The 72,089-nt window shown below is 39.6% G+C and overlaps 3 protein-coding genes across 3 annotated transcripts; 1 reads left to right on the top strand and 2 right to left on the bottom strand.

Moving 5' to 3' along the window:
- The first annotated feature begins 12,250 nt into the window (after window positions 1-12,250).
- Window positions 12,251-49,155, top strand: slc12a3 (solute carrier family 12 member 3). The gene is made up of 26 exons (XM_078256152.1): window positions 12,251-12,535; window positions 13,998-14,138; window positions 17,429-17,504; window positions 17,640-17,735; window positions 17,900-18,039; window positions 18,147-18,257; window positions 19,512-19,623; window positions 19,784-19,914; window positions 28,091-28,175; window positions 34,280-34,437; window positions 35,897-36,004; window positions 36,165-36,288; window positions 39,906-40,007; window positions 40,810-40,965; window positions 41,057-41,156; window positions 41,925-42,036; window positions 42,189-42,326; window positions 42,991-43,097; window positions 43,231-43,313; window positions 43,506-43,583; window positions 43,780-43,878; window positions 44,046-44,157; window positions 47,061-47,147; window positions 48,424-48,562; window positions 48,707-48,774; window positions 49,014-49,155. Exons 1-26 carry the CDS (start codon window positions 12,251-12,253, stop codon window positions 49,153-49,155), a joined length of 3,090 nt encoding a protein of 1,029 aa, XP_078112278.1.
- Window positions 49,156-51,127: 1,972 nt separating this feature from the next.
- On the bottom strand, window positions 51,128-51,514 carry LOC144521596 (perforin-1-like). Its single transcript, XM_078256151.1, has one exon. It carries the CDS (start codon window positions 51,512-51,514, stop codon window positions 51,128-51,130), a length of 387 nt encoding a protein of 128 aa, XP_078112277.1.
- Window positions 51,515-54,905: 3,391 nt separating this feature from the next.
- On the bottom strand, window positions 54,906-55,292 carry LOC144521595 (uncharacterized). Its single transcript, XM_078256150.1, has one exon. It carries the CDS (start codon window positions 55,290-55,292, stop codon window positions 54,906-54,908), a length of 387 nt encoding a protein of 128 aa, XP_078112276.1.
- Between the last annotated feature and the right edge of the window lie 16,797 nt (window positions 55,293-72,089).

Below are 72,089 nucleotides of genomic sequence, written 5' to 3'. Positions count from 1 at the left end.
CACCTCCAGTCATCGTCACCCACAGCACCCTTGGTCCTCCTCCGTCAGACCGCTCCCGTCGGCTTCTTCGGTCCGGTCTTCCAGCTCCTTCACCACCACCACCACCACCAGTGTCTAGACTCCATCGGGGGGATATGTTTTGGTTTCTCTACCCCTTTAAAATTATTTTATAACGATGGAGTCTAATCTCCAAAAACTCTGTACATTTCATATTATGCATATGTACAAATAAACCCTTGCATATTTGCAATGAAGTCTCTCCTGATTGAATTAGCGTTAGCTGATATGAGGTCAAAGAGACACAGAGTATTGAAACTTGTTTACGGTTTTTATAACACTGCACTCTGCACACATGATGTGATGTGATTGGTCGCACTGATGGAACAGAATTCCTTTAATATTGGTTAAACATTCGTTTGAAAATGAGTTTTTTTTTATAATAGGCTTTGTATAGTATGGATCTGTTTTACCAGCATTTCAGTGACTGCGTTTCGATTGACAGTTTGTAAAACCTGCTGAAACAGGGCCCAGGAAACAAATATTTAGAACGTTTTCTGTAATTTATCTTGTTTTTGGGAGAGGTCTTTACGGAGCCCTGGAGGTGACATGGATGATTATTCTTTTTAAAGCGTGTGCACGATTTACGCACGCACGCTTTACAACTCACACGCACGCTTTACAACTTGCACGCACGCTTTACTAAAGCACATGCTCGCTTTAACTCGCATGCACGCTCGCTTTAAATAAGTCAACATTTTGTACAGTTTAGACAGGAATAAGACACAAAAAAACAAAATTACAGAGCACAACAAATTATACATGAAAGGCAAAGGGAAAAAAAGAAGAAGAAAAAAGCACACAACCCACCCACCCCACACTGGCTTAGTTGGCACGATATGCATACATACAAAATAAAACAGAACTTAGTCCGGTAAGAAAATATGATGTGATATGATATGAAAGGCTGCCATATATGAAAAAACGTCTGTGTTGAATGTTTTCTCTCATTGTGTACTTATTTTCTCAAGTTTCAAGAAAAACATTACATCTTTAAGCCCCTGTGAAACTGAAGGAGGGTTTGGAGACTGCCACTGTAAAATAATTAGGAATGTGTAGTTCTAACTATTTTATCATACTTGTGAACTATTTTACTCATTGAAAGTACCGAAAGCATTCAGCTGTGGACAGCTTCTTTTCAAATGTAAGTTGATCTGGCGCTCCCCAGAAATTATCTCGCGACCCCGAGGTTGAGAACCACTGCTCTTGAGCAGCCATGAAAATGTACGGGCTGTCCGCAAAGTCTTGTCTGGCTTTGTAACTTAGCAAATTCAAACTGAAAAGTACCGAAACTCACCAAATATTTCAAAATAAAGTCTCTACTTCAGTTACTGTCCTACGTCTATGATGTTGTCTATGAAAAAAAACATAATTATATCTGCTGATACACTATAATGGATGGTGTGTAAGTTAGTGAACAAGGTGTAGGAAATTAAAAACCTGGCATGCACATGAGGAGCAGGCAACACGACGCGGCCTCTTAAAAACTCACGAAAATCTTTTAAACTGACCGTTGTCGATCTAAAATAAAGACAGATTCTGCAACTGCATAGCCTATTTCTCTTCTATTTTCAAAAACTAATGTCGATTAACTATTTTCGTAAAATAAGAGATTGTTTTTCAAACGAGCCGCCATTATGGTCTGCTTTGAAATCCGGAAGCAGACAGCCCCACATGAAGCATTCGTCCATTCAGGTGCAGCCATCACGGTTGTAGGAGGGTGTAGCTTATTTTCTTTGCTTGTCCGTGGTCAGTGAAGAGAAACTGATAACGGTCCTTTTTACACCTGTGCGCTGCCCTCGTCTGAGACAACAGGTGAACTCACTCAGCCATGAAGTACCAACACTGTTGGCCTTCAAAGATCATATGACAAGATGAGTTACTTCAAACTCCCTTTGTCAAAGCAAACTCTGTCTAGACAGGTTTAAAAAAACACAATAGGTCAATGGTAACTAGCTAACAGAGTCATTAACATGGCCACAGCTCTTATAGGGAAGCAAACTAAAGCCAGTTTCAGCCAATGTTATGCCACCTGCATGTGTGTCACTCAACTTTAGTAAATAAGTGTCATAGAAGAATCATTTTCCATCACCTGAACTCAACAATTAAATATTCAAGGGTTTTATGAAGTATAATAAGTATTACAGTACAGCAAAAAAAAAAATGCAAACAGCTTTTGTACTACCTAGGGTAAGCAGGAGGCACAACTAACGCTTTTGTGTGTTTATCGGGGTTACAAATAATTGACACACAATTTGCAGAACTAACACATTTATGTAGTAAGCCATGTAACACTGCTGGTGTGTAAAAATGGTTTACAGCTGACGTCAGAAGTCAGTCTAACAGTCTTGAGAACATTCTTTATTTCTTTACAACAGAATCTGATCAAATATGTAAGCGATAAAATAGAGTGAGCCAGTTGTTATTGGGAATAGAAATTGCCAATCATATTAATTAACGGAGTAATCGAAGGTGCTGGAACGCCGTTCCGTATCGTTCCAGCCTACCTTGCTTGTCCCTGTCCAAACTCACTTACTTACCACCAGTTCCACAGGAACTCCTACAGGTCATCAGATGCACCTGCAAGAAAGACTAAAGTGCACATGCAAGAGACATGGCATTGAGTGGTCTGTTGCATGTATCAACTGCAAAGGACAGGGTGAGCAAATTCATCTCAGGCTGCATGTGATGACGATGAAGATGAGCCAGAAAACTTACACTGATGATGACCAGCAATGTCAAAGTCACAGGAAACTTTAGTATTGTAGGTCGCCTGATCTGAACCGGGATTGGAACTTGCTGCAATTGATATATTTTAGACCACCAAACTCACCAGACAGGCCTGCGACATGACAACACTTGGAAAAAGGGATCCATTGCATAATGTATGGGTCTCCATACATTCACGCGTCATTGTGTGATGTATAGTTCTCCTGCTAAATCTAACTAGTACAAAAGCTGTTGATGCCGATTTTTTGCTGTACTGTAATACTTAGTATACCTAATAAAACCCTTGAATATTTCATTGTTTGACACACTTACTTACTGAATTTGAGTGACACAGATGCAGGTGGCATAACATGTGCTCCCCCATAAGAGATGTAGCCATGTTTATGACAGTTAACTATTCACCATTGACCTTTTGTGTTTTTTTTTAACCTGTCTAGACAGAGTTTGCTTTGACAAGGGAAGTTTTAAGTAACTACTCTTGTTACATGATCGTTGAAGACCAACAGTGTACTTTGCGGGTTGCGTGTTCAGGGACGTCACTAGGATTGAAAGACGGGGGGGGGCTTAGCCCCCAGGCTATGCAAAACCTTCCCTTGCAAAATCTTACTTACAAACATTATTCTAATGTTAGCTTTTAGATACATCAAAGCTGCAAAATGCATACAGATAACAGGCCATTTGGCTTTAGGAAAGTGGCGTGTATGTTTACGCAAAGTCATGATGCCATGTTGTTGTATGTGTTAAAAAAAGTACTTGGCAATAAAACCTTTTCTGATTCTGATTCTGAATTTGCGTGAATTGTTGCGATTGCAACATAGCGAATTCCTGGAGGGACTGATATGTATGTATATATATGTATGTATGTATGTATGTATGCTCATGTATAGCCTAACCTACAACATCTACATACTTGTTTAATTTATTACAGCAAATTAATGCAGAAAGTTAAGTTGGTCAGAATATAGCATATATAATAAATATCATAACACCGCAAACTGGGACACATTTAGAATGTTTACATTTAAAATTGAAATAACAAATGTTTGACTTTTCCAATTAATATTGTAGGCTGCCTGATCCGAACAGGAATTGGAACTTGCAATTGAGACAATTTGGACCACCAAGCTCACCAGAGAGGCCTGCGACAAGAACATCTAACACTTGGACAAAGTGATACCGCAGGTCATTGTGTGATGTATGGGCCTCCTGCTAACCCTACAAATGCTGTTGATTTATTTTTTTTGTACTGTACTGTAATACTTATACTTAATAAAACCCTTGACTATTTCATTGTTGAGTTCTTGTGATGGTTAATGCATTGAGATAATTTTTTATGACACACATTTACTTGTAGTTGAGTAACACAGATGGAGGTGGCATAAAATTGGTTAAAACTGGCTTTAGTTGGCTAGAGAGCTGTGGGCATGTTTATGACCCTGTTAACCATTTATTATTGACCTTCTGTGTCAATGGTAAATAGTTATAGGTAATAGTCAAATTGCCTGCCAAATTGCCTCCCTATGACTGGTTGCAAAGGCTATTTTTTTTTAAATGAAGGCTGACATTAAACACAACGGGGCTCCATTCACTTTCAGCTAACTTCATGGAGAACAATAAGGGCAGAACAGCATCAAGGTCTGTTTTAACCGAACATTCTCTAGCAGCTAAAAACACCGGATCTGCAGCATGTTACCGTGTCCTTCACACAGCCTGTTTGTAACCGCTAGGCTACCAACAACGTGATCTTCAGGTGTTCAACTAACTTTACCAGATAGTAAGCAACTGTCCTGTTATTATTACAGACGTGAACTAACCACAGACAGTTGCCTCGTTCATGGCAGTGGGCTGCTGAGAGTGAATACGAGAAACGCTGGAATGGATATTTGCTGTTATTTTAAATGAACAGGAAACACTGATGTATGAAACTGCCAATAAGATTGATCAACTTATTAATCGTTGCGGCCCACTTTAACCTCTGCTTGTCCCTGTCCAAACTGACTGACCACCAGTTCTCCAGGAACTCCTACAGGTCATCAGATGCACCTGCAAGAAAGACTGCAACACCTTGAGGTGCACATGCAAAAGGCATGGCATTGAGTGCTCTGTTGCATGTGGCAACTGCAAAGGGGTGTGCAAATTCATCTCAGGCTGCATGTGATGACACATGATTAAGATGAGCCAGAAAACTTAATGATGACCAACAATGTTAGAGTTTTACTTAAAAGTTAACATATTTAGGTTTATGTTTATAGTGTTGATGATGACACATTTGTGCTGATTAGTGCCAATGTGGTAGTCACAAATATTTTAAAAGTAATATTTTAAGTTACAATTTAACAGTTTTGTTTTAAATTAATGTTAATCAATGCCAACATTTATATGGAGTAGTGCCAATTTATGTTGACATGTATACAAGTATACTATTCAATACACAATACATATATATATTCAATACAAGTATACTATATATATATATATATATATATATATATATATATATATATATATATATATATATATATTTAAATCCAAAAATGACCCCAATGCGTCATCAGATATTAAGGAAACATGCTAAGTTGAAATACTATCTTTTCTGAAATTATACCAGACCTAAAAAAAGACGCCATGTTTCTAACAGTTGCGTGACCAGAAACGTTACAAACCCTGGGTAAATATTGGAGATTTATTTACAAGATGGAGACAGCTTAGCGCCAAAAAGGACGCAAGTTGGCTAATTTTCTCCTGAACAGGTAAGCATTAACTTCAGGCTAATTCATCACAACATCATAAACAAATTGAGACACAGTCAGTAAAGTGATCCAGACCGGTCCTGGCTAACCCCGCCTTCTAACCCTGCTAATGTTACCAGAGGACCAGGCAAGCAGACCACAGCTGTTTACAACATGTAGCCTGTTCAGCAGCTGTAGCCGACAATGTTGAGTTATTTTAAGCCAAGAGAGGGGGGCTGTAAATCGGGAAGAGGACCGTGAGTTTTCAGTGTGTTTAGCGAGTGTTGCCGTAATTCTAAGCCAATAACGTGTGTTTATTTGGGTGGAAAGGACGGCAAGGTAGTGTTATTGTTGGAATAAATATGCCTAAACAAGTAGTTATGTATATCTTGTTGTACGTTATATCTCACAGACATAATGTGCAAAAATAGTTATTCCAATAGTTCAAACCTGTGTGTTTTTAGAAGGAACAAGCCTGAGCTCCTTTTCCTTCCAGGGAAGGGCTCTCCTACCCAAGACCTGACTATAACAATTGACAACTCTGTGGTAGCCCCCACCCAGACTGTTAGAAACCTGGGTGTGACACTTGACGACTAGCTCTCCTTCACTGCCAACATTGCTGCAACTACCCGATCGTGTAGATACATGCTGCATAACATCAGAAGGATATGTCCCCTTCTAACGCAAAAGGTGGCTCAGGTTCTGGTTCAGGCTCTAGTCATCTCACGTCTAGACTACTGCAACTCCCTCCTGATTGGCCTGCCTGCATGTGCCATCCGGCCCCTGCAGCTCATTCAGAACGCAGCAGCTTGACTTGTCTTCAACCTCCCCAAGTTCTCTCACACTACACCGCTCCTCCGCTCTCTTTACTGATTACCAATTGCTGCCCGCATCCGCTTCAAGACACTAGTACTTGCATACAGGGCTACAAACGGATCAGCCCCAGCATACATTCAGGAAAATGGTCAAACCCTATACCCCAACCCGCCCACTACGCTCTGCATCAGCCAACCTGCTTGCTGCCCCCTCATAGCAAGGGAGAACTAATCACTCAACGAAATCCCAACTGTTTGCTGTCCTGGCTCCTAAATGGTGGAATAACCTCCCTATTGACATCAGGATGGCCGAAAGCATATGCCGAAGGCAAAAAACACATCTCTTCCGACTACACCTCGGATAAACATAAAAAAAAATGTATATATATATATATATATATATATATTTCTTGAAGCTGCACTTTCATATGGCTCTTTGTAGTTTCACTTATTTAAAGCTAATGTACTTGCACCTACTACTTGTTGTCTGGAGTTTGAACCTTCAGGGTTAAAGGCACTTAACTGTAAGTCGCTGTGGATAAAAGCATCAGCTAAATGACATGTAATGTAACATTCAAACGTAGTTATTATTTTGGGAATTTCTGCCTTTACTAGAGAGGAAAGCTGAGATATGAAAGGGGAGAGAGAGGGGAAGACATGCAGGAAAACCTTCACAGGTCAGACTCGAACCCTGGACTTTCTGCGTCAAGGAATAAACCTCTGCATATGTGCTCTACCAACTGAGCTAACTGGCCACAATTGGAACATCATTTTTGACCAGTTTTGACAGCTCTATGTGTATTGGCTTGATCAGATGAGGTAAAAATGAAAGGAGCCTTGGGTGTGTCTGTCACATTCCTTTGCTTGTTTTCCTAACTCTTGTTTCCAAGCTGAACAGCCAATCAGATGAATTCGCTGTTAAACATTCTCTTCATCTTCTGTAATATAAGTTAAGGGTAGTAGTGGCTCTAAAGCTGCTAAAGTAGTGCCTAAGCTAAATTCTACAATGAAGTTGTATGGAACATGCATCTAATGCATGTTCCTTACTTAAACTGTACTTAAACTGTACAACTAGCCGATTGGCAAAATGGCCGTGATTGTTTGGATGACCCTTCAATCAATCTAACTTGGTTTTCATGTATGGTAAATTCATTCACTGGACTACTGTTTCTACAGATTTTTAGCAACTGTTGTTGACAATGTGTGTGGCCTTGGTTTGTTTCTGGTCAAAGCAACAAGTTTATATCCTGCTTGAAATTCAGTTATTCAATGTCAAGCTCAAGGGCTCACACAGCTTCAGAGGTAACTTGTGTAATCATTTAACAATGTCTTAGAACTTAAGAACTTTAAAGTAACAAGCCCCACTCCTTTCAGTGGAAAGTGTGTCTTTCATTTTTGTCAAGGACACTCAAACTATTCTGTTAAACTGCTGCCGATAGTGGTGGTTGTGAACATCAAACAAACTATTTAAAGAGGCACTCCTTTGATTTTACAAGTTGTTTAAGTTCAGTTTGCTCGTCAAAAGGAGTACTACTCAGCCTGTGAAAACCATACAGTGGGGCAAAAAAGTATTTAGTCAGCCACCAATTGTGCAAGTTCTCCCACTTAAAAAGATGAGAGAGGCCTGTAATTTTCATCATAAGTACACTTCAACTATGAGAGACAAAATGAGAAAAAAAATCCAGAAAACACATTGTAGGATTAATGAATTTATTTGCAAATTCCTCGGGAAAATAAGTATTTGGTCACCTACAAACAAGCAAGATTTCTGGCTCTCATAGACCTGTAACTTCTTCTTTAAGAGGCTCCTCTGTCCTCCACTCGTTACCTGTATTGATGGCACCTGTTTGAACTTGTTAACAGTATAAAAGACACCTGTCCACAACCTCAAACAGTCACACTCCAAACTCCACTATGGCCCAGACCAAAGAGCTGTCAAAGGACACCAGAAACAAAATTGTAGACCTGCACCAGGCTGGGAAGACTGAATCTGCAATAGGTAAGCAGCTTGGTGTGAAGAAATCAACTGTGGGAGAAATTATAAGAAAATGGAAGACATACAAGACCACTAATAATCTCCCTCAATCTGGGGCTCCATGCAAGATCTCACCCCGTGGGGTCAAAATGATCACAAGAACAGTGAGCAAAAATCCCAGAAACATATGGGGGGACCTAGTGAATGACCTGCAGAGAGCTGGGACCAAAGTAACAAAGGCTACCATCAGTAACACACTACGCCGCCAGGGACTCAAATCCTGCAGTGCCAGACGTGGCCCCCTGCTTAAGCCCGTACATGTCCAGGCTCGTCTAGAGTTTGCTAGAGAGCATTTGGATGATCCAGAAGAGGATTGGGAGAATGTCATATGGTCAGATGAAACCAAAATAGAACTTTTTGGTAAAAACTCAACTCGTCGTGTTTGGAGGGGAAAGAATGCTGAGTTGCATCCAAAGAACACCATACCTACTGTGAAGCATGGGGGTGGAAACATCATGCTTTGGGCTGTTTTTCTGCAAAGGGAGCAGGACGACTGATCCGTGTAAAGGAAAGAATGAATGGGGCCATGTATTGTGAGATTTTGAGTGAAAACCTCCTTCCATCAGCAAGGGCATTGAAGATGAAACGTGGCTGGGTCTTTCAGCATGACAATGATCCCAAACACACTGCCCGGGCAGGAGTGGCTTTGTAAGAAGCATTTCAAGGTCCTGGAGTGGCCTAGCCAGTCTCCAGATCTCAACCCCATAGAAAATCTTTGGAGGAAGTTGAAAGTCTGTGTTGCCCAGCGACAGCCCCAAAACATCAGTGCTCTAGAGTAGATCTGCATGGAGGAATGGGCCAAAATGACAACAACAACAGTGTGTGAAAACCTTGTGAAGACTTACAGAAAATGTTTGACCTCTGTCATTGCTAACAAAGGGTATATAACAAAGTATTGAGATGAACTTTTGTTATTGACCAAAAACTTATTTTCCACCATAATTTGCAAATAAATTCATTAAAAATCCTACAATGTGATTTTCTGGATTTTTTTTTCTCATTTTGTCTCTCATAGTTGAAGTGTACCTATGATGAAAATTACAGGCCTCTTTCATCTTTTTAAGTGGGAGAACTTGCACAATTGGTGGCTGACTAAATACTTTTTTGCCCCACTGTATGTCTCCTGTGGCTCTGAAGGAGCTTTGTCAAGTTTGAAAAATGACTATAATGACATCACAGCGATAAATCTTCATTGCGATCTATGTTAACTTTCAAGTGACAAAGCCTCAAGCTCCTGTAGTAATTATGCCAGGAGTAAAAGAGGAGGTCAGGTAAACATCGGCCTTAAACACCAGAGACTGCTGTTCTCAGTAGTGGAATGTAACTAAGTACATTTACTCAAGTACTGTACTTAAGTACACATTTGAGGTTTGATATTTCAATATAAATTAAACTACCCAATAATATGCAGGCCTACAAGTACAGCTGAAATAATTTGCCGATTAAACACTTGATTGACAGAACTGTTTTGATCATTTCCAGTTTCTAAAATGTGAGGATTTTTCTGCATTGAGTACTTTTACTTAGTAAAATACTTAAAGTAAAATTTCCTGATGATACTTTCATACTTTTACTCAAGTAACATTTTCAACGCAGGACTTTTACTTGTAACAGAGTTATTTTTACAGTGTGGTAGTACTTTTACTTAAGTAAAGGATCTGAATACTTCTTCAACCACTGGCTGTTCTTTTCCCATTTCCATCTTAGAGTCAACATTATTTCTTTAAAGCATACTACGTGGTTATTATTGTAACTTACTGAGGGGCATCAGATCAGGAAACGTTTCTGTGTTTTGTTCTGGAGGACATGTACCAACAGGGTATAGGGTACAGGGTTCAATTTGGAGAACTTGTTGGCTTTTGAAACTTGAGCCATACTAGAGACTGAAAGTCAGGATATCTCGGTCACTGCTACTTTGACAATTTGCTATGAATATTCTCATAACTACTTATAGCAAATTATGCTTTTAACATTTCTTGTATAACAACATAAATTGTTATTTTTCTATTGTTTAGTACTGTTATATCACAAAAATATGTATACTTGTTAAAACTTTTTGTTTGTTGAAACAAACTTGTTGAAATTCTTTTGGCATTATAGCAGCAATACACTTACATTGGGAAGCTCCTAAAGTAGAATGAAATATATGATTTTAATGACAATGAAATTAAATATATATTCAGTTCGAAAGGTACAATACAGAAAATACGAATCTGCCATTCTATCGTATTGTTTTACATTTTTATATCATAAAAACGTATGCATATTTGTATAAGAAAACACAGAGAAGTTCTTTTGTCATTATTGCAGCAATACACTGTCATAGGAAAGTGACATTATAAATATAATATATAATGATTATAATGACAATAAAATTAAATTTATATTCAGTTCGTAGGGTAGAATATCATTTAAACCTCTTTCCTTAACAAGCAGACTTTGTTGCCCTTGTGTTGTCTCAGTCAAGGTTATTTCACAGGTTGGTCTGTGTGTGTAATGTGATTTTATGACCAGAAACAAACTGGATCCAAACTCAACAGAAATATACACAACAAAGACACAAGCCTAACATAATATAAAGTGGAGATAAGGGGAAATAAGAAATCAATACTTAGGCTATAATACCTCATTTCTGTTAATTCTGCACTATTTAAGCTACTGCGAAAGGAAAATGTTTAACCTACAGAGACATTTTGTAAATACTTCTTTATAAGGTGTAACACTGGGACAGCTCACTCCAGAATGATTGTTTGGTTGATCCTGTAATGTGGAATTTACCACGCCATGCTTAATAGATCCTGTAATGAGTCTTGTTTGACAGTTCACTGAACCAGCCTTTTTATGTAGCCCTGGGCTCTTCCTGCTTGGTTAAGGTTAAATATAAACCCTCACACCACAGCCTACTTCATACACCTTAAACTTCAGAATGGCTCCATCACCTTGACAGCTGTTGAAGAAAATATTTTATACAAAAACTGCCAGTCTTAGCTGTCTTTGCGGTTACAATACAGAAAATATGAATCTGCCATTCTATCCTATAGTTTTAGATTTTTATATCATAAAAACAAGTGCATATTTGTTATAAGAAGACACAGATACGTTCTTTTGGCATTATTGCAGCAATACACTGTCATAGGAAAGTGAAATTATAAATATAATATATAATGATTATAATGACAATAAAATGAAATTTATATTCAGTTCGTAGGGTAGAATATCATTTAAACTTCTTTCCTTAACAAGCATACATTGTTGCCCTTGTGTTGTCTCAGTCAAGGTTATTTAACAAGTTGGTCTCTGTGTGTAATGATCTCCTCTGGAGATTAATGATTAATAATTGTGATTATATGACTAAAAACAAAATGCAACTTCATGCAAATGGATCCAAACTCAACAAAAATATACACAACAAAGACACAAGCCTAACATAATATAAAGTGGAGATAAGGGGAATTAAGAAATCAATACTTAGGCTATGATACCTCAATTCTTTTTATTCTACACTATTTGATCTTCTGGGAAAAGACTGTTAAATCTGTAGAGAGATGTTTTATAAATACTTATTTATTAAGTGTAACAGTGTATTCTCTGGGCCAGCTCAGTCCATAGTTGATTTCGTAATGTTGAATTGTCCATGCCATGCTTAATAGTTCCTGTAATGAGTCTTGTTTAACTGTTCACTGAACCAGCCTTTTTTATGTAGCCCTGGGCTCTTCCTGTTTGGTTAAGGTCAAATATAAAGCCAACCCTCACAATACAGCCTCCTTCATACACCTTAAACTACAGAAGGGCTCCATCACCTTGACAGCTCTTGAAGAAGACTGTCTTAGCTGTCTTTGTGGTCACAATCCACTTAAATACAGAAAATACGAGTGCCATTCTGAATGGAGTTACCAATAGCCAACGACGGTGTGCATCTGGCTGCGTACAAAACCAGACTTCCTCTGTCAGTAGCCAATGCGAATGCAACAGCTAGAGGGTTTGATGAGTCTGGTTACTATCAGTGTTATGGTGATGGGAGCAGTGTGGCATCCCTCGGATCTGATGCTCTAACTGGCTATGAGACTCTGGACGCCCCACCACACTATGACTTCTACGCCAACACAGAGGTGTGGGGCCGACGGAGGCGCTTCAGACCATCTCTGTACCAGCTGCACGCAAACCCTGAGGTAAGGAAGCTCTGCTTTTCTTCTCAAATTACCAAAATTAAGAGAAAGAATAACAAAAAAGCATTTTATAATTTTAATTAATTTTCACTGAATAGGCTTTAAATGGTCTGAAATTAATCCTGATCGCATGATACATTGGTATTAGGTAATTTATCTCTCCTTGAGAAAGTTTTAGTTCTGTCTAAGATGAATCAGTAGCACACATAAATTCAATTGCTTGTGTGTGTGTGTGTGTGTGTGTGTGTGTGTGTGTGTGTGTCTGTCTGTCTGTGGATTTTGTAGTGTCTAACTGACTGTGATTTTACTGCCCGGTCATAAATGAACAATCTTTGTATCCTGGGGGTGTACAGTTTACATGGAAATATGAATAACGGCAATATTTCACTTTTATTAATGTTGGGCTCATTCTAGGAAAAAAAGATCATTAAAGGAGTTTTCTCTGCTGTAAAACACAGTGGCGGATCATTTTTTACCTGAAGACAATACAAGGGTTAGGAGACAATAAAAAGAGACAATAAAATGAGACGACATCACAGTGGGTTTTGAGAAGTGATTTAAAAGAGTTCACTGATTCTGCGAGCCTTATCTCCTCGGGCAAGTCATAAAAGAGACAATAAAAAGAGAAAATAAAAAGAGACAATCACATGAAAGCAAATCTATAAAAATAGGTTTTGAGAAGTGATTTAACAGAGCTCACTGATTCTGTGAGCCTTATCTCCTCAGGCAGGTCATTTCAAAGTCGAGGGGCCATGATGGCAAAAGCACGGTCACCTTTAGATTTAAGCCTTGACTTTGGGACGGCAAGAAGGGCCCCACCTGATGATCTAAGGCTGCGAACTGGCTCATTGTGGGTCCACATCTCTGCTATTTAGCTAGGAGCCAGACCCACACAAGCTTTTTAAGTGATCAGTAAAATCTTAAAAATCAATTATAAGAGGGAACAGGGAGCTAATGAAGCGAAGCCAGGATTGGCTGCTGCATTCTGAACTACTTTTATGAACTCTTATTGTCTGACAATAGCAACAGGCAATTGTTTTCAAACATTATGAAATAGGCCTACTTCGAATTTCAACTTAATTCTGTCCCCGGAGGACAATTGGTTTTACAGCAAGGCATACAATACATAAAAATAACAGACATACAGCACAGAAGGAGATGGGGGGAGGTGACCCAATAGTTGCTGTGACCAACATTCGCATTTTTATGAAATATTAAAATGTAATAACTCTGTATATGTTAAATTGATTTGAATCACTCTATATTTTTGTTACGTCTACTCTTTATACTGTTGATTATGTCAGTATCTCAGCAAAATCTCAACGTAGAATTAAACTAATTTCAAAAGAACTTCCTTCAGTTTTGAATCTGAATTGGGCTCTAAAGATAAAGTGTGTAAAGGATACATTTGTGACTGGTGATTTTGGCCTATATAAATAACATTTACTTGACTTTACATGACTAGGTTGACTCCAGACCTCCCTTGTATGAGGAGACAACAGGTGGAAAGATGGAAGGAAAAGACAGCTCAGAGGAAGACGAGAAGGAGGAGAAGGAGGAGGAGCCATATGAACCTACTCGCTTTGGCTGGGTACAGGGAGTCATGGTAGGTAGGGTTGGAACAGTGTGGGTTTTGTTGGATATCTGTGAGTTGTAGGTGTACAAAACTAATCTTTAAATTTTAAGTAAAAATAAATAAAAATGTTCTAATATAATATAAAATAAATTATAGACATATTTATTTAACATATAATCATTTTATACATATCTGTAGTGTAATTTGCGTTGCTTCCTCATAAAAGAAATTTACTGTATCTGAACTCTACCAGACATTACCAGCATACTGTATATCAAGAACATATCACACTTCACTCTGACATATTACACAAGCCTATACACTGACATACTATAAATAACTATTTTTAAGAAACACGATAAAATTGTGTAAACCCAATAGACTGTGTTGTGTTAATTTTTAGAAATTTTATCGAGGCTGACATGAAAGAACCTTTTCAAGTTCAAGGAAGGAATTCCAAATATTCAGTATTTCAGATTTACAGCTACGATGGAAGCGATGGCGCATGGCACCGCACCGGATGTCAGGCTTTGCCCCTCCCCGTCTGCTATCTGAGTGTTACAGTTCTCAAAATCCCTTCGCTACGGGAAACAACAACAACCTCCGAGCCTACACGCTGAAAATGGCAAATTTTGATGAACAGTAGCAACCTTTGCAGACCATTGGGTCTGGTGACTAATGGTATTAGCTAAAGTTACTGTGTTGACCTGTCATCAGTAAGATACAAACAAAAGCATGGCAGCTTAAAGGTAACTTGTCCATCTTTCAGTTATGTAGTCAGACACTTATATTAACAATCTGAGCCTGTCAGTGGCAAAAACAAGCAAACAAACGACTGAGAAGTTAGTCTCCCTCCTTATGGCTGCTGCCAAAGGCTCTATGGATAAAGAAAACAACAAAGGAGACAGAGGTGAGCCCTGTCTTGTTCCCCTTCCAAGAGCAAAATATTCAGAAATTAACACGTTACTTTGCACCGCAGACTCTGGGTGCTTATACAGCATCTTAATCCACTTTATAAAAATGCTGCCAAACCCATACATTTCCAAAAAACTTTAACATATAGCCCAATTCAACCATATGAAACGCCTTTTCGGCATTGAGGGAAATAGCCACTACTGGAGACTGTCTAACAGCTACAGACCATGCAATATTAATGAGACACCTGATATTATCTGTTGAGCTACACCCACAAATAAACCCCACCTGATCAGGATGAATCAGAGAAGTAATAACCTTATATAATCTATTTGCAATATTTTTGAAATAATCTTAACGTCTAACTGCATTAGGGAAATTGGACAGTACTTCTTACAGTCTCCTGGGTCTTTACCTTTTTTAGGAATCAAAGTTATTGGTGGCAGTGCCCTTCTCCGGTGCCTCTCTATATACCTCTAACAGAAGTGGGGCCAGTTCAGCTGGAAAAAAAACTTTTAAAATTCTGACGTGAAGCCTGGGGCCTTACCCACAGGCAGAGTCCCCATTACCTCTTTAATTTCCTCTATAGTCAAATCTGCATCAAGGAGTTCTCTTTGCTCTTCTGTCAGTTTGGGAAGACCTAGTGGCTCTATGAAGGAACACATTTCTTCATCAGTAGAGGTAGATAATCACCTATAGAGATCAGTGTAAAATTCTGTGACATTCTTCGTTTAATCCCTATTTAATTTTACTTTCTAGTTCTAACAGTGCTTTAGCACTATTCCTCTTACGAAATGAAGCATGTTGTATAATGCGTCCCCTGATCACAGCCTTTAACGCCTCCCATGCCACCCCTGAAGACGACACTGAGGACCAATTGATAGCCAAGTGATCTTTTTGCTCAGACCTAAGCCATTCTATATTTTCTGGCTCCTGTAAAAGGGAGGAGTTAAGGCCCCACCTATAAGCCACCTTTTCTCACTTTGAGGCAGCAGGTCTAGGTACACCCATGCATGGTCAGAGATTACGATATTTCCTAGCACACATCCTATAGCAGAGGGAGCCAGTGATTTGGACATTAAAAAAAAGTCTCTCCTAGAATATGTCTTGTGCACTGATGTAAAAAATGTATAGTCTCTCCCAGCTGAGTTCAACATTCTCCAAATATCAACCAAGCCTAAAATCTTAGTCATCTTCTGTAATGTGAGAGAGGCTGGGGGCCCTGCATCCTGCAATCCCACTGTAGTCCAGAACTGGATCCATTATCAAATAAAAATTGCACCCTAGAACGATATTGTGGCTCCCTACAGCTTGTAATTTCTTTTCCAAATCTGCCTACATTAGGTGCATATATTCTTACCCTTGTATTTCAGTCAGAACGATAATAACTCTTCCAGAATTATCCTTAATTTGTTTAATTAATTTAAATTGCAGGTGCAGTGTAATGAACACTCTACTCCTGCTAGACACCACACTATGAAACACATGTCCTACCCATCATCCACAGCATTTTTCAGATTCCATAATCGACATATGCGTTTCTTGCAAAAATATCACATCGTTTTGTTTTTCATTTACCCTCGGGGATGCCCACAAAACGGACATTTTTGTGTCGGGATCAATTTTCCCAGAGCATGTCGACCTCTCTCTTGCTGGCAGCTCAGTAGCTGAAAAAAGCACTGCAGAGTCATCAACACCGCACAAAAATTCAATGGCTGCCCTCTCCCCTCACTTCAGGACATTGCACACACCTGCTATCTTTCCTGAGCAAAAACATTGTTAAAGACAGTTTTCACTCTGGCCACCATCTCTCTGATCTCCTGCCCTCAGGGAGGTTATCAGAACACAAACCGCTAGACTAATGAACAGTTTCTTTCCAAAAGCCATCCAGACTCTAAATCTACACACATAATGTCTCTGCACCCATATTCACATTTCTTATTAGTGTTTTTACAATCCATTTTATTGATCTGTGCAATATTATATTATTATTTCTATTAATAACAATTGCAATGCAATATTTTTATTATAGCAACTACCTGCACTTGTTTCATGATTAATGTTGAATGACTGTTGTTGTTTGTCTTATGATATACGTGGATGTGTGGAATATAGTTTTATTTTAGGCACCACTGGGAGGAGCACTTGTAATTTCGTTATATTCATTGTAATGTAATGACAATAAAGGCTTCTTCTCTTATCTTATATACTGTCATGCTACTAGCTAGTTGGCATATATTTCTACCGTAGTTATAGTGTGTTAGAACTCTGGCTGTAGAACCATGTAGTTTGTTTAGATCTAGAAAGACTATTTTGAAAAACCCTGGCATATGGTACCTAATAGTGATGTTGGTGTTCAGATCGTATGTATTTGGTAAATTCTGTCAGTAACTGTTTTTTTGTAGATCCGTTGCATGTTAAATATCTGGGGGGTGATATTGTTCTTGAGGTTGCCTTGGATTACTGCTCAAGCTGGTATAGGTACGTCCATCAAAACCTGTCATGCTTGGTCAATTGTAGATGTAATGCACCAAATTTAAAATATTTCTCAGATTCTTCAGTCAATGAAAGCTTCAGTCTGGCTCACTGTCATACTTTCTCGTGTCTTTATATCAGGTCTGACCTGGGTGATTATTCTGCTATCCTCTTGTATAACTGGGATCACTGGTCTCTCGACCTCAGCAATTGCTACCAATGGCAAGGTCAAAGGAGGTCTGTTCACTCAGTGATACATGCAACAACCTACTTAATACATTAAATATTACTGTAATCAAAATTGCTCATATTAGAAAAAAACATATGGACTGTATCTGACATTTCATTGCCAGTGATTCCTAACCTGATGTCAACATATTGCCCCTCTCCCCTATATTTAGGTGGGACCTACTTCCTGATCAGTCGCAGCCTCGGTCCAGAGCTGGGTGGGTCCATCGGTCTGATTTTTGCTTTTGCTAATGCTGTAGCTGTGGCCATGCACACTGTGGGCTTTGCTGAGACTGTTAAAGACCTCATGGTTGTAAGTAGGACGCTGTGTCCTGTTGTTGTATGTGGAGCAACTTTTACAATGATACAGTAAACACACGTTTGTAATTCTGATTAAACACATCTGCACTTTCTTCTCAGGAAAATGGAGCTGTCATGGTGGACGCAACCAATGACATCCGCATTATTGGCATCATTACTGTCACATGTTTACTAGGTATCTCAATGGCTGGCATGGCATGGGAGTCAAAGGTTAGCTCAACCAAATATATGAGACCAAGGTTACCTTGCATTGTGGTTGGGATTTTAACATGTACTCAAAAAGTGATGTGTTGAAATGTGATGCACTGAATGTTTTACTGCTGCAGAAGTTACAGAATAAATACTTTTTGAGAAATGCTTCTTCTATTCTATTCCATTACTCACTAAGAGTTCTCACGTTCTCACACTCATCTTGTAAAATATGGACGCTTGGTCAGGTGCCTTTGTCATTCTTATTGACGCTAAAAGTCTCCTTTAAGGAGTAAACACGCTTGGTCGGGAGTATTGCCGTCCCTTTAGCGCTGTCCCTTTAGCGCTTTAAGTAAACGCGATTGGTCGGGACTAAGGAAAAGGTCGTGGGTGGGCTTACGGTTCCGTGACACGCGGGAACTACGGGACGGTTGGGTTTAGGAAAGGGTCGTGGGTGGGCGTATGGTTCTGTTACACGCGGGAAGAACGGGACGGCTGGGTTTAGGAAAGGGTCGTGGGTGGGCGTACGGTTCTGTGACAAGTGGGAAGAAAGAAAAAAACAACTATAGCAAGCGTGACAAGCAGGACGCAAACCCCGCTTTCCTGGGTGAAAGTCCTGTGTTTGACCCATCCACCACACCAACCAACCTCCAACGCAGAAATTCGCCATTACATACTACTCGCTAAATCCTATCTAACTGCTGCTCTCCCCGGTGCGTTACACAAACACACTGAAAGATGCCTTTTTCGTTGCATCGGACACTGACAGCCACTGTCCAAACGTCCTTGTTTTACATGTTCGGAATGAGAACGGGTTGAAGAGTTAGATGACAAGATTGGTACCACTGCTCAATGCTCTGAAAAATTTATTTTAGTAGTGCCTTCCTCAGGTGCCACCTGTGGGCCTTATTTTGCACTATTGAAGTATTTTTGGAAACATTGAGCTGTTGTGCGGACTTTACCTTCTTTCTACATTTACTTTTTGTCCTGCACCAGCAACTACATGGATGTGCACTACATCATCTTTTTCTGAAGATTGATACCACTCTCATTTCTATACCTATAATGTAGAGCTAGAGTCAGCAGTCAATTAGCATAAGTTAGCATTAAGAATGAGGGCAACAAACACTTCATCATGTTTGTTTTAAGCATGCTATGTAGCTAGCATGTTCACCCTAGCTGTGGTGATAAACCCAAGTTCATTTAGTGTAGTGAGATACATTATCTCGTTTTCACATGTAAATGTCTGTGTTTACTTTATTCTGCTCTCCACAGGCCCAAATCCTGTTCTTCCTGGTCATCATGGTGTCATTTGCCAGTTACATTGTTGGAACAATCATGCCTGCTTCAACACAGAAACAAGCCAAGGGTTTCTTTAGCTACAAAGGTGACTACTGTTAAGTCCTTGCTCAGAGTATCATATTTTAAATGCAAATGCACAGTTTCCTCTTTCAATAAAGAGTGATTTATTATGTGTGTGGTGTTTTTTACACAAATCAAGGATAACCAATCTTCAAGTTTCTCCCTGTCCTTTTCACCTTCAACAGCGGATATCTTTGCCGCCAATTTTGTGCCCAAATGGCATGGACCAGACGGCAGCTTCTTTGGCATGTTCTCCATTTTCTTCCCCTCTGCCACTGGCATCCTGGCAGGAGCTAACATCTCTGGAGATCTGAAGGTATGTTAGTTTTTATTAAACTTTATTAAGGACATGGGGGATCCATAGCATAATAAAATACAGAAAAACAAAGAAGAGAAGAAAAGAGGAATATATATATATATATATATATTAGGGTTGCACGATATTGACAAAATGTGATATTGCGATATCGATTATGAATATTACGATATCAATATTAATTTCGATATTTTTAAACATGTACAATTAAAAAAGTTAAGGTAAAACGCATTGTAACAATACTCATAGATTCATAACAATATAGTGTTACAGTGAGACTTATATACGGCTCTGTAGTGCGCCTGGACCACAGGTCGGTCGTGGATGAAAAATATTCAATCTATCTGACTCCAAACTCTGCCTGCACCGCCTTTTATAAAGTTTGTCTAGTTCATTCAGAAGCTTCTTGAAGCCTTTTTTATCCACTGTGTGGATGGGCATCAAATCTTTGGCCAAATAATACGTTATAGCATTGGTGATTTTGGTATGTCTCTTTGAGTTCTTGTCGTACTTTGTGCCACTAGCAAAAGTACTCCCTAGCGAGGATTGTTTGGCTAGCTCTTGTCTATTAACTGCAACAGGTTTTTTTGGGGATAGTATCATGCACTCATCGTAAAGTGGCTTGTGGTGGTTTTTAAGATGCGAAAATAGGTTTGTTGTATTGCTTCTTGCGCGGTTTTGCATAGTGCATTAGCCTGTGAAACATCTGTTGGCTTAAAGCCAAAGTTTTTTCAAGCTACAGAGGAGGCATTACTTTTGTTTCCTCTTCAATCTCTGTTATTTTCAAATTTTCTTACTTTTGTGTCTTCTTTTGCTTCACTGACTCCCTTTGCTCTCTCTTTAGGTGCTTTCTTTTCTTTCGCTTCTCTGATTCGTTCTGTTTTGTTATCTCTATCTATTTCTTCACTTACACTTCACTCGAACATTCAAAACATGCACACACGTGGTACACTCCATAGGGTTTGTCACGTAGTGGACCCGTGTGCTGACGTGCACTAACGTGCAAGTGGCACGGTAACTGGCCAATGAAACAGGATCATTATAGCGCTTCAAGCGGGCTCTAAATCGAACACAACTAAGCCACACAACAAATGGATGGGACGCAGCGCTCCACAAAATAAACAAAATATTGCATACTTATTGTGACACTTTCGATATAATATTGTGCAACGTGATATTGCGATAACAATATTAAGTCAATATATCAACTTAATATTATATTATTATTATTATTATTATTATTATATATTATATATATATATATATATATATATATATATTAGGGCTGTCAAAATAAAAAAATAAAAATGACGCAGATTAATCCATTCCATATTGAACTTTGACCCAGAGCCGTTCTAGTCACCATAAAATGAAGGAGGGAGATGAGAATGCCCTGCCTGGATCATTGATTGGAACATTTACTTATAAAAATCTTCTTCCTGAATAGGGTTGGGTACCGAAATCCGGTGCTAATACAGGTGCCTTCATGACCTGCCTCTACCAGACTGAATAGCAACGCGGATTTTGGCGCCTCATTTCGGTACCACTGATATGTCTGCGCTTCTCTCGGATGCTCTGAAACAGACGTTACAGGCAACAGAAACATCGCAGCAGCTAACGTTAGCCTACCGCTAGCTAGTAGCTGGATTAAACCAAGGGGGTAAGCTTCTCCTCACAACGCGTACCTCCTATGGCGCCATTTTGATGCTAACAAGCACTCACCCCCCGTTAGCATCCCATTCGGTTAGATTGCCATTCATTTTGACGTCACTTTGACAGCGAATAACTTTACATCTGAAGCATTTAAAGACTCTATTTGTCCACTGTTTATTTCTAAAGAAAGACCACAATGTATAAAAAGGCTCCATTACTTTGTATCTCACATTATGGCTCCATAGCAGATGTTTTTGTAAAAATAGGTTAACGATTGTGTCATAACCACGGGACTTACTGTCGCATAGTAGAGGAATTACCGTATAGTACAGGAGAAGCTCGCAGGCAGTATGGACTTACATTAGCTGTTTAAGTTTAATTACTAATGTTAACTAGCATTTTAGTTAGCAATAATTAGCCTGTGTCCATGTTATCTCCTTACATATACCTACCCTCTCCGTCTCTGCAATATTTGGAATGATTGAGATTTCTCTTGGCACAGCTACCAGAAGACTTCCAACTTTCAGACAGGTTGCTCACGTCACATTTATGTCGTCTCTCTCAGTTGGAGGCTGCGCAGTAACGCTCGGCGCTCACCGGAAAAGTGCTTCTAATGGCCTTCACTGGTCTCCGTCCAGAGCAACGGGATCTGTTGGTCCATTCTATATACAGTCTATGGATTAAACACGGTTACAATGCTGACAGCTAACGCTAAACGGTGTAAAGTGTGACTGTATTTGACTGTAGAGGATTCAACAACGGGATGTAACAATGTGCAGCTGCCGTTGTCGGAAAAACACAGACGGTTCAATGAAACTGGTAACCTACAGCCTCGTGGTGCATTCAAAGTTGTTGTTAAAGGCCCTTTTCCCATCTGGTAGTTGTTTTTCTCATTCAACAACAATTTACTAGTGAAATAAGTTAAATCATTTAATTTTGACCATATGGCCTTAGCAACAAACAAGCCTTCTTTAATGTTGCCGGCTGTTGTTTAGTACCCTTCTTTTTTTTTCTTTTTAACTTTCTTAAAAAGTATCGGTTAAGGCACCGGGCAAAAATTATGTATGCGATTAATTTAGATTAATTAATCACAGAGTATGTAATTAATTAGATTATTGTTTTTAATCGATTGACAGCCCTTATATATATATATATATATATATATATATATATATATATATATATATATATATATATATACATACATGTATATACATACATGTATATGCACCTGTACACATTCCACAATGAACATCATATATTTATATACAAAATTGGTTCCACATTCTAGATGACAGGGTTTGTTAGAGATGACATAGTCTCGCTTTGCCAGACCTTCCTCCACAGCGCTGCGGAGGAGGGTCTGGCTAGTCCACACAGCTCTCCGGGATGGGAGAAAAACGTGCTCTGGTTTATAGGCATTTCTTTAAACCAATCACAATCATCTTTGGTGACGCTAAGCTCCGCACAGAGCCATGGTGCCGCTGCAAAATAGCCTCGGGAAGGAACTTGTTTAGGTGGAACATGCTGAGCGGGGAAGTGAGATCCAATCATAAGTGGTCACTGAGGACGCATTTGGAGATACATTCTACAGACAGGTGAAAACACACACACTTAGAGCTGTCCCCTCGTGATCTGTTCACGCAGGACAGATATTAAAACCAGGTCAGAACAGCCTTTTTGTTTGCCCTGATGGGCCATGAACGTGTCATCAGTCTTCATCTCTGTAGTGCTGCAATTCCATTACTATAGCAGCAAGGACACACACATATGCAGCCCCCACACATCTTACACAGCCAGGTAGCTTATCTAGTAGCTTGAACCCGCACAAAACTGGGGTGCTCTTAGCAGAGTAAAAATTATTTTGCTATCTATTTTTAGAAGAAAAAAAGAATTGCGCTGCCACATGATGAAGTAATAGTAGGTTATTGTGAGAAACCAGGCATTGATGCATAGACTGTATAAGTGAAGCCAAAAGATCTTGATTGCTCCCTGGTTGTAGTATGGGTTATAAATCCTGCCCCCTCCATGTTAACGGATGGGACATGGGCCAAACTAAAAAATTCAAGTATATCTCAAATAAATCTTTCTCAAAGATGGTTTATGTCATTTTAGGTAGTTCTGATCATGGTGATGCTTGTTTACGTGTTCATTTTTCTCATAAGTTTGTTTTTTTAATTAGTTATTTGATAAGTCAACTCTTCCTAGTCAAAAAGAACAATTCAGATATGCACAATGACATTCTTCCTATCTACAATTGTCATTTCAGATATCCACAACATCATTCTTACCAGTACAAATAACGTCACATGAAGAGTTCTTTAATCATCATTCTAACTAGTGAGAATACAATTTTATCCAGTAGAAATGCTATTATGGATATCTCAAATGTAATTACAGATGGGAATGTGGTTTGATTAGATGTTAAAACTGCTTGCTAGCCTGGAGCCTCCCATCTCATGCTCTCCTGTGTCATGTCCTCCCGCCTGGTGCTATCTCCGAGCTTCTACTTTTCAAAATAAAAGCTTGAGTCTGGTCCGCTATGTCTTGTACTGTGGTGTTTTGAGTGTTTTTGAACTACACAGTACGGCAATCATGCTAATGAATAAAATACTTTAAAATATCTGTCTATAAGATAAATGCAGACTATCATGCTTATGAATAAAATACATAAAAATTAGAGATGCACCAATTACAATTTTCTTTGAGTTAGGCCAGGCGATACCGATTTTAGCCGATTACGATTTCTAACCACTTTACAGCACACACAAATATTTAATTTCTATCTTTTCTTTAATAGAACATTTTGCACAGAACATAGAAATATTTTTGAACAGATAATGGATCACTATAAAATAGAACTATATAAATTACTCCCGGTGTGGGAAATTCACACACATCTAAAGTGCAATGTTAGAACCATTTCCTTCCTTTCACATCCAATATCCAACTAAAAAAATTTGATTTGGGTTTTTGGTGTCGTCCCTCCACACCCTACTCTTTCCTTGCAGGTGTTGCATATTGCAAACTTGTTATTTTCTGCACACATGCTGAAGAACTTCCAAACAGCTGACATGTTGCAGGTTAATTCACGAGGTTCCCTACATGTGCGAGAATAGCGCGGACACGCGTTGTTTATTGTAGCATTGATCGGCATGAAATCGGCATATGTCAGATTGACCTACCGGTCGCCGGTCATGGCCGGTCACTGGCCGGTCTATCGGTGCATCTCTAATAAAAATATATGTCAAACTAAAAGACAAACTAAAAATCCATTCTATGGCTGCAGCCTGGAGCCTCCCGTCTCATGCCATCTTGCCAAGTGCCTTCCCCGAGCTTGCTATAGAAATAATAGCCGCTACATGTGAATTTCGCGGACATACAGTAGCTAAATCTGTTGATAGAAAATATTTTTGTTCAGCAGATGTCTTGGTTACAGTACGATTGAGCTAGAAAAGCAGTTGTGTGTTTAAATGTGCAGCATTTATACACTTTAGGAAATCCCAGGTCTCTACCTGTTTTATACAGTCTAGTCTAGTCTATACAGCTACAAAGCTAACGTTAGCTCAAGTTGGTTGGCTGACTAAACAGGGAGGGACTAAAATCCTGTCTGTTGCTTTTTTATTTTGAGAGCAAATTGCTCCACAAAATGAATACAGTTTTATCACTTTTATTTTCTTGGTAACCGTTGTTGTATAATCGCAATATTACACTCGAGGGTACACTTCAGTGATTCTTACGGACCTCATTAAATCAACACTCTCGTGTAATATTGCTTAAACAAATGTTGATGCAGTTTTAAATGGTCCCTTCACCTATAACGTTACTTCTTGGTTTTTAAGATTTCAGAAAGGAGGAGGTTAACCATTATTTTATCATGAATCTTATTTTTCTTCTTGCCAAATTTCACATCCATAAATGCAGGTTTAGAAATTCTAAACCTTTCTTTGTTGCATAAAACAAGCTTGACTGTTATTTAGATAATATCAGATCACCTTCCAGTCATAAAAGGCATGAAAACCGTTTCATTACTCTTTTGTGGTGTCATATATTGTATAATTGTAAATGTGTATTTAGAGTGTAAATTTGGGTGGCTTCATTGTTGAGCTATATGTTTTTCCCCTGGCATAAGTTTTTTTGTTATGTTGTGAATTAGCAAACAAAGCATTAAAAAAGTATATTTTTTAAATGGTAAAGTCATAACAGGTTTCATCAAATAAACAATATACATTAACATCAGGGATACAACAATAGCATCCAGAAATCTGCCAACTATGGCTAAAATCGTTAATTTAAAAGTTTAAATGGTTAATTTTAGAGTTTAAATTGTTAATTCTAGAGTTTAAATCATTAATTTTAGAGTTTAAACGGTTTTCAATTGACTGCAATAAACATGCTCACTAACTTATCCGTAACTCCATCTTGAAAATAATTTGCGATTTTGTATTGTTGACCCTGTTGCATGAGATGGGAGGGCATGAGACGGGAGGCTCCAGGCTGCAGGAAGTGGAGATACGTCGTCAATCTCAAAAACTGTAAAAAAAAAAAAAAATACCACCTATTTGGTTCTATCTGATGCTGTATGAAGTAGTAAGGAACGTATAACCTGCAGCGTAAAACACAAATGCTGAAACGCATTATTATCAATTTCAGCAAATTTCAGTAAACAAGATGGTAAAAATAATCACAAATAACTGTGCAAATTATTACATTACCACATTTTGTCGAACAAAGGATGACAATAAGTCCCCCACAGCATTTCCATTTGTCTCTCTATCTCTATGCGCAGTGTCTTTCAGCTCAACAGTCAACACACATCTTGTCATTTGATGGTGCACATCCACACCAACCTATAAAATGAGTCTCATAAATAACATTCCTGACATTATTATAGCGTATCGCACACACACAGGAGTCCCGTATCAGGAGACAACTTTTATGGACAAAAAGTGTGATTAGTCTTGCATGTGCGGGAATATTGCCAATCAAATGAGTTTCTATGTCCCATTCATTGTCTCAATGTGCTGTACAGCCATTATTCAAATGCATCAATTCGGGTGCAGAGGAGAGGCAGAGGAGAGTACCAACGTTAATCAGTGCTTCTCATGGCAACTGAAGGGGGGGTGTCTTTGTGAAAAACATCAAAATTTTTCTGGAAAATGGTGATTTTGTCTTCCCTACTTCTGATAATTACAATATTACTCTTATTTGCATTACATTTGATGTCTAAATCTGTACCATATTATGAGCATCCTCAATAACTGTTGAAGACCAGCACTACATAGACAGAAAATCACCAAATCATCTGCGTACATGGTTAGTGAGAGAGTTACCAACCATGCATCCTGTTCCACATCCGTTTAACTGCAGTGATAGATTATCCATATAGATGTTCAAAAGAAAAGGAGACAAAGTACCACCCTGTTTATTCACATGGAACGGAGCAGATACAGAATTTTCCGTGATTTATATAATCAAAAGCTTTAGAAGCATCAATAAATCCATACAAATTGTGGAATTTTGCCTATTGTATTCATCTAAAATCTTCTTTAGGGCAAAAATACACTATCATTACCATGTTTACATTTAATAAAATAAAAAAATCTTTATTTAAAAGGGACAACGCACATTAATCAACATGAGTACAGACTACCAGCTTTATCTTTAATAAAAGGCACTAGTAAAACAGATACAACAGAATAAAGTAGAATACCATGAAATAATGGCCCAGTAAAACAAACAGCAAGCAGAGGGTAGTTTTTCCATAGCAAGTTTTAAATGTTAAGCAGCACATCACCCCAACCGTCATCCACCATCACTGGCTCCCAATTGACTTAATTAATTGTAAAATCCTCCTTCTCACCTACAAATCCCTCCATGTCCTGGCCCCACTGTACCTCTCCGACCTCCTTCATCCATAGACCCCACCCCGAAACCTGTGGTCCTCAGACGCTGGCCTGCTCTCCATTTCCCACACCAGACTCTGTACCTTCAGAGACAGAGCCTTTAGTGTTGCAGCCCTATCCCTCTGGAACACCCTCCCTGCAGATATCCAAAATGCTACATCCCTGGACATTTAAAAAAAACTCCTGAAACACCACCTGTTTACCACAGCCTACAACCTACTTAGTATAACCACTGTAATTATGTAAAGTGTCCTTGGGTTTCAGAAAGGCGCTATATAAATAAAAGTTATTATTATTATTATTATTATTATTATTATTATTATTATTATTATTATTATTATATATAGTCCATACCTTATGCCTTACTATCTCCCAGCTTCATGACTGCATCGTCGACTTCCTGTGGGGTAGTTATTTATTTCTCTCTGCCTATTTCTTTTTTTGTAAAGATATATTTTTAAAACAGCATGCATTGTTCTCATTTATATAAAAAACTGCCTGTATCCCACTTCATCCTGTTCTGCACACAAATCTTGATTAACATGTGTGCTGCAAATTATAACTCAATTGTATGTTAAAAAGCCTTATGTTGTTTTCTTTTGTCCCCTCCTTCCCAGAATCCAACAGTGGCCATTCCTAGAGGAACAATGATGGCAATATTCTGGACCACTGTGTCATACCTCATCATCTCTGCAACCATTGGTACCGTTATGTCCCAACTGTCTACTAAATCTGTAGACTGCCTTTTACCCATAATGACTTAGTCTTTGAATCACCTTGTTGACGTTCTTTTGCAATAATGACTACCTCTATGCTTCTTACAAAAGGCATTTTCTGTAATCATATGGCATGAAATGATGAATTCAGGATGAAATACGCAAAAGATTATTGATTTAGTGTGTGCATTGGTTGATCCAACAAATCCTGGTGTAAAAGTATTCAAGATCCATCCATCAATGATCTACTTGACCTATTGTTTCATTTCTGGTTGCCGGTGTTGTACTGGTTTTCAAACTAACTGGTTTCCATATGTTGTGTTTATCTAACAGCAGCAGGAGTTGTCTGCCACCAGATTCGTCACACAATAACAAACTTATTACTGGCGAATTTTCAAACTGCTTCCCAGATCTACTTCTGCAAATATGATGGTATAAGTGAGCACTTCATCCGGCCATCTACAAAAAAGAAATTTAAGAAAATATGATTGCAAGATCGTGGGGAGGTGGTTTTGATTTCACTAGGGAAAAAACACACATCATCTGTAACTGCGGCTCCACACAGTGAGCTACGAGGCTCTTGGTTCTCCTGTTTCCAGTCACGTATTAATTAACTACGTCAGCATCCAGGTAACATTTTGTCTTGGGTTGATCTGAAACAACTGGTTACCTGGGTTTATATAGAAAGTACCCGAGCGTATTTATCACGTTTCTTCCCTTGAGGCTACCGCTATAATGACCACTACATTACAACCCCCTACGACACTACACGTACGACTATTACATAATTTTAAACATACAACATACACAACGGCTGATAGAGCCAATGAGCCAGCAAAAGTAATATTCTACCCACAAGTTCTGAAGGCATGGACGTAATAATTTACAGTCATTCTCCTTCCTTTTGTGTAGGCCTATATTGTATAGCAAAACATACCTCTGTGTTTGCAAATAGTGCTTGCGATACAGTGTTATTTGAGCTTTGCTCCGAAATAACCACGCATGGTGTGTCATTTATTGAATGATTCTATCCCAAGTGATGTCTCGTTCTGAAATCAAACTCCAACACAGCAAAGTAGTAACTTAATTTTGTAATTTAAATTATTTAAGAAGCTTATTGAGCTCAGGCGATATACAGTATGTGTCTCTCTGGGTTCAATAAGTGCGCCCTCGTGATATAAAACACTGCCTAAGCCCAGGGTAACAAGTTGTTTTAGCTTTTCATGTGGCTGAGTGTTGGCTATTGTGTATTTTGACAGTATTGTCTGAGTTATATTGTTACTGTTTAAAAGTATTTATTAGTCATATGTGTAATGTTATAGGGAGCTGTAATGTAGTGGTAATATAGCCATAGCTGCGAGAAAACGCGATAAATATGATTGGGCAATTTCTAGAAGAAATTAGTTGTTTCAGATCAAACCAAAACAAAGTCAAAGAACTTCGAGCACCCAGCGTAGAACTGCGGAAACTCTGATCGGAGATCAAAAACCAAAGAATTTCTAATATGGGAAGAAGTTCCACTCCCTCATTACTTCAGGCTTCTGAACTGGTTGCAGTTCCACCAGAGTTCCATATAGGTGGCGCTCACAGGCCAGTGCAGAATGAATGGGACTCTATGGAGCTATACCCCTCAATGCAAAATGCACACTGCTGGTTGTTAGATTTTTTTTTAAAGTCGCTTTTTTGTTCTAAAAAGCCTTTTAAAATGTCAATGACGTCATACATATATACGGCCAGAGATACTGCTTTACGGCAAGCTCTTTTTTCTCTCGAGGCATCGACAACACAGCTGACAGGTTAGCCTCTCCCTGTTAATACACGTGCTAGAAAGAGGTTTGCTAATGTTTTAAAGACCACACCGAAATATTCACTCTGACATTCTGGTTCTGCTTCGGATGCCGTCAAGTGGGATCTCCGATTGTAATCAGTCCTTCACTGACCAATCAGCATTTAGCAGAATGCTAGCGTGTTATGGGCAACAAAGACTCAACCTGTAACAAATCGAAAGGGCATAAGTACTCGTTCATTCAACTTTTGACCTATAATCCATTTTGAACTTGCAAAAACTACAATCAAATCTGAGATTTCTCAATGACAATCGGGCGAAAGAGACAAATTTAGCCGTCTAGCTCCATAGGGTCCCATTCATTTTGCACTGGACCGTGATCACCCCCAGTGGAACTCTGGTGGAACTGCAACCAAAGTAGGTACAATGGGGCTGAATAGGGAGTGGAACGGCTTTCCGTAGACGGGCTTTGTCGAAAACCAACTCAACGCAATCTTCCAATGATTGTAGGTGGCTGTGATGTAGTACTAACTTCATATTCCCCGCAGTAGATATGAAATGCAACCTAAAAATCACCAGTAATATGTTTGTGATTGTGTGATGAATCTGGTGCCAGAGGCAGGCAACAACTGTTGCTGTTAGGTAAACACAATATACGGAAACCAGTTAGTTTGGAAACCAGTAGGGACACAACACCAGCACTGTGTTGGTAGCGTATTTTTGCAACTCTACCTCAATCCAGTTAATTTTATTATATTTATAACTCTCTCCTTTAAGCGACTCGCTAATCCCACAGTTGTTCACACGCTATTCAGTTCTGATCACGTTAGCTATTAGCGATGGCTTCTCTCTCTTCCTCTCACTTTCATGCTCCCTCTTGCTCGGCATGACAATTGTTTAGCTATTCCTCTGCCTCTTTTAATGATGTAATAAATGTAGTTTATTTGCCGTGTTGGATGCAAGGCTTAGTCAATTGGAAGCATGGTTTTGCACCATGGAAACTTAGCTGCAGGAGTTAGCTTTTAGGAGCTGGTGCAGGCCGACCTATTATCAGAAGGGCTTTCAAGCATGTGAACAACAAGAAAGCAACAGGACCAGACGGTATCAGTGGGCGGGTCCCTAAACCGTGTGCTGACCAACTAGCAATGATAGTCAACCTGTCAATGGCTCAAAACGAAAGAAATTATAGAAAATAGGGTTGGGTACCAAACTTGATACTTTTCAGGGTACTGACCAAATAACGTTGGTACTACCGAGGACAGATTCACGTTAAATCAATTGGTGACAATTTTCGGTACCTGAGAGCGTGTAAGGAAGGTAGGCTGCTGGATACAACAGAAGCACTAAGAGACACAGAAAGAGCTTCTACCCTCAGATCACTAGGATCCTAAATGAGCGCAAAATTGAAGTGTTTGGGCTACTGGACATATCATGAAAAGTGGTATACAAGTCAGGCTTGGTAAAAATAGATATCTGATATGGGGCTTGGGTGTGGTAAATTGGCTCAATAGCTCTACCTGACTTTTTTATTTAGTTAAAGCCCTCTCCTTTAACTTTCATGTAGATGTATGACATTTGGTGGGCATATGTATTATATCAAGACTTACAAAAACTGGTCTTGGAGTCATCCCCTAAACCCATCAGGAAGTCAGCCATATTGAATTTACTGTAAAAATTGTGGACGTTTTTGACCATTTTTAGGGGCTGTGCTTTAACGTACGCCTCGTAGATTTTTTTATCCGATTGACTCCAGTTCTGGCTTGGTGTATCCTGTACCTTCTTTGCAACCTCAACAGAGAAAAAAGGTGTTACACATGTGGTTTGGAATGATTCTCCTAGCTTTCTTCTTGCAGCGCCTGGTGTAAATATTCTTTAGGCAGAGTAGAGCACTCCCCATTGTATGTTCAGCCAAACAAACCACTCTCTTTCACTCTCCTTTTTGGTGCTGTTTCTGTACCAGGCAGTGATGTTTCCCATCAGGATGTTCTCAATGATGCAGAAGTAGAAATTCCTCACTATTTGAGGGGATACTCTGTAATTCCTTAGACATCTGAGGTGAAACAGATGCCTTGCCTTTTTCACTACTGAGTCAGTATGCAGTGCCCAGGTCAGATCCTCAGTGACATGGACACCAAGGTACTTGAAGCTGTCTACCCTCTCCACCGAGGAACTGTTATATATATTAAGGGGGGCATAGTTCCTTCCCTGCATCTTCCCAAAGTTCACTTTCATATCTTAAGTCTTGCTGAGTAGGTTGTTGTCCTGACACCAGTGGGTGAGTCCTCTACTTCTTTCAGGTAGGCCTTTTTAATTGTTGTCTGTGATCAGGCCCACCACAGCTACGTCGAATGGTGTTGAAGTCAAAAGTGGCTACACAGTCGTGTGTGTACAGGGAATACAGCAGGAGACTTATAACACAGCCCTGGGTGCTCTGGTGATAAGGATGATGGTGGAAGATGTGTGTCCGCCCAAACTCACAACTTAGGATCTGTCTGTCAGGAAGACAAGGATCCACATGCACAGTGTGGTGTTTAATCCCAGGTCCTTGAGCTTTGTGACAAGCCTGGATGGAACTATGGTGTTAAACGCTAAACTGTAATCAATGAACAGCAATATCTTCTTTTCCTGGTAAGATAGGGTGGTGTGGAGAAAGTGTGCTATGACATCTTCCCTTGATCGGTTAGGACGGTAGGCAAATTGTTATGGGTCTACTATGCTGCCTGGGTAGTGAAGAGCAGATTTAATCCTTGACCAGCCGTTCACTACAGAGGTAAGTGCCACTGGGCGGTAATATTTCAAGCAGGCTAGTCTCTTGGGCACAGGACTGATGGTGGACTCATTGAAGCAGTGTATAGTATGACAGACTGAGCCAGCGACAGGTTGAATATCATGGTTTCATTAGATACTAACAGAGTCAAATCACATGACATCTTTATTCTGATTAAATGTACGTACAATATAATAGTTCCTAGTTGGCGCTGTACAATGGTTTCCCATTAAACCTCAATCCTGGAAAGGAAACATAACTTCAGTACTTGTCAGTTGGTTAGTTCAACATAGCATATTAATTCATGTAAATTTTAATGGCAAAATTAGTTTTATCCTGTTCTCAAGTTCACATTGTATCAACTGGTTGGTCTTCTACTACTACTACTGCCACTATCCACACCTTGTATACAGTTCTGAAGTACAGTGTTCTCAAAAATGTACGACAGTTACATATTTTTGCTTCTTCAAGTTATACCTTTGCACTATGTCTATGTCTGCTATGTTTACATTGTATGAAAACAACACACGTAAAGCTACAGTTGGTAACTTTCATAGAAAATAACGTTTTGTCATATTTGCTCAAACTGTCACTATATCAAGACAGTACTATGTGAATGAAAAAAATCACGTTTCTCTGCCTGCTCCTGGTACTCCTAATAGCATAAGGAAAACATTCAATCAGAGCTGAGGTGTCTCTAATGCTCTAGTCAATGACTACTCGTAAACTGCTGTCAAACTGTAAAACTAGGCAGCGCTGATCAAAGATAAATCAAGATTCAGCACTGTCGAATTTTACAGTTTGACTGTAGTTCATGAGCCATTGACACTGCATTAGAGACGCCTCAGATCTGATTGATTGTTAATCTTAGGACACGGTGAAAACTTGCAAATGCCATCAGTAGCAGTAGGTGGAGTCAGAGGAACATGATTTTTTCACAGATTAGACTGTCTAATGTGCTACTGTCAGGATATAGCGACAGTTTCAGGAAACATGACAATAAGTTATTTTTATAAAAGTTACCCACTGAACCTTACAATTACCTTGGAGAATTTTGCTCATAACCTTTACAGTTACATTATGTATATTTTAAATATTATTAGCAGGTTGCATCTTGACAAGACTGGGGTTTAGTTGTAAGTATGCAAGTATAATGACAAAAGCTGAATTAAATTGAAACATTTACAAAGAATTTGGGTATGGATATGTTGCCATAATAACAACATGCAGACACATTATAGGAAGTCATAACCTTAACATTTTGGAACATTGATTTTATTTCTACCTTTAACAAGTGTCAGTAATAGTTACAGACAATATGCATGAAATAATAATTGTCAGGATTACAACATGCATTATATATATATATATATATATATATATATATATATATATATATATATATTTTATTATTATTTATTTTTATTTTTTTTTCAATTTCTTTATTATTTTTGGGATTTAGGTTGAAAATCTTGTGTGTACGCATATGCAATTTCTTTATGCATGCTTGTGTCCATGTGTGTTTGTTTACTCCCAGGATCCTGTGTGGTGAGAGATGCGTCTGGCCTGTTAAATGACACCCTATTACCATCCTCATCTGGGGTTTGTGTTGGTGAGGCTTGTCAATATGGATGGGACTTCACAGACTGTATCAACAATAAATCATGCACCTACGGCATCAGTAACTACTATCAGGTCAGCACAAGCTCACTCACAAATCACAAAAATTACTTAAATCTGTCTTTATTCCGCTCTCTGTTTCTCAATTTGAAGCCTTGCAAGTAGGGCTGTCAATCGATTAAAAAATGTAATCTAATTAATTACATACTCTGTGATTAATTAATCGAAATTAATCACATACATAATTAACGGTGCCTGAACCAAAAATAAAGAAAAGAAAAAATAAGGGTACTAAACAACAGTTGGTGACATTAAAGAACGGCTTGTTTATTGCTAAGGCCATATGGTCAAAATTAAATGATTTAATAATAATGTATAACAATAACAATAACTTATTTCACTAGTAAATTGCTGTTGAACGACAAAAACAACCACCAGATGGTAAAGGACATTTACAATAACTTCAAATGCACCAGGAGGCTGTAGTTTACCAGTTTCATTGAACTGTCTGTGTTGTTTCTCTGACGGCAGCTACAGATTGTTACATCCCGGTGTTGAATCCTCTACAGTAAAACACAGTAAAACTTTACGCCGTTTAGCGTTAGCTGTCAGCATTTTAACCGTATTTAATCCAGCTACTAGCTAGCGGTAGGCTAACGTTAGCTGCTGTCGAGTATAGTGTTAACTAGAGTCACGTGCAGCGGTGTTTGTGTTGCCTGTATCGTCTTTAGAGCATCAGAGAGAAACGCAGACATCAGTGACACCAGATTTCGGTAGCCAGGGTTAGCAGGAAGAAGATTTTTACAAGTAAAGTAAAAGTAAAAGTTCCAATTAATGATCCAGGCAGCACATTCTCATCTCCCTCCTTCATTCTCATCTCCCTCCTTCATTTTACAGTCCAATGGTGCCTAGAACGGCTCCGGGTCAAACGTCAATATGGAATGGATTAATCTGCGTTATTTTTTTTTAACGCGTTATTTTTTCTCAGATTAATTAATCGAAATTAATGCGTTATTTTGACAGCCCTACTTGCAAGATATTATTTTTATGTCGAATTACCCACATTGATTTCCATCTAAATCACAAAATGAATAGGCTATGCAAAGCACAAACCAACTCCTTACATGGTTTCTGGGTAATGAAGTCCTTTAGAATTTCAAACACTCAAACATTGACCTCCTGTTGATACTTGGGGTCGCCAGAACATAAAGCTGTCTTGTCGTCTGTCAGTTCAAAGCATTTATGAAGAAGAATACACAATACACAATGGAAACTGACAGCAATGAGGCAACACAAATCGACTTTGAGTTCGTGAATTGCGCTATATAAATTCAATTTATTATTATTATTATTATTATTATTATTGTTATTATTATTATTATTTTATTACGTAATTCTGCATAAATGATTGAGTCTCCCTCTATAATAATCTGTTACATTACCTACACAACAGTAGGTCACCCTGTGAACAAACAGTTTCTCCTCTGGTGAGAGAGATGAAACTAATAACTAAACAGCACATTTCCGTCTCTAGTCGATGAGCATGGTGTCAGCCTTCGCCCCTCTCATCACTGCTGGTATATTTGGAGCAACATTGTCCTCTGCTTTGGCCTGCCTGGTGTCTGCTCCCAAAGTCTTTCAGGTACACACAAACACACACTAGATACACTATACACTATATGTTGTGAATATTTTTTTCTATTTATATATCAGTGCAACATTTTCCATCTCCCTGTGCCTGTTTAAACACAAGCTTTTTTTCCTTATATTCTCTGTTGTATGTTTTTTTTTCTTTCTGGTAGTGCCTATGTAAGGACAAACTCTACCCTTTCATCGGCTTCTTTGGCAAAGGTTACGGCAAGAATGATGAACCACTCAGAGGCTACCTACTAACGTACATCATCGCTGCCTGCTTCATTCTCATTGGTGAGGCTTTGAAGAGAACCTCTGTAGGTGACCAGGAGGATCTTTAGCAATTATAGTTTGAATAGAACTGGGAATGTCCTGAAACTTGTTTTATTAGAATATGGGCTGGAAAATTAGTTTTGCAAAAATTAAAAATTATCAGCTGACAAAAACGCCCCAAATCACCATGTCTTGTTTTGTAGTTGTATTTTTGATGAACTATCAATGTTAGTACTAACTTCGGTGGCAGCAGAAGAAGGAAATGTAGGGTTTGCATTAAAGAGGCCCTATTATGTTTTTTGGGGGGTTTTCTCTGTCCTTCAGTGTGTTATATAGTTTTTTTGTGCATGTAAAAAGTCTGCAAAGTTAAAAAAAAAAAAAAAAAACATATTTATCAGAGTTGTCCCACAGAAAACATATCTCCTGAACTGCTTGAAACACCTTGTTTGCATTCTAGCCTTTACTTTCTTCTATTAGTGACGTCACAAATTGTATATACCTGCCCAGCGACTAGTTTGGCACAGCCATTATGATTTCCAGAGGATCCGGTAATTGGAAGAAGCAAAGCACACTACTGGTTCTCTTGTTTGCTGAAAGAACCAACAGAAAAGTCTCATGTTCATCATTAGAGGATGTGAAGTAGGTTGTGGGTGACCCTGTGGGTCACCTGTGGTGACCCTTTAAGACCCGAAACTTCTACGATGCTGACAGGCTGCAATTAATTGCCACCCATTTTGCAAGAGCTGTAGTAATTTTTTGGGATTTGGTTTCATCCACAGGTCGGCAAGTAGCACTCTCCAAAATAGTGCTTTTCCTGAGCCCGCTAGGTATCAACCTGAGTCACGTTAACTGTACTACTATGCTTAGCTCGTAGGTGGTAGCTCAAGCTTGAAGTGCTTCGGTGATATTTTAATTCGGCTTTACACAATGTGCATATGGCTTTCGACTTGTCTACTGAGCCGTCCAGGAGTTTTGGAAAATAAAAAGTGCCATTCAGAATTGTGTTGCTGCTGTCTTTCACTATCATGCCTTCAGCCTGCAGCAGCAGGATGTGTTACGAGGAAGTATGGCAGCTTGATGATAAGTAAAGGTGCGGCAAAGGGTCAAAATAGTAGCCTAGTTAGAGTCTAGTGATTTTAGAACAGCTAAGGACCGTTGTTAGGCACGACGCGAAGCTGAGTGAAGTGTAAAATAAATTAATAAATGGTGGCATGCGATTAATGCGTTTAAAAACAATTAACGCGTTATGCTCGGCCCTTAATCGCATCGCGATTAACGCGTTAATGCTGACAGCCCTAATATATATATATATATATATATATATATATATATATATATATATATATATATATATATATATATATATATATATATATTGCACTTACATGTTGCACGTACATGGGACACTTTGTAGTTTGGCTTATTTGAAGCTTATGTACTTATTTTTTGTGATTCTTGCTGTTCCGAGTTTGTACCTTCATGGTTGAATGCACTTATTGGAAGTCGCTTTGGATAAATTGTGGCAATACCCAACGGTCTCTCCAAGGCAGTTGAGGTGCAGTCGCACCTGTTAGCCCCTGTCCTACTTTTAACAGCACCGCTGCCATTACAACCACTACTACAACTATAGCTCATATTATCCCAAGCACCTCTACTATTATAGAACACAGGTAGGCTTCTCAAACGCTGTATTTCTTTGACTAACCCTCAAAATATTCACTCAGAGTGGCTGTGGCTCAGAGGTAGAGCAGGTCCTCCATCAACCACAAGATTGGCGGTTTGATCCCAGGCTCCTCCATCCACATGTCAAAGTGTCCTTGAGCAAAACACTGAACCCCAAGTTGCTCCTCTGCTGCATGTATAGGCTATAGATCGATTGCATTATTGAGAGGAGATAAAGTCAGCACTTTAAATATTCATAATATCACAAATATTAGGACACCCATGCTAAAGTTGACTAAAAAGAGGAATAAAGAAATCATCTTTAGGAAATTGATCTTAATGCCTTAATTAAAAAAAATAGGAAAAATCCAATCTTTAAGGACACCAATGTTCTTCGTGTCAAGGGAACTTTATCAGGATGCATAGTATCCTGGATCCATGAAATAACTGGCCTTTAAAAATAAAAATCTGCCTGCCTCTATGGGAATTTAACAAAGAGGTGTACTTACTTATGCCCCCTGTATTTTAAGGAAGAACATTTATTTATTTACGATACATTATTCATTCACAAAGAAAATTGGTGTCTTTAAAAAATTGGATTTTTCCTCATTCTTTAATTAAGGCATTAAGATCAATTTCCTAAAGATGATTTTTTTATTCCACTTTTTAGTCAACTTTAGCATGGGTGTCCTAATTTGTTCACATGACTGTAGGCTGTAGATAATACACATTCTCCCATTAAAAATTGGCAGGACATTGGATAAGACTATACTAAGATTTTAATAATGCACTTAAATAAGATTAGCAATTTAACAATGTTGGAATGTGAACTTCAACTACCTAAATCCCTTACTGGGTCCCTACTGCACCATCCAAAAATATTTTATACTCATAGATTACAGACAGACTCAAGGGGGTGACATATTTGAAAGATTGCTTATTCTGAAAGAATAATTTAAAAAAAATCAGTTTGTTGGCTGGTCTTCAGTGGCAAATTTACTTAAACCTTCTATTTAGACATTCTGCCCACTGTACTTAGTTGTGGAACAATATATATACAAGAATACAAAATATGAAAATCACAATAAATAAAGGTGCTTTTGTAACATTTACTCACCAGTCCAGCTTCAGTGGCAAATTTACTAAAACGTTCAAACAGTATACTGTACCAGCGCATGATCTCGTGCCTTTATCCTTAAACAAGCAATACATTAAATGGGGTTATGTTATTTTCGCAAATATATAACGTTTTTACACTTTTTACAAGCATAAAAAGGCTCCCAGTGTCACTACGAGCTTTCTGATTTCACTGTAATCTGTAAATCAAATCAATACATAAAAACACTATTTTAGTCCTATAAATATCTGCTATCTGTCAACCTAGTAAGGACTTAGTCCGACCACTCTCCTATCTGTGCTGCGGATAAGACAGCTGGTTCTGACGATGGCGATGGCTGAACAGAGAACGTTCCCTGAAGGTTTAAAAAAAATAACCTTTAGACAACCTTCTCTGAAGTTTCTTTAAAGGTTACCTGTTTGCTGGGGAACAACATACAGCCCAAATGACCGTCACCGGAATATTAGTGCATGGGGTGGCAGCAAAATAGCACATTTTACACTGAGTATATCAGTTTTGTCTGGGTTCAAGCTGTTAGATAGACTATCTGGCTGTAAATAGTGTGTGGGGGGGCTGTGTGTGTTCTTGCTGCTACAGAGATTAACGCAGCGCTATAGAGATAAAGAGAGAGGTGATGCATTAATGCCCCATCAGCCAAACAAAAGGACAAAAGGATAAAGACTTGGAAGTTGGGTCTGGCGGTTACAGTACCCGAAAGGGTCTGGCGGAGCTAGTGTTAATACTGACCATAATTAGTGTCAAAATAGTTTTTTTGTTCATGAAAATCTTAAGAATTATAACTTTAAACCACGGTTCTCTTAATTGCTGTCTTCTCCATTCTGTCTTTTTTCTCCACCAGCCGAGTTGAACACCATCGCTCCCATCATCTCTAACTTCTTCCTCTGCTCATACGCTCTGATCAACTTCAGCTGCTTCCATGCCTCAATCACCAACTCACCAGGTAGAAAACTCAGAAATAACACATTTTGCTTTAAAGGTGACCTATCATGCTTATTTTCTGGTTCATACTTTGTATGTACATATTTTGTGTTTCTACTAGAACATGTCATGCCTAAATGTTAATAAAACTATTTATTTATTAAATATTTTTCTCATAGTGCTCATTGCTGCTGCACCCTCTGTCTGAGACGCTGTTGTAGCGCCTGTCTCGTAATCCCCCCTCCCAAAAAAGCCCAGATGGGCTGTAGCAGCACTTTATACTGTGACAAATCACCAATAAAGGCTTCTGAACCATAACCGGGCATGTTCCAGTAGGAATGTGATCTGAAATTAGGGAAAGTAATGATGAAAAGTATCATCTGCATCCAAGATTACAGGTTTCCCTGATGTTAGCATGTAGCTACATGTAGCAGTGTACAGTATGTAAACACTGAAGTAACGTGCCTGGAGCAGAAAAACAGTTGAAAGTGGAGTGTTGAGGACAGTCTGAAATCTGAGGATTGTGCTCCAAGGGTTTACTTTTTAAATATGTTTACCACATTATTTGAAGCTTTGGACAAGTTTAATATGAACATTCTGTCATATATATATGACAAAAATAAGGAAAAGCATAATAGGTCTCATTTAATGCAGACAGATTTATGAATGCATGAATTAATTAATATTAAGACAGCAAAATCCACATATGAAATGATTACAAGACTTAGCAATGAAACATAGCAAAATTGCAACTGTTATGAGAAAGCAGAATTCCTAGTCAATGAAAGTGTGTAGACATTGTGTGTATGTGTGTTTATCTACAGGTTGGCGTCCGTCATTCAGGTTCTACAGTAAGTGGCTGTCATTGCTGGGCTCTGTGTGTAGCGTGGTTATCATGTTCCTGCTGACTTGGTGGGCGGCCCTCATTGCCTTTGGCGTTGTCTTCGTCCTTTTGGGATATACACTCTACAAGAAGCCTGGTAAACTCGCACACATACAGTACAGCTAGACAAACCACAATGTGATATCACACACCATCATTCTTACTCTGCTGCTCTTCTCTGTGCTTAGCTGTAAACTGGGGCTCCTCAGTGCAGGCGAGCTCCTACAACATCGCTTTAAACCAGTGTGTAGGTCTCAACCATGTGGAGGACCATGTCAAGAACTACAGGTCAGTGACAGAATCACACACCTAGCCTATAATTTTTTATTTCTGTGGTCTAAATTTAGAAGGGGAATGTTGAATGAAAATATCAATTTCATTGTCCTCAAAAAAACTTGCATTTTAAAGGATAATTTATTCTAGTTAGTGCAGATTTTGTTCTCACTCTTAAAGAAATAGTTGAACTTGCTTATTTGCTTTGTTGTCGAGAGTTAGATGAGAAGATCGATATTCATATCTGTTATCTCTTACCTGTATCAGTTAACGACGAAGCTACATACAGCAGAAGGTTTGCCTAGCTTAGCATAAAGACTTGAAACACGGGGAAACAGCTAGCCTGGTTATGTCCAAAGGTAACTATATCCATCTACCAGCACCTCTAAAGCTTAGCTCATATTTGTTTCCATATGTAAAACTATTCCTTTAATGTTCCCATGAATGCAGTATGTATTAACAAGCAGTGAGTCAACAAACAGCAAAACAATTTGTTAGCAGTAGCAGTATGCTTTAACAGTGGAGTGGATTGTAAAAGGGTTTCACCATAAAAAGTACTAGCTAAGAAACTTTAAAAGATACTGTGGTGTCAACTGCAAGATCAAGTTTGGGCAAGTTGCTCAAAAGTCAAGATCATGTCCAAGTCTTTGTCAGTCTCATTTATGCCAACTGTAAAAACAATGAATGGATCATGGAACCAATTAATTATTTATTAAAGATCAACAAAGGTCTGCACTAACCTGCTCAACATCCAACTTTACACAAATTATACTCACCTTTCAGACCGCAGTGTTTGGTGCTAACAGGTCCTCCCAGCAGTCGCCCAGCTCTGGTGGATCTCGTCGCCTGTTTCACAAAGGGTCTCAGTCTCATGATGTGTTGCAATGTAGTCACTGTGAGTCCAACCCAAATGCACATACATACACACCACCCAGTAATGATTACATTTTTGATTCAGTAAAAACACAAGAACAAACATATTTTTAAACTGCCATGTTTCAGCTGTCAGAGCATCTTCAGTTAAAGATTGAAATCATTATTTTTCAGGCTGGTCCCTCCCCATCAGTTGTGGAAATGGCGAGCAGCGACCGTCATGTTACCTGGTTGAACCAGCGGAAGGTCAGGTCATTCTACAGAGGTGTTGTGGCTACAGAGCTAGGATCAGGAGTTAACATGCTGCTACAGGTCAGAATTACACCTCATCTATTTTATTCTAATGAACTGTCTTCATCAACTGAACTTTGTTGGGGCCTGTCTCACAAAGCCAACTAAGTTTGGGGTAAACCTGGCTTTTTCAGTCTCAGAAAGTTCATGCTGAGTTCATTTGTCAAGGTAACTCAGCCAAACAATTCCTTACAGACCAAAACATATGAGAGAACCACCTCCTGACCAATCGGCAGTTGTGAAAAAATGGACAACAAGTACAACTACAGCAGCATTGGTACAAACCAGCAGATAGACTTTGCTTTGCATGGGAAATCTTTTTTACTGGAAATGCAGTAAAAAAGAAAATGGCCCACCAGTTAAATGTTTAATCTTATGTGATTATATATTATAGTAGATTTCGAAAATTAAAAAAACAAAAACACAATTCCATGTCAAAAACATTCCTCTTCCAGATGGTGGCCATGTGGCAATGGTTTCTTTCATGTCATGCTCACAGCTGGCTTAAAGCCAGAATTAACAAAGCCAGTTGGTAACCAGCTATGTGAGATCCGTTATCCAGGATGGTCAATGTTGGGTTCATTGAAGCCAAATACCTCAAAGAGAGCCTGAGGAAGTTGAACTTGCTTTGTGACACAGGCTTGATTTATCTCATCTTCTTCTCATGTTGTTGAATGTCCACCAGGCGGCAGGTTTGGGACGTATTAGGCCAAATGTTCTGCTGATGGGTTTCAAGAAAGACTGTCGCAGTGACACACCTCAGGCTGCACACAACTACATAGGAATACTGCAGTGAGTACAGTGGGGCTTCATAAACCTGTGTGTGTGTGTGTGTGTGTGTGTGTGTGTGTGCGTGTGCGTGTACCATTGTTACAAGCACTAATAATCATATTTTTGCAATAAAGCTGTCCAACGTGTGTTTCAGTGATGCATTTGACCTACAGTACGGCGTGTGCATTCTGAGAATGAAGGAGGGACTGGATGTCTCTCATACCTCTCAATCACATGGTAAGAGCCTTATTTCAAATTAGAGTGGAGCACACAGAGTAAATTAATTTTGCACCATCAATAAATTTGGCTGCTGCTGCAGCTACACTAATGTTAACAAGGGCCATGTTGTCCACATGCATCCATCATCATTTGAGTTACTGACTACAAGTGAATCAATATACAATGCAAATGCCTCTGTTTTTATTTCAGTTAATCCAGGCTTTGATGGAGGACAAGAGAGCATTAACACCATCTCTGCCCCTTCCCCTATTCAAACAAGTATTACATGTATGTATATGCATGATCGTATCATTAGGATTAATTTATTTTACGTATAATGGAAATTCTGTGAATAGTACTGAATGGTAAATGTTTAACAATTGTGAACTTAAATACACAGAAATGATATAGTACATTGATTTGATTAAAATGTAAAAAAAAAACAAAAAAAACTAATTTGTTGCGTGTACAAAATTCTTTGCAGCTTCTATCTCCATTGAACCAGAGCCTCAGACTAGTACGGTGTTCCAGAAAAAACAAGAAAAGAAGACCATTGATGTGTACTGGCTGTCTGATGATGGAGGTCTAATTACGTATTCATCTATCTATAACCTTCATTACTTCCGTCAAGAATATTATCACAGGTTTCCTTATCACTGTGTGTGTGTGTGTGTGTGTGTGTGTGTGTGTGTGTGTGTGTGTGTGTGTGTGTGTGTGTGTGTGTGTGTGTGTGTGTGTGTGGTTTACCAGGTCTGACCCTCCTGCTGCCATACCTGCTGACTCGGAGGAAGCGCTGGGCCAGATGTAAGGTCCGAGTGTTTGTGGGGGGAGAAACAGGCAAGAAGGAACAACAGAGAGAGGAGTAAGCACTCAGATTACCTTTTTTATACCTAAAGGCCTTTACACACTTCGAGCGTTATGAATAAACAACACAAAAACGCAAAATGCTTGCCTGGAAATATTCATACTGGCAGGTAAACATTTCTGCAGTCCAGGACCTTTATTGTGAAAGTAAGAACAAGAGGAGTGGATCTGGTATGTGCTGCCTTTGTCAAGATTGAAAGAAGTAAAGTTTGTCACCCCTGGTGTGTAAAGGCCTTTAGTCAGATTTTTCAGCACATTTGCCAAAAAGGTGTCCAAAAAAAGTATATGAATGAAATGAAATAAAAGGAAATGCAGAATTGCTTATGGAGATCAATGAACTATCCAGTTATTAAAGACCCAGCAGTCATGTTGACTAGCATAGCAGGACATTTGAGGGGGGATGCCATATAACCTGACGAGCCAGATGGTTCAACAAATCATCCAAACCATACGACAATATCTCTTATACGACCCACAGGAGCGTCTAAGAAATTATCACCCCTAGCGGGGCAGGAAATATAACCTTATATCTAAACCAGAGAATGTAACGGTCACGGTTTTAAACACGCCATTAACGTTGTGAAACAGTCCCAGTTTGGTTAGGTTTAGGCTCAAAAACTACTTGGTTATGTTTAGAAACCCAACACTAATTAGTTACGTTTAGAAAAAGATGGTGGTTTGGGTTAAAATCAGACTCATTTTCAAACATGACTTGAACCCCGGTCTGCTGGGTGAAAGTCCTGTGTTTGTTTGACCCATCCATCACCTTACATGGAAATGTTATACTTTGTCACCTTACTTTCTGCTTTGCTCCCGTCATAACTACTACGGTCACTAGAGGGCGCCTTCACTATAAATGTAAATATAAGTCGTGATTGCTGCTTGAACAAACGACTTGTAGCGATGTGGTCGGTTTTCAGTGTCTCAGATGGTTCAGATGGTTCTGTGTAACAAACCATCTAACACCATCTGAGACCCTGAGCCTTCATTGGAAACTGTTTGGAAAAGGGCAGAAACTACCTGGCAGGTGATTACAAAAACCATCTGTCTATCACTTCCGCCAGTGCAGCCGTCACACACACCTAAACCACGGCCGTTACCTCCTCACAAAGTGCTGATTGTTTCAGTAAGCTGGTAGTTCAGACGCAAACACATTACCTCGACGCCTTACGAGATAGATTTTCATGTGCTATCACGAGAATCCTTCTGCCGTGCAAAGTTAGATACCATCCCCCTTGTTAGCAAAATGACCAAAATGCATGCCTCTTGTGAACGTAACAGGTCTGTTCTCCCTGTTGAAAAAAACAAACAAACCGAACCGCGCCTGAGTTAAAAAAACAAATTATATAAAAACACACATTCACGAGGTCCTTTACTAATGCCATATGGTAAAAACCACCTGTGACCGCACAGCCCGGTCTCACGGCAGTTCGTGTAAATGTCACGTTATTTTTAATCTATTGATACGTGTTCACAGGGACGTTTTTCTCGTTTTTTACGTGGTGGCCAACACGAAAATGTGAAGTAATGTATTTCAATGGGAAGCATATTTCGTGGTCACAGCACGAAAATGGTAGGGAGTTATAAAAAGCCGAAAATCCGCGTAGGGAGGTTGGTCGGGGTGGTGGATGGGTCAAACAACACAGGACTTTCACCGAGGGGAATCGCGGGTGTTCGTTTTGTTTCCCGTAGTCTTCCTAATCACAACCGTCCCGTTATTGTCGCGTGTCCCCAGCAGCCGTCTCCCGGCGTGTGAGGAGGCCGTCTCCCAGCGTGTGAGGCGTCCTTTTCGGTCGTCTCCCGGCTTGTGAGGCATCCTTTCCCCGTAGGGTATTTCGTGCTGGCCACCACGTAAAAAACGAGAAAAACATCCCCGTGAACACGTATCAATAGATTAAAAATAACGTGACATTTACACGAACTGGGTTGGACCACACAGTACAAGTTCTGCTTTCAAATGTTTAGTTAAAGTTAAAAGAGGCATTGTCAGCACAATGTACTTCAAGGTGGACATTTTCAACTCTAGTATAATGCTGGATAATAAATAATAATGCGTCATATATTAATTGTGATTAATTTTGTGAGTAGAATGTGTATCTGCAACATTCTCTGTCAGGTAAATGTAGTAGTACAATGTTTTCCTCTGTATTATTACAATTAAAGGTGCCATAGGTAGGATTGTGAAGATCCAGGACTTAGCCAAAAAATGTGAACATTGACAACTTCTCACCCCCCCTTTTTTTTCGCCAAAGCCCAAAACGGTCTCCTAAGCCCCTCCTCCCACAAGGGAGAATGAATGCGTGTGCATGAGCAGTGATTGACACGCAGTTAGACACCCCCCCCTGGCCCTGATTGGTGCATCTGAACAGGCAGCTGTGGATTTTTCCAAATCGCGCTACAGGCTGTAGGTGGTGCCAGAGGAGCCGGATTCTTTTTTTTTTATTACCTGCTTCATGTAGTTCTACTGGAACATAGGGTCAGTTTCAGCAAATATGACAGAAAGTTAGCTTTATAAGTACTGCACCTTTAAGTCTGACCCAGACAGCAGCGTGTATAATACATTTAAACAACATTATACAATGGTTATCATAACTTTTAAATCTTTAAAAACTAAGAAAATACTAACTTTTGTGCCTCTGAAAAAACTCCATTTGGAGGGCCTCATAGCCATACCACTTTGCCCTACAACTTTATCACAACAAGAATTGGGACACCACTACTCCTACATGTAAATGCACAAAACAGAGTGGTAGGGCTAAGTGGTAGGGGCAAGGGGTGTATTGGGATTGGGCCAAAATGTCAGTCATGATTAAATGACTATTGCTGTGGTTTACAAGTATGAGATTCTGTGACAAAATTAAAAATGTTATTGTACATTACAGACTTACATTCTCTTTTTAGGGTGTTGGCACTGATCAAGAAGTTCCGTCTTGGTTTCCATGACGTTGAAGTTCTTACTGACATCTACCAGAACCCCAAGCCTGAAAAGTAAGACTGCCAAAGCTTGTCTATGAGACTAAAATAAAGCAAAAAACAATATGAGAAAAATCTGTCATCATGCAATTGGTTTACCAACTGGGCAAAAGCCCAGAATGCCAGGGGCCCGCAAAGGTTAGTTTAGGTTAGGTTACGTTTCTTTATTAGTAACCGAGGGTAGATTTGCTGTGCAGACAGGGTACATCAATCCAAGGAAACAAACAACACATTAGTCAAGAGTACATCACAACCTGATGAATTCGTAAAACATTAGAACAAACACTCTCAAACAGACCTCAATGCAAAACAGCCAACAGAAATGGAACAGTATAGCCATGACAAGTGCCCTTGTCCCATATTTATTCAATAGCACAATTGCTGCAGGTACAAAACTAATTCTGTAGCACTTGGTTCTACACATAACGATGGCCAGAACGGAGAAGCTCCAGGCTCCCAAACCAAGACACAAGGGGAAAAGACAACACAGATTAAATAAAGGCTCGATAGAAAAGGATCAGGAAAGGTCCAGGCTCACTGTGTCTTAATTGGTTTGTGCTACTTTAATTGAAAATATGTTTTGGAATATGCACCACTAAAGCACAATATCAACTGACTGATCAAAGAGTTCTGCTTTTCTTACCTGTTCTTGAGGCCCTTTCGTGAAAAGGTTCCCTGTGTCAGATCTTGTTTTAACCTTCATTATATCAGTTTTGTGCCTACATGATGCATATGGGGAATTATGCAAAGAGGAAAGAGGGGGTTAATTGGGACCCAGTAGCTCATTTTTGCCACAGGGCCCGCTTGCAGGTTAATAAGGCCATGTTTACACTTGATTTGTACTTCATGCATTCAGAGTGCTTTAATTTAAGGGGAAAAAAACAGATGGTACTTGGAGAGCATGAACATCCTATGATGTTGAACTGTGAAACCCATTAGTCATTGCTATCACTAAAAATCCTGTTGCTGTATTGTATTTTAACCCAAGCCTCCTTGATCCTTCTCATAATTGTCGTGATATTATTGTGATATAGGTTTAATGATGCATCAGATCCTTAATATGCTTTACAGCAACAACAAAAAACTAAATCCAAGGCATGCCCACCAGCTTTCATGGAATTGTCCATATGTTGCTTCAACATACAGTGTGCTGCTGTAAATAATAGTGGTGAAAACCTCAACATTAAGAATGCCAGATACATTTAAAAAAAGAAGCAATCAAAAGAATGAATTAATCCATACTTACTTTTTGCAATTACCTATGATTCCTGTTTGTCTCTGTATGCTTCAGTGTTCGCCATTTTGAGAACATAGTGGGTCGCTTCAGGTTTGATACAAGTCCCAAACAGGACTCTGATTCAGAACCACCAAGACAGCAGGAGGAGCCGTGGATGATCACTGACCAGGATTTAGAGAGGAACCAGGCCAAGGTCTCACACACAGAAACACACACTGACGCAACCTGAATCACACATTTGGATATAGCACAAATATAATTTCGGAGGAAGAAACGATCCAAACTTTTTTCCACTTGTTCCTTGACTAAAATTGTAAACTTTCTCTGTGTGATTCAGTCTCTCCGTCAGATTCGTCTAAATGAGGTTCTGCAGGATTACTCCAGAGACGCTGCTCTGATTATTATGTGAGTACAGTAATTCTTCTTTTTTAGGTCATGATAGTGCTACTTTATTAGAAGGTAGACAATGCAGAGTAAAAGGAGTGGCCTTGAGTGTTGTTGTAAGTACATGGCATGCTAACTGCACCACTGAGTCAATGGCTATTTTTTATTTATGGATGCTTTGAACTAATTATAAGTAGTCAAACACAAACTGTTCAACTTATTAAACCTCCTTTGCTGTGACTCTGTATGTCTCCTAACAGCACCATGCCGGTGGGGAGGAGAGGAGTGTGTCCGAATATTCTCTACCTGTTGTGGCTGGACGCCTTGTCACGCGATTTGAGACCCCCAGTCCTGATGGTCAGAGGAAACCATGAAAACGTCCTCACCTTCTACTGCCAATGAAATGTCTTCTCGAGATTTTGATTCAGACATATCAATGCCTTGATGACTATAGATGACTATTGATGATTATTGATGATCGTTAATGTATGTAATTTGTAATTACAATGATTTGGTCCTTTAATTCAACATCTTAACTTGCTGAGCTATTTGTGAAGCTTTTAATTCAACATCTTAATGATGTACACATTTTCTTGCAAACGTAAATCACTTACGAAACATATTAAAACTATTAATTGTAAAGAAAATTGTTTATCAAAATGATTTGTAATATTTAACATTTTATTTTATTTCCTTGAATTGATGGCACAAGAGTGAGTTACTTTTGTTCAGTGTGTGTGTGTGTGTGTGTGTGTGTGTGTGTGTGTGTGTGTGTGTGTGTGTGTGTGTGTGTGTGTGTGTATGAGTGTGAGTGTAAATGTAAATGGAACTGTATTTATATAGCGCTTTTTTAGTCTTAACAACTACTCAAAGCGCTTTTACATAAATTTAGTACAGGAACCATTCATCATTCACACATTCATACACTGTGGCCAAGGCTGCTGTACAAGGTGCCACCTGTTCAACAAATAAACATTCACACAACACAGCGCAACACCAAAATTTGTCAAAGATTCTATCAAGTCTCTGAAGAGAAGCAAAATAACATTTTAAAGTGAAGTTAAGTACATGCTTGATAACCACATCGCTGTAGCCTCTTCTTCTAGTAAGGCTTCTCCATGTTTTCTTGTCGAAAAAATCAGATAATTTACCACGATGTACAGATTTTCACAATGTTAAATGCTGTAACAAAACCTGATTCCTATCCATTGCCTCGTGTTGAGGACTGTATTGACTGATTGAAGTTGGTGCTGTAAAGTATGTGAGTAAATTCAATCTATTAAAGGGGTACTGTCAGGTATTCTTGTGCCTTTTAGGTGTTTGATACTTTTATCTGGCTATACTAGCATCATGACAAAAATGAAGGATACATTTTGTAATTTCATCCAGAGGAAGTGGTCGGCCCCAGACCACATATTTTATGTACAATATTTTCTAAGTACAAAAATGTATTCTGATAATAAAGGGCCATCTTTAATAATAACCAGTCGTGTATTTAAACTTGAGGATCTCTTTATGCTTACATGCATTTGCAATTTCTGTTTATGAACCAGAGAGCCCCAGGTAGCTGGGGCAACCCACGTTGTAGTTAAGAAAGTTGCTTTTTCATTATCATCTATTTATAGAAGATATGAATGTTATCCAGTTTTAAAAAACATTAGATCTTCAGCTTTCAGAATTCACAAACCAATTGTATGTTCTCAAAACTGTCTTATCACAGAGTATTTTAACAGTAAAGTCCTAAAAATATAAACTTTGTAAATATAATAAGAAGTTGTAATCAAAATATGACATGGCATGCTTGGTGTGCTATTTTCTTGGGAAACAAGCAGTCAAACTTCATATTTTACAGTCAATAAAGAGACTTTGTAACAAAAACAAGAAGACTGTAATTAACAGGTGGCTTTATCCCTCATATAATGGCTCTGGTCCCCATGCTTATGTGGATTTATTTTACATTAAGCTCTCTGTCAGCCTTAGAAGGAAGTAAACTATTTTCAAATAGAATAGGTAAGATGATTATTAATGTCTCACACCCACAAGAATAGTATGCTAAATGACTGAGAACACACAAGTTTGGTTATGCAGTACAGTTTATTTGCTATTGACAACCTTGGAAACAGGGTAAAATAGCCACTGGTTTAGTGTGACAAAGTCACCAGAACAAGGTTTATTGATAACATTTTGAGTTTGAGTAACTATTTTACTGGTCTAATCCTGAATGACGAATCATAGATTTGGGCCAGAGAACCTTAGCACTCACAGCTAGTCTATTAGGATGAAAACGTTCCTCGCAGCCAGTCGGAAAGAATTGGAAGCTGCATGTAAAGACTTGACGTCAGATACATTTTTACATGCCTAATGACTGAATGTCTCAGCCGAGGGTGTAGGTATAATGGAGCGTGCCACCTTTCTCCAGGAAGCAGTCATGCTCATGGGTTCCCAGCTTGATCTGACGCTGGCAGACTCCCAGCAGGTCATCGAAGATTAAATCACTGTCATGAACCTCAAGCCTCAGTACGTTATTCTCCTCGGCCTGGAAGTGGGTGAACACCTCTTGCCACCAGGGGTTTGGGTTGTTGTTGCGAACAGATGTTTTACCCAGAGTGGCGGATCCGCAGAAACCCTTGACATAGCTGTCTGCGTTTCCCAGGATGCTGGAGTGAAGATTGCTCGCCCGCATGTTAAACACCTTTAGCTGGGCTTCAGCCACAGTCAGACTGCACAGGATCAACAACAGGAGGGGACAACTGGAGGCCATGGCTTCACAGGTGAAGGTGGAATGTGAAGGAGGAACAGCAACAGTTTAATCTAGGGACATGGATTTACACAGCAATGAATCATGTGTCTACTGCAGTAATTTACTCCACAGTGGGTCGTTTTCAGAAAGAAATTGGTATTGAAAGCACAATCCCAGACTGGTTTATAATCTATCAGATTCCACTTTTTCAGTCAATAATTGGCAGTTTGATATCTTAGCTGTTATAAGTGATACAGCTATACAGATAATTTAAGGATCACTATTAGGCCCCATTATATTACTTGCTTACTCTTGTCAAATCATTTAGGACTGTGAATTATTTGATCTTATTTTATTTTATTTACACCCTACAACCTCTTTTAAAAGAACTTTTTACCAGTGTGATGCTAATTTTAGGGTGTTTTTAGGTTTTTATGTTGTCTGCCAGACTCAGACAGGGTTTTAGGACAGAAAACAAGATTTTAAATCTCTGAGACAGTGGTGGGATTGTAGGAAGGCAGAGATAAAACAGCTCTATCAACAATACACTCTCAATGTCACACAGGATATGCTTCATGAGAGATTTAATAGTTTGGAACCTCTGGGAGACACACGACACGCATAAAAAAATATTTTAATATGTTGGTCAAAATAAGGAAATGTGCAAAGAAATAGGCCAGTATAACATCTAATTTCAACCCTCATATGAAACAGATTAAATACATATACAGTATATAAAATCATGAATACTTAAGGTGGAACGATTTATCTAGACCAACTATGAAGACACTACAAAGAGCAAGTGCAACATGGCAAAATGTAGAAAAGCCATGTTGCCATGATTCCTAAAAAAAAGCAGCTCAGTCAGATGATACACATCACATATAAACTCACTGAGTTCCCAGCAGCCAGAGATAAGTTTTATCATCTTCAAAGTAAAGAAAGTGGAAAAATTTTGTCTGATAATAGCTGTATTTGTTTGGACTATTATTCCATTCACTTTGTTATCTCTAATCATTCCAAACATGGATATTTATGGTATGTACACTTCCTTCAACTTGACCTATTTGTTTCAGACCCTCTGTCCATTTCAATGTCCATTATTTTACCAGTAAGCTTATGCCAAATCTTTTTCACGTGTTACCAATCAATGCCTCTTAGAAAGCATTATTTTGTAAGTCCTAATTCTAAAAATGCTCTCAGTCTGCACATCTGTAAACTGAGATTGAGAGAGAAAGTCCCTTTGGTTGAGTTTGATGGGGTGACAAGCCGTTTGTTTCATCATAAGAAACAAATGACGTGTTGAAACTGGGGGTTTTTGCAACTGTGAAGTTATCATAAATCTTTTTTTTTTTTTAAACAGACCTTCATACTCTCTCAGTTCCCACATACATTTAAATTCACGATAATATTTGCTATGAAAGTAGCATTTCATTTTAAGGACAGAAAAAGAAAATAATCCCATAGGATTTAATTGAATTTAAATAATCAAAAGGAGGCTATGGCTTAAACAAAAATCAGAAACAAATGTGATATATTGGATACCAGAGGTATTCCCTAAAGTAAGAATTATCAAGTATTAGAGACTAACCATTAACATAACAAAATAGAAACATAAGAAGACAGAAACATTAGCAAATAAAGGTTGAGAATAGAGGATACATGAAGTTTAATGACATAAAACAAGAATTAATTAATAATCTAAATATTTTATGTAGCAAAAAAGGATACCTAAGAAGATCTTGTGATTTAAATGTTGTTATTAATGCAATGAGAAAACATATGGTATATATATATTTCCCATTTTGTTTATAACATTTCAATTATTTTTCAATTCAAGGAAAGCCCATTAAACTAATTTCCAGTATTTTTTTCTTTTTTTATGTTCACACCATTGCAAATGATCTTCATGTGCCTTTTCCCCATCAAACTGTTTTCACATTTTTCCTATAGAGTCCTATATAGTAGCCTATTAAAAATGCTATCAGGCAAAGAAGTTTACAGGGAGTATCTGGTATACAGATGATTACAAATATTTGCAATGCAATTAAAGCTTCGACTCCCTGCCATGTGCAACAGGCTATCACAATACAACAAACAAAACATCAAACATTAGCAACACATTGAGCAAATATGCCAGTTTTAGAAACTTAAAATAGCTTGTTCAGAGGGGATAAAGAGTGTAGATACCTCTTGCCAAACATGCAGAGAAAAAATGGCCTATGGGCACGATTAGTTTGAAGAAATTAAAAAGGAAAACACAAATGCTAAGTGAAATTACAGTAACGGTAATTTCAAAGTCTTACCTGTAGTCTTGATAACTTGTCTCTCACCATGCTGTACGCTGTTCCATGTTTTTAAAGGCCATCAACCTCGAATCAGCTTCATCTCACCCTCCCACAATACACTGACAACACAACCTGCTACATTCTCAGCATTACATAATGTGACAGAACTAGAATTTTAAGCTTTGGGTTGGGTTTGTTTGCTCAATTGATCACCATATCCAATATATTTTGAAAGCACTATAGCACCACAATAATCAAATCAGATTTCATTTTTTTTTTTTTTTTTTAATACAATCCTCACAGTCTCAAGGGCAAATACACAAATATTCCAATGCTTGTCTAAAAAATCTGATAATTTACCACGTACAGATTTTCATAATGTTAATGTTATGTAACAAAGCCTGATTCTATCCATTGCCTCGTGTTGAGGACTATATTGACTGATTGAAGTTGGTGCTGTAAAGTATGTGAGTAAATTCAATCTATTAAAGGGGTACTGTCAGGTAAAAATATAATCTTTGTAAATAGAATAAGAAGTTGTAATCAAAACATGACATGGCATGCTTGGTGTGCTATTTTCTTGGGAACCAAGCAGTCAAACTTCATATTTTACAGTCAATAAAGAGACTTTGTAACAAAAACAAGAAGACTAATCAACAGGTGGCTTCATCCCTCATATAATGGCTCTGGCGCCCATTCTCATGTGGATTTTTTTTTACACTAAGCTCTAGGTCAGCCTTAGAAGGAAGTAAACTATTTTCAAATAGAATAGGTAAGATAATGATTAATGTCTTACACCCACAAGAAAATTATGCTAAATGACTGAGAACACACGTTTGGTTGTTGCAGTACAGTTTATTTCCTTTTGACAATCTTGGAAACAGGGTAAAATAGCCACTGGTTTAGTGTGACAAAGTCACCAGAACAAGGTTTATTGATTACATTTTGAGTTTGAGTAACTATTTTACTGGTCTAATCCTAAATGACGAATCATAGATTTGGGACAGAGTACCTTAGCACTCACAGCTAGTCTATTAGGATGAAAACGTTCCTCGCAGCCAGTCGGAGAGAATTGGAAGCTGCATGTAAAGACTTAATGTCAGAATACATGCCTAATGACTGTCTCAGCCGAGGGTGTAGGTATAACGGAGCGTGCCACCTTTCTCCAGGAAGCAGTCATGCTCATGGGTTCCCAGCTTGATCTCATGCTTGCAGACTCCCAGCAGGTCATCGAAGATTAAATCACTGTCAAGAACCTCAAGCTTCAGTACGTTATTCTCCTTGGCCTTGAAGTGGGTGAACACCTCTTCCCACCAGGGGTTTGGGTTGTTGTTGCGAACAGATGTTTTACCCAGCTTGGCAGAGCCGCAGAAACCCTTGACATAGCTGTCTGGGGATCCCAGGTTGCTGGAGTGAAGATTGCTCGCCCGCATGTTAAACACCTTTAGCTGGGCTTCAGCCACAGTCAGACTGCACAGGACTAACAACAGGAGGGGACAACTGGAGGCCATGGCTTCACAGGAGGCTGTGAAGGAGGAACAGCAACAATTTAATATGGGGACATGGATTTACACAGAAATGAATCATGTGTCTTGTGAGGGTCTTTGAGACACGCTACCGCAGTCATTTACTCCACAGTGGGCCGTTTTCAGAAAGAAAATGGTATTGAAAGCACAATCCCAGACTGGTTTTTAATCTATCAGATTCCACTTTCTCAGTCAATAATTGGCAGTTTGATATTTTAGCTGGTATAAGTGGGATAATTTAAGGATCACTATTAGGCCCCATTATATTACTTGCTTACTCTTGTCAAATCATTTAGGACTATAATTTATTTGACCTTATTTTATTTACACCCTACAACCTCTTCTAAAAGAACTTTTTACCAGTGTGATGCTAATTTTAGGGTGTTTTTATGTTGTCTACCAGACTCAGACAGGGTTTTAGGAGCAGAAAACAAGATTTTAAATCTCTGAGACAGTGGTGGGATTGTAGGAAGGCAGAGATAAAACAGCTCTGTCAACAATACACTCGTAATGTCACACAGGATATGCTTCATGAGAGATTTAATAGTTTGGAACCTCTGGGAGACACACGCATACAAAATAATTTTAATATGTTGGTCAAAATAAGGAAATGTGCAAAGAAATAGACCAGCATAACATCTAATTTCAACCCTCATATGAAACAGATTAAATAAATAAATACCTAAAGTGGAACAGTAAAACAAATGTATCTAGACCAACTACGAAGACACTACAAAGAGGATAGTGCAACATGGCGAAATGTAGAAAAGCCATGTTGCCAGAGTTCCCAGCAGCCAGAGATAAGTTTTATCATCTTCAAAGGAAAAAAAGTGGGAAAATTTAGTCTGAGAACAGCTGTATTTGTTTGGACTGTTATTCCATTCACTTTGTTATCTCTAATCATTTCAAACATGGATATTTATAGTATGTACATTTCCTTCAACTTTACCTATTTGTTTCAGACCCTCTGTCCATTTCAATGTCCATTGTACCAGTTAGCATATGCCAACTCTTTTTCACGTGTTACCAATCATTGCCTCTTAGAAAGCATTATTTTGTAAGTCCTAATTTTAAAAATGTAAAGTGTTCATGCTCTCAGTCTGCACATCTGTAAACTGAGATTGAGAGAGAAAATCCCTTTGGTTGAGTTTGATGGGGTGACAAGCCGTTTGTTTCATCATAAGAAACAAATGACGTGTTGAAACTGGGGTTTTTTGCAACTGTGAAGTTATCATAAATCTTTTTTTTTTTTTAAGGACAAAGCATTTCATTTTAAGGACAGAAAAAGAAAATAATCCCATAGGATTTAATTGAATTTAAATAATCAAAAGGAGGCTATGGCTTAAACAAAAATCAGAAACAAATGTGATATATTGGATACCAGAGGTATTCCCTAAAGTAGGAATCATCAAGTATTAGAGACTAACCATTAACATAACAAAATAGAAACATAAGAAGCCAGAAACATTAGCAAATAAAGGTTAAGAATAGAGGATACATGTAGTTTAATGACATAAAACAAGAATTAATTAATAATCAAAATATTTTATGTAGCAAAGAAAGAAGATCTTGTGATTTAAATGTTATTATTAATGCAGTGAGAAAAAATATAGTATATATATTTCCCATTTTGTTTATAACATTTCAATTATTTTTCAATTCAAGGAAAGCCCATTAAACTACTTTCTGGTATTGTTTTCTTTTTATTATGTTCACACCATTGCAAATGATCTTCATGTGCCTTTTCCCCATCAAACTGTTTTCACATTTGTCCTATAGAGTCCTATATAGTGTCCTGTATAGTGTTCTTGTCAAACAAAACATCAAACATTAGCAACACATTGAGCAAATATGCCAGTTTTAGAAACTTAAAATAGCTTGTTCAGAGGGGATAAAGAGTGTAGATACCTCTTGCCAAACATCCAGAGAAAAAATGGCCTATGGGCACAGATTAGTTTGAAGAAATTAAAAAGGAAAACACAAATGCTAAGTGAAATTACAGTAACTGTAATTTCAAAGTCTTACCTGTAGTCTTGATAACTTGTCTCTTACCACGCTGTACGCTGTTCCATGTTTTTAAAGGCCATCAACCTAGCTTCATCTCACCCTCCCACAATACACTGACAACACAACCTGCTACATTCTCAGCATTACGTAATGTGACAGAACTAGAATTTTAAGCTTTGGGTTGGGTTTGTTTGATCAATTGATCACCATATCCAATATAATTTGAAAGCACTATAGCGCCACAATAATCAAATCAGATTTCGTTTTAGTTTTTTTCATACAATCCTCACAGTTTGAAAGGGCAGAGACACAAAAATTCCAGAATTTTTTTTTATTTTTTAAAGATTATTTTTGGGGCATTTTTTGGCCTTCATTTGTATAGGACAGCTGAAGATGTGAAAAGGGTGAGAGAGGGGAAATGACATGCAGCAAAGGGCCGCAGGACAGCCAGCACCATTGTTTTCCATTCACTTTAAATAAATTTAGTTCAAAATATAGTTCAAATATAGATCATAGGTTGTCAGGTTTAAATCCTTATTGTTTTCAGTATTTGTCAAGACATCAGGACAGAAGACCATAAGAACTTTCCTGAGGATTTATTGTGCAGATATCTAGTAACGCAATGGCTTATAACATGCATTACCAATATTTTAGTTTTAGAGTTGTTGTATTTTATTCTATTATGGTTATGGTACATGTATGTTTTCCCCTATCATACACCATATTCCATTATACAAGAATCTGGCTATCATAAAACTAGTTTGGACCCAACTTCATATGTGCTTATCTATTCTATTTAGGATTGATCCATCTCCGAGAACAAATAATCTTGGGCTGAATGGAACTTGGAAATGGGTCCATGCATTCCAACATAGGTTATCATGTATCCCGGTCCAAAATTCCTGGACCTTATCACAGGACCATAGGACATGAAGAATTTGGCCATCCTCTGTCTTACATTTCCAACAATTTGGTGTGTCGTTCAAACCAAGTCTAAACAATCTGGAGGAAGTCCAATAGAAGCGATGCATAATCTTGAACTAGATGAGGCGCACCCTCACATCGTGTGACATAGTTTTAAAATTCCTATAAATTCTGTCCCACTCCTCATCATCCAGTGTAATACTCAGATCCCTTTACCATGTCTTCTTGAGGGCTGACCAGGCTCTGCATAAGCATGGAACCAGCAGCTAAGTTTACAAGAATTTGTCAAAATTTCAAGATTTGTGGCCAACTGAGCTATACAGTTAGGGGGGGCGTGGTTACGGCGCTGAACTAGGTCTGTGATCTCCCGGTGATGATCGGTTAAATTCCTGTACACTATCCTTTTAACAGTATGGACAAAGGATTAATATTTTTGCAGTGCATCCATGTTGTAATAACATGCGACTGAAGAAGGTTAAAGATAGGATTAAAGTGCTTTCCTCTCCAATGGACCAATACGATGAGCTCAATAGCCCTGCTAGCTTAACAGGTAATGTTAATGCAAGCCCTGCGGCTGTGGGAGAACTAGCTCAAAATTGGATATTGGTCAAAAACTGGACATATTAAGCAATTACTTTTTTTTTTATATTGATGGAGTTCTGAACGCATATTAGTGGCATTGAGGACATAGTTGGCAACCAAACAGGTAGCCCTCCTCACACACAAGATAGACGAGCTTGAAAAACCACTCGCGAAGATCCAACCTCAGGGTGGTTAACTTGCCTGAACAGGTGGAGAATAATGACAGTTCGGTGGATGCACAGTCACAAGAATTTCATAGCCCAGCAGACGCTGAAAAGTTTGTTCAGGGCATAAAACGTGGAGAAAGCGGCGCACAGAAGAAATAAGCAGGAACTTTGATGCCCTTAATCACCATGTAAGGCAGGACATTGATTACACGGTAACACCATAAGTGGTCATAAGTTTATTATATGATGGCCAGCAGTTTCATTATTTAGTTCATCTCAGTGTTTTGATGACGACGATGCAGACGTTATGGTTGCATTGCAAGGCAATGGGCACACTCGATCAAGCTAATCAAAATGAAAAGGTCCAAACTGGTGCACAGGGACGAAAACGAAGAAAAGAGGAGGAGAAGAAAGCCCAGTAGATGTATGTATTTTCATCTCAGACATTAGTTCTAAAGTTTAATTAAAATTGTGTTTTGTGTGACTGTTAATGGTTGACGTTTCATTGCTGGTAGAAGCTAGCTAGTAAGCTTGCTTGGTAAATGGAGCTAGCTAGCCTGATCAAAACTTATTCAACAATGTTTGACAGATGACCAATATTTAGAAGCACGTTCTCATGTGTCGCCATTTCTCCAAGCAGTATCACTAGTGATAAACATACACAATAAGATGAACATACTGACACAAGTTGACACACTTTAAGTTCATTTTAACTATGTCACACATAGGATTCTTTGGATAAACACTTTGGTTGTGGGCTATCGTTTACATAGCTTAATCCACAAGCTGTCTTTCACAAGCAACAAAATCGTTTAAAAAAAAAAGGAAAATAGAGGGTTTTCACGACGCGTCATCAGACCGGAAGTCACCATATTGGAGGTACACCGCATCACAACAAAGCACAGGCACTGAAGTAGATCCCGAACGTCGTCAAGGAAAATGGTTAATTATTGCCGTGTTTTAGGTTGTACCAATAGGTCAGACCGAGAAAAACATTTGGAATATTAAAGCTACAAGCAGCGTTGGACGGGCCCTCGCGCCTCTGTGGGCGCCGCTCCTTGCGACCGTGCATTTGCGCGGCACTCAGACACTGCAAATCATCACCAATGAAAAGGGAACTCTCAGTTGAGTTCAATGATACCTTACACAAGTGTACAAGAAACGGGTCATTAGTTATTAAAGGGGGCGTGGCTTACGCATATGGGGCGGGGCAAATTGTCATCAATGAAAAGGGAACTGTATGCTGAGTTCAATAGCCGCTTTCTGACCAGAGGGATTTTTGCAGTTCCTAAAACATAAAATTCCTAGAATCCTTTTTTTTCGTGTTCCGACTGGACCAATTTGGGGATTTTTAAGTTCCTCGGGCCGTAGTTCCTGTAACTCTTTCAGCTCCTACTTCAGGGCAGGGTCTTTTTGCTGTTCCCTTTTCAGCATAGGAACCTAGGTCAACGAGGGTTGGGTTTCCGGTACAGACAGACCAACAACGGGACAATTTTCGCCATCTTATTCATCACTAAATTCACTTCTGACAACATTTTACACGAGAAATGAACTGTTTAGCTTTTGAATATAGGCAGTCTTGCGAAAATTTATGCCAAATTGACAATTTGCTTCAAAGTTTTCGGAGTTAAGAAGCTCCATGAAGTGAGGCGACAGCCAAGCAGGTACCTGCCCCGGCCGCTAGCTCGTCGCTCGGCCAGTCATGCTCAGAGACCCTGCTGTAAGCTGGAGGTCTCTCTGACCGGTCTCGTAAATAAGAGGCTTTTATTTCGCCATTGACGGTTTGTTTGTTTAAATATCACAACACATGTCCATCATAAGATTAACGGGAACCTGTGGTTAACTGTCTTTTCGGAGTTAAACTCCACCTCGCTGGCCGGCTGTCTCACACACACACACACACACAGTCACACAAACACACACATGTCCACAGCGCTTCAGTTTCTCTTTGGGAGACTTGTTTAAATTATGACAAATATGCTATATACATTAGATTTAGTATTTAGTTCATACTTTTTTTGGTGTATTTGTTTTCTGATTTTAACGCTATAAAGACCATTGCCGTGCTTGCGTCATTCTCTTACCCCTCCTATAGTCCCTATGGCCACTTGGCCAGTGCGAATGCAAATGATAAAAAGGGTTTTGGGGGAGAGTAGTTAGTAGATCTGCTTAGAAGTGGACTTTTCCTATAACTACGTTCCTGTAACTACTTGGTCGGAAAGTGGCTACTGATACCTCACACAAGACTCTACCTTAAATGGGTCACCAGTTATGAAAGGGGACGTGGCTTAAACATAGGGTGCGGGCCAAACCATGACCAATGACAAACGGTCTCTCTGCTGAGTTCAATGATACGCAATATATTGCGTGATAGTGCGAAAAAAAACTTCTTAGCAGAAATGGGCATGGCCTACATTGTGTGATTCAGCTTAATTCAACGAACACGTGGATGTAAGGTTTTTTAATGTGCGTTGTGTAATGTGGGAGTTAAAGGCAGAAAACCATTACAGCACCACGTAGTGGTCCACATGTGTAATTTTTGGTAGGTGTGGTCCATGACCCATTGTACATCTACCCTGTACATTTAAAGTTACTCACATTAGTGTAAGTGATGAATCCAAACGTGGGTCCAATAGGCCAAGCCCACTTTTACCAATCAGTACCCCCACTGTAGTGTTGGCCTCAGGAGTGGCCCTAGATGGTACCCTCCAAATTTCATAAAAATCGGATGCGCCTTTCATGAGATATCAACTTTTTGTACTTGTAGCGCCCCCTAGTTACCAATTTTCGTAAAATGTGTGGGGGACCTCCAGAGGGTCATGGCAAACAAGAATCTAAAGGTTCGCGTTGATAGCATTTATGTTGGTCAAGATTTGGCAAAGTTGGTGTTTTCATACTTGGCTACACAAATTTGTCCGTTTGTAATTTGCGCAATTTTTCTCCGATTGAAATTCTTTTAATAACTTTTTTGTCAGGTCGGTCTTGAGATGCTACTTACCAGGTTTCGTGGAGATCGCTTGCACGGGCTAGGAGGAGTTCGGCAAAGTAGGTTTTTGATAAATTGCAATTTTTCAAGCATAAAAGACTAAGCGGAAATGGGTGTGGCCTATATCAGGAGATTCAGTTGGATCCAGGGAACACGAGAATATATGGTTTTTGAATATTGGAGTTATAGGGCCAAACGCGTTTTTTTTCAGCTATAGTGCCACGTAGTGGTGGAAGTGGGTCAATTGTTGTGCCTGAGGTCCTTCTGGACCAGTCCTGAAAATTTGGATGGATTAAACATGGTTAAAATGCTAACAGTTTACGTTAAACAGTGTAAAGTGTGACTGTACTTCACTGTAGAGGATTCCAACACCAGGACGTAACAGTCTGCGGTCAGCTGCCGTTGTTGGAATTAAACGCAGACGGTGCATTCACTTAAAACAGGTAGCCTCGTGGTGCATTCACAGTAATTGTAAAATATGGTGGTTGTTTTTTTCGTTCAACAGCAACTTACTGGTGAAATAAGTTACTGTTATAAGTTTTAGTTATTACATTATTATTAAAATTTTTAATTTTGACCGTGGCCTTAGCAATAAACAAGTCGCTGACTGTTGTTTACTACCCTTCTTTTTTTTTTACTTTATTGAAAAATATCGGTTCAGGCACCGGCACAAAAGTATCTCTTTAGCACCGGTATCGGGAAAAAACCCAAACGATACCCAACCCTACTGGTAAGGATAGGGATTTTTAGTTTTTTAGTTAGGTACTTGGAGGAATTGTGCAGTAATGACAGATTCACACATTTTTCTTTTGTTTACAGTAAATAAATAATAAACAAATACAAATCTTAAAGTCAAGTTCATAAAGTAACTTTCCTTGCATTCATTTGATTCCCAATCAAGATACACTGGTAAGAATTGCTTTTCATGTTAATATGTACTTAACAGTTCTGAAATGCAAAATAATAGAATTTTAATCATGTGATAAAACATGCAATTAATCGTGATTAACTATAGAAATTCAGCGATTAATCGCGATTAAAATAAGTTAATCATTTGACAGCCCTAATAATAATACATTTTATTTGTTGGTGCCTTTCATGTGTGATGTGGTCTGTTGATGACAATGGTGCAGGTGATGATCCGGGCTGCAGAGTTCTGGATGGTTTGGAGGCAATGGAGAAGTGGTGCCAGTGAGGAGGGCCAGGGCGTGTATTGTGTTGGGACAGGGAGGGGGCGAAGTCTGGAGATGTTGCGGAGGTGAAAATATGCAGTGCGATGTGGGGACCAAAGGAAAGTGTACTGTCCAGAAGACGCTGAGACTTTTGACTTTGGAAGAGGTGGGAATTGGAGAGCCATCAACTAATATGGTGAACGGGTGGGTTTTGGAGAGTGTGGATTTTGAATCTGTGAGGAGAACCTTGCTTTTATTTCTGTTGAGCTTGAGAAGATTGGTTGTCATCCAGGTGCTGATAGCTTGTAGACAGGAGGTGAGGGCAGAGGGGGGAAGAGAGGTGTTTGGTTTTGTGGAGAGGTAGAGTTGCGTATCATCGGTGTATGAATAAAAATGTATCCCAAAAAAAAATAATGTTGCCAAGACTAAGAACGTAGACAATAAAAAGCTGGTTGGGCTTGAAGTTGAGTTGCTATAGTCCGTTCCAAAAGTTTAGTGATGAATGGGAGGTTGGAGATCAGTGGGTAGTTATTTGGGTCGTTAGGATCAGAACCTGGTTTAAATAAATAAAGAGGTGTTAATTATGGATATTATGATGAGTTTAGTGATTTCTTCGACTGTTGGAGGCTGGAAAGTCCATAGGGTGGAGAGTGGTGAATCCAGCGTAGTTGGTGCAGAGGCAGAAGAAGCATTCAACTGGTGATGAATATTGGTGACTTTGGTACTGAAAAAGTCCAAAAATGTATTACACTGAGTAGTGGAGATGAGGTGATTTGCGGTTTCTGCAAGGTAGGCTCAAGTAGTTTGTTGACAGTGGAGAATAAAGTCTGAGTGTTATTTCCACTGTTGCTTATAATGTCAGAATAGTAGGAGGATTTAGCAGCAGTCAGAACACTTTTGTATAAAAGAATATGATCTGTATAAATTTGGTGATGAATAGTTAGTCCAGTTTTCCTTAATAGTCTCTCCAGATGTTGGCCCGCCATTTTCATATGGCGGGAGAATTTTGTGAATGTGATAAACAAGTCATTGTAGTGATCCACCAGGTTAGCAGTACAGAGGGTGGGGGGAGTAGGATGAAGAGAGGTACTGATTACTCTGTTGAGCTCATCTGGATTTATGTTTTTGATATTACGGAAGGATATAGAGCGCTTCAAGTTTAGATTTGAGAATGGCAGAATAATATTAAAGAGGACCATTTTATGGTCTGAGATGGGAAGCTACGTAGAATTAAAATTGCATGGTGTCACTCCAGAGCAACAGACTAAATCTAAAATATGGCCTTTATTATGGGTTGGGAATTGAATGTACTGAGTGAGGCCAAAACAAAAATAAAATAAAATCTTTAGTGTTAGTGTGTTAATGAAAATATTAAAATCACCCATTAAAATTGCATTGGGGGACATTGCACATAAGTCAGACAAAATAGCAGTCAGTTCACTAATAAAAACTGCTGAGGGTTTTGGAGGATGATAAATAGACACAATAAGGGTGGGGGTACGACGTTCAGTTTAACAGCCAGGATTTCAAAGGAGGACAGCTCTGTGACTGAGACTGACAAGATTTTGAGGTTCTCTCAATAGATTAGTACGAGACCACCTCCTCTTCTGGAAGAGCGGGGTTTGCAGATGTAAACAAACTCAGGAGGTAATGCATTGTTGAGGTGGAGGTAATGGCTCTTTACTGTTTTAATACCATGTCCCTTAGTTTGGAGATAATGTGCCACATCATTTAAAAAATTAATGAAAATGAAAGCCTGGGTTATGAGATGCAAGTTTGTTTACTCCAATCATGCTATCCCTACCATAGTGTCTGACGACACTGCCCCACAGTGTTGTTGTCATCACAACAAACCACACGTGCAGTCTGGTAACCTGAGACCTCTAGTATGTGTTGACAGTGTCATTCCTCCCACCCTGTGACAAAGGCCCTGTCACTTTTGGATGGCACATGGTAAACCTACTCAGGTCACCAAGAACCCAGACAATTAATTTGCAGTCACACTTTTATACATATCATTCAGTAAAACTGTTACCAAAAATACCACATTACATTTGTTTAGTTTAGTCAGTTCAGTTTATTCATTATTTATTTCTATTTTTCAACAAACTATGTTACTTAACCATTATTTCGAACTCTTTCTCCTCTCCAGTCCCTGGGTCTGAACCAGAGCTGAGGCAAAGTGCTGCTTCATATAGGGCCTACAGCAATCACACTCAGGCTGATGGTGGGAGATACCATGTATCTGGGTCATAGGTGAGGGTAGATTTTCTAGTTGAAAATGTGTGTAAGTTTCGGTGTTTTCTAAAGTAAGATGAGTGGAAAATGATTTTTTCAAGAGTGTTATTTGTTTACTGTAGAAACTAGCAGTAACATTCTAAATGTTTAAATGGTAACATAATTGAAAGATAATTGAAACAATTAAGAGTTGGTTGGTCTAGTAGGAGGGGGCTTAACATATATAAGCCTCTGGCCACCTAAGCATGGGGGTTCAGTCTGAGGGTGACTACAATCCAGACAGGTGATGTGAATTTTGCTAGTGATGGGCGAACAAAGCTTTGTGAAGCCTCTGAAGCGTCTTCCTGATTGTATCGCAAAATGATCCGAAGCATCAAAGCGTAAAAAAAAACGCAGTGACAGCTGGTGGTCAGTCAGCAGAAATGACAGTGGCTATGAACTCAACACAGCCAAACGAAGCTACAACATGAACATAGGAGAAACAGAATGGACACATGCATATGGCATGACATGACTGAACTTGAATTAAATGACATGAACATGACATGACTGAATTCAAAATATAAAGCCTATGTTTGAATATAACATAATAATATAAATTACTGTGATCAGGATTTGAATGCAAGTATGTTTAATTAGGCTAAATATGGATTCAATAAACTGCAGCAACAATTCCATCTTCTACCGCTACGTAGAATTATGTACAGGTGTATGTAAGTAGGCTAATTTCCATTAAAAGGCTAATCAAATAAATTGCAAGCCACACTCATAAACCCCGCGATGTTCCAGTGAATTCTAACGGGCCGTTGGTAAGCACGCAGCGACATGAATCCAGCCAACCCTTCCAGAGTTTCAGTGACGTTCGAAGCTTCGGACGTCATCAGTCACGTGCTTATTTCAATTTGATACAAGCTCCAACACTGCTTCGAACCAGTGTGCTTTGCGGGAGTGATACAAGCTTCGGTGCCTCGGTGTCAAATGCCCCATCACTAGTGAAAACCTTGTGTAAAAAGATATATATTTTGTGTTTTTTTTGCTGTGGATTTCCTGCGCTGTTTCACCACATTTTTTTGGTAAATAAAAGCACCTTCATGTTTTGTAACTTAAGCCATTGTGTTAGCGACTTTTGTACGCTCTCTGTAACATATGGTGATTTGAACCCACGCCTCCACTGGAGACTGCGCTCTCTGTAACACACCCCCTCTTGCTCAGCATCCACAAACAATACTACTTCATTTATGCTGCAAAATGCTTGCTCTATTAACAACAAAGCACTTCTTATCCTTGACATCATTACACAAAAGAAAATAGACTCTTTGCTTAACTGAAACCTGGCAAAATCAAGAGGATTACATGACACTTAACCAATCCACCACACCTGGCTATGTGTACATCCAGACAGACTGTCCTTATATACCGTCCACCTAAAGCCTCCACCACCTTCATGTCTGAACTATCTTAGCTACTCACCTCTGTCTGCTCCAGGTCTCCTTCCACACTCCTCCTTGATGACTTTAATATCCACATAGACTTCACCAGCTGCACACTAGCCCCTGCACTTCTATCTCTACTGGATTGCCTCAACTTCATACAGCATGTCCAAGGTCCCACCCACACCAAAGGTCACACATTGGACCTTATGTGCTCCACCAGCACTACACCCCTCCATCTACAGTGCCTGGACCTTGCTGTCTCTGATAATTATGCTTTCCTCTTCACTATCCCCACCTCTCTCCCTAGGCAACATACTACACGTACGATTACATTCCAAAACAAATCAGTGAGCACACCAACCCTAACGAATGTGTTAGCCACCCACTTGACCTCCAATACCCCTGACCACAGTGGACGCCCACTACAACACTGCTCTGTCTTTCAGCCTTGACTTTCTCGCCCCCCTTGGTACACCACAGAACTTTGCTCCATGAAGGCCTCCGGTCGTCGACTAGAGAGAGACTTTATGAAAGAACTGACCTCACCGTCCACCTGAAGGCCTACAAAAAACATGTGAGCGCCTACAAAGAAGCCCTTTCCAAAGCCAAGACACAATGCTACACCACCCTCATTGGCAACCAGCAAAACCACCCCAGAATGCTGTTTAACTACTAACCGCCTACTCCGCTCCATTGACACCAACCTCCAGGTGACCCTGACTGTTGCACCAAGTTCCTTGATTTCTTCCAGGCCAAAGTGGATCTTATCCATCAGCAACTCCTGTTTTCAGCCCCTTTCCATTTTAACACTACAGGACATTGCTCTCTCCCCTGCTCATATGCCTCAGAGCTGCCTCTCCTCATTCACTAAGGCTTTCACCTGCTCCCCAGACCCAATGCCTACAGTCCAGGCCAAAGCATGTCTGCCTGTCCTGTGTCCCATCATGGTGGATATAATCAACTTCACCTTGGAATCTGGCATATTACCCTCCCACTTCAAAACCGCCTCAGTCACCCCTATCCTTAAGAAGCCAGGATCGGATCCCGAGGATGCAAACTACTGGCTGATTTCCAACCTTCTATTCCTAAGTAAAATACTGGAAAAAGCTGTTGCCGCCCAAGTCTATCAGCCTATGTCCAACCATTAGCTCTATGAACCCCATTCATGATTCAGACCTTATAAAGTACAGAGACAGCCCTCATCAAAATCGCAAGTTATCTAATCACCACTGCTGACTCTGGACACATCAGCATACTCGTTCTCCTCAACCTCTCCGCAGCCTTTAACACAATCTCCCATACCTTTCTCCTCAACCGCCTATCCCATCACGTTGGTATTACTGGCACAGCTCTTTCCTGGTTTCAGTCTTATCTCTCATACAGGAAGCAATTTGTCACCATTGGCAACTTCCGCTCCCACCCAGCTCCAGTCAACCAAGGCGTGCCTCAAGGCTCTGTGCTTGGACCCATCCTCTTCACCATCTACATGCTCCCCTTGGTCAGATTATCTGGCAACATCATCTGTTTCCACTCCTACGCCAATGATACACAGCTCTATATCAACACCAAACCATCCACTCAGCTCCCCTCCACCTCTCCCTGGTCAACTGTCTGCATAACATCAAAGCCTTGATGTCAACCAACCTACTCAAACTGAACAGCAATAAAACTGAGTTCTTGGTTGTGGCCCCCAAGGCACTGTGCCAGTTTCTGGTCGTGGTTAGGGTGAGGGTGATGGAGGTCCTTCATGAGTTGCGGATCCAAAATAAAGCCTATAAAGCCTTTGGACAGTGTAGGCTGGGTGGTCGTCAATCATGCATACAGGTGGTGGAGGATCCGCAGGCGGGCACAGAGGACTGGACGAGACAGGTTTCAGTTGAGACACATGAAAGGTAGGATGACATCTCAGTCCGTGGCAATTTTAACCGCACAGCAGAGGGATTGATAATCGAACCAACAATGAAGGGACCCAAAAATTGAGGTGCCAACTTGCGTGATTCAATCCGCAGGGAAGTGTTCTTGGAAGAAAGCCACACCTGCTGATACTGGGGAGCTGGGGTCCTGCGCCGATCTGCCGAACTCTTGTTCTGCTCTGTGGTCCTGAGCAACACTTCACGGGCATCACGCCAAACCTGATGACAGCGACGCAAGTTCTCCTGAACAGAGGGAACCACCAATTCCTTCTCTTGATCAGGAAACAGGAGGTTGATACCCCAGCGACGCCTCGAAAGGGGATAGGCCAGTAGCAGACGTGATTAGGGAGTTGTGGGCATACTGGATCCAGGGAAGGTGTTTCGCCCAAGAAGATGGATGGACACAGCGAAGAGATGTTTCCAGCTCCTGGTTGGCTCTCTCAGTCTGACCGTTAGATTGTGGATGGAATCCTGAGGAGAGACTTACAGTCGCTCCGAGAGCAGAACAAAAATCTATCCAGACTTGAGAAATTAACTGTGGGCCTCTGTCAGAAACAATGTCTACAGGTATTCCATGGGGACGGAATACATGTAAGACTAAGAGCGCCGCTGCCTCACTGGCAGTCGGTAATGCTACATAGTGAGCAGATTTAGAAAATCGGTCCACAATGGTGAGTATTGTATCATTACCGTCGGACACAGGGAGACCAGTGACAAAGTCCAGGGCTATGTGTGACCAGGGATGATTCGGGACCAGCAGGGGTTGCAGCAGACCCGAGGGAGACTGATGGGATGCTTTACCCCAGGCACAGGTGGTACATGCGGCCACGAAAGCCCGGACATCAGCTTCTGCTGACGGCCACCAAAAGTGTCTTCTCAGCAACGTAAGGGTACGTTGCATCCCTGGATGGCAGGCGAAATGGGAAGAATGGACCCACTGCAACACTTCAGACCGCACAGATACAGGGACATAGAGCCAGCCAGATGGTCCATCAGCTGGTCTGGGATCTGATGCTTGGACCGCCTTGACCAGAGATTCGATCTCCCAGCGAACTGCGGCCACAACGCAGGTAGAGGGCAGAATGGACTCTGGTTCACTGGACTCAGAGATGGAAAACTGGCGGGACAAAGCATCAGGTTTTACATTGCGAGATCCTGGACGGTAAGTAAGAGTAAAGTTAAACCTACTGAAGAATATGGACCATCTGGCCTGGCGAGAGTTTAGTCTCTTTGAAGACTGGATGAAGGCCAGGTTCTTGTTGTCGGTCCATACCACAAAAGGCTGTTCCGCCCCATCCAGCCAATGCCTCCACTCCTCCAGCGCCAGTTTCATGGCCAGCAACTCCCGGTTTCCCACGCCATAGTGTCTTTCTGCTGGAGATAACTTCTTGGAAGCACAAGGATGGAGTTTTTGAGCCGTGGGGGAGCGTTGATAGAACCGCTCCAACACCGGAGTCAGAAGCATCCACTTCCACCACAAAAGGCAAAGTAGTATTGGGGTGAATGAGCACAGGGGAGGTGGAAAAAACAGTTTTTTTCAGGGTACTCAATGCTAGATCAGCTTCAGGAGACCACACAAACGAAACTTTAGGGGAAGGGAGTTTGGTGAGGGGAGCAACCACCTGACTAAAGCCCTGAATGAATCTCCTGTAGAAATTAGCAAACGTAGTTGTTTGCGAGTCTGGGGAAGGGCCATTCAGACACTGCCTTAATCTTGTCGAGGTCTGCTGAAACCTGTCCCTTTCCAATAATGAACCCAAGAAAGGGGACTGACTCATGGTGGAACTCACACTTCTCTGCTTTAACAAAGTTTGTTTTCCAACAGACGTTGCAGGACGACACGGATGTGGGAAACCTGTTCTTTAAGGGCCTTAGAATTAAAAAAAAAAAAAAATAAAAAATTCAGAATATCGTCCAGGTAGACGAAAACAAAACTGTTTAACACGTCTCTTAGCACATCATTCACCATGGTTTGAAATCTAGCTGGTGCATTTGTGAGTCCAAAAGGCATTACCAGATATTCGAAGTGTCCAAGTGGTGTATTGAAGGCCGTTTTCCACTTATCTACTTGCCGAATCCTGACGAGATGATAGGCATTGCGCAGATCCAGTTTAGAGAAGACAGTGGCACCCTGAAGTGGTTCAAAAGCAGAATTGGATTAGTGGCAAAGGGTATTTATTTTTTACAGTAATGTTGTTCAGACCGCGAAAATCAATACAGGGGCGCAGTGTCTTGTCCACAAAGAAGAACCCTGCCCCCACAGGTGATGATGGACGAATGATCCCTGCGGCCAGGGACTCTGATATATTTCTCCATGGCCTCTCTCAGGTCTGGACAGGTTGTAGAGTCGGCTAGCATGCAAGGGAGCTCCTGGAAACAACTCAATCGCACAGTCACAGGGTCTATGGGGTGGCAGAGATAATGCTTTCTCCTTGTTGAACACTTCCGCTAGATCCAGATATTCCTTGGGAACTGATGACAGATCGGGCAGTTTCTCTGATACATAAGGGGTGTTCACGTTGGGAGGAATAGCTGAACTGAGACACGAGGAATGACAAAAACTGCTCCAACTGCTGATAGTTTTGTGTTGCCAGTCTATTTGGGGGTTGTGTAACCGGAGCCATGGAAAACCCGAGAATGAGAGGGGATGAGGAAGCTGACAATACTTTAAAAGTGATTTCTGTCACGCCACTTATTTTACAGCTACCCCAAGGTCTTACAAAGCTAACACAATTTAATGCATTTTTGTGAATTTGAGGGGTTTCGTTAGCTGCTAGTGTCCCTTCAATCCTATGGGTAAAGATCGTGGCTATCTAGCTACACTTTCGGCATAAGTATAGTATATTTACAGTTTGAATTTCATCATGCCACTTATATCACAGCTACCCTAAGCTCTTACCAAGCTTAGCTAACACTTTTGGCCGATTTCAATTTAAGGCATTTCTGTGAATTTTAGGGGTTTCGTTAGCTGCTAGTGTTCCTTCAATCCTATGGGTAAAGATCGTGGCTAGCTAGCTACACTTTCGGCATAAGTATAGTATATTTACAGTTTGAATTTCATCATGCCACTTATATCACAGCTACCCTAAGCTCTTACCAAGCTTAGCTAACACTTTTGGCCGATTTCAATTTAAGGCATTTCTGTGAATTTTAGGGGTTTCGTTAGCTGCTAGTGTTCCTTCAATCCTATGGGTAAAGATCGCGGCTAGCTAGCTACACTTTCGACATTACTGTAGTATATTTACACATAGACTGTATATAAAATGGACCAACAGATCCCGTTGCTCTGGACAGAGACCAGTGAAGGATATTAGAAGCACTTTTCTGGTGAGTGCTGAGCGTTACTGCGCAGCCTCCAAC

The sequence above is a fragment of the Sander vitreus genome, chromosome 8, assembly GCF_031162955.1.
Source record: "Sander vitreus isolate 19-12246 chromosome 8, sanVit1, whole genome shotgun sequence".
Taxonomy (NCBI): Eukaryota; Metazoa; Chordata; class Actinopteri; order Perciformes; family Percidae; genus Sander; species Sander vitreus.
Note: the sequence above shows the minus strand (reverse complement) of the source record. Positions and strands in the feature narration are given on the sequence as shown.

Coding starts and splice junctions, on each gene's coding strand:
- slc12a3 (XM_078256152.1), top strand. CDS start 12,251: ATGGAGTTACCAATAGCCAACGACGGTGTGCATCTGGCTGCGTACAAA. Junction 40,966..41,056: donor TACACTCTACAAGAAGCCTG/GTAAACTCGCAC, acceptor CTCTGTGCTTAG/CTGTAAACTGGGGCTCCTCA. Junction 43,098..43,230: donor AACTACATAGGAATACTGCA/GTGAGTACAGTG, acceptor CGTGTGTTTCAG/TGATGCATTTGACCTACAGT.
- LOC144521596 (XM_078256151.1), bottom strand. CDS start 51,514: ATGGCCTCCAGTTGTCCCCTCCTGTTGTTGATCCTGTGCAGTCTGACT.
- LOC144521595 (XM_078256150.1), bottom strand. CDS start 55,292: ATGGCCTCCAGTTGTCCCCTCCTGTTGTTAGTCCTGTGCAGTCTGACT.